Source organism: Cannabis sativa, chromosome 4 (genome assembly GCF_029168945.1).
Source record: "Cannabis sativa cultivar Pink pepper isolate KNU-18-1 chromosome 4, ASM2916894v1, whole genome shotgun sequence".
Lineage (NCBI taxonomy): Eukaryota > Viridiplantae > Streptophyta > Magnoliopsida > Rosales > Cannabaceae > Cannabis > Cannabis sativa.
In genome coordinates, this window is record NC_083604.1 from 15,831,465 (window position 1) to 15,895,777 (window position 64,313).

Here is a 64,313-nt window from a genome sequence, read left to right on the forward strand (position 1 = left end):
AATGGTTGCTCTCTAGGCTCTATTTATAGACCATAGAAACCAAAGAGGCAACCACAAGTTCGAATTAGCAGCTGTACAAAAACTTTCCAAAAGAAACACGATCTGCTACATCAGATTCGGATGCTGACGCAGCAGATCTGACCAAAAACGGGAAACTTACTAAAATCGGGTCCGATCTTCTATCAATGCTTGATTCCTGCCAAAAACAGATTAGATTAATCAGAGTTTTGTTTGAGTAAATATACTATTACTTACTTTTGGAACTTTCATGTACACGGCTACAAATTGAGCTTCTTTTAAGTGGAAATTTTCTTCACCATCTCTCTCTTTCTTCTTTTGTAGTCTCTCTCAATCATTCTATCTCAGAGACCGCAATAGAACGTGTGTCTAATTTCTATGGTTCCGTCTCAATCCTTCCTTCAAGTGGGAACACTAGAGGTATGAAAAGTGATCAATTTCCTATCCTCATTTACTAACTTAGTCCATGTGTTCTGGCTGTGTTCAATTCCAAATTCTGGTTCATTAATGGTTTCCATAGCAGCATCTTTGGTACTAGTTATCATAGGATTTTGAATAATAATTCTCAATGGCTGAAAAAGAAGTCGCATCCCCTCATGAAACAAGAGCTTGTTTTCTGCCTTTACTTTATTGATTCTTTCTCATTCATGGTTATCTGTTATTCTGATACAAATATTTTCTTACAGTTTTTAGACTGCAATTTTATTAAGACTTAACAGGTATACATTATTAAAGAATATTTTTTTTTCTCAAGATTTTGCTGATATATTTTACAAGCATTTTAATGGAAGACAATTTTCATCTCTAGAGGTATGTATGATTCACTTCAGTTAACCCCACACACATCCACTTGATATGTTTGCGTAAGCGCCCTCATCAGGAAGCTACTATATATATATATATTATGCTAATTAAGTATATAATTAGAACAAATTAAAATTATATTTTATTTATAACTCTGTAGTAGCAGGTGTCTGATTGATTCACAAAGATATCTTTAATATGTTTGTGAAGACGTACTCTGGCGCAGCTTTCTTTAATATGTTTGCTCATACACAACTCACCATGGCATGGCACCTAAAATGAGAAAACAGCTGAATTGATAACTTGAATTACCAAAGCTCCCAAGAGAAACAGACACTGACACACACAGCTGGTGGTGGTGGACAATTCCTCCTCTCTCTACTATACATCTTACCTTAATATATAAAATGTCTATCTAACCTATTTTGTTGTGTACTTAACAGACTATTATATATTTAACAGAATATTCCAAAAAAAATGTTAAACTTTAACAGACACCTATTCTATTTATAAAGATTATTCACAACCAAGACAACCATTCACAAACACCCATTCACATCCTATTCTTTCGCACAAGTATCAGGATCACTTTTTGTATATACATATAAAGGTGTCAAAAAACTAATAATAATAAAAAAAAAATAATTCCACAACTAGGAGAAGAAAGTAGAAAGCAAAGAAGAATGAAGAAAAATGGTGGAAATAAAACTTGCAGCCATGAAAATAGAAAGGAATTTTAACTGCTACAGAGCTTTTCTGATTTTTTTTGAAGTATAATTTATATGTCTCTGTATAATGTATCTCTCTTCTCTGTTTTGTTCTTCTTACAGAGTAAATACCAAAGATTTTGAATTACCAAAAACATTTATTTTCACTAATATACAATAGCGTTATATAAAAAAAATCATGTTGCCGGCGCTGGAGACTAAAACAAGGCCCCTCTCTCTTCGCTGAATCGAATGCCCGATCCCTCTCCCTTTGTGATTGATCTCTCTTCGCCTCGTATGTGTGTCGCTCAGACTCAAAGGTAGTGTAGTGGTTTCTTGTACCACTGGGAGAGAGGAAAGATATTGGGATATTATATATAAAAGTCAAAAATCAAAATGAAAAAGAAAATGATAAAATATTGGTTATTGGTTGTTGGTCTCTTGAGATTTGTTAGGTGGTATTGTTTGATATTGAAAAGTATAAACTAATCTAGAATATATGTTATTGTAATTATTATTGGTGATGGAATGTGAACATGGTTCAAGATACACTTAGTCATCGATATACTTGATTAATATTATTTTTGACTCTGTATCGTCAAAATGTTAGTCTATGAAAGTGTAGTGTTTGTAAAACATGTCGTTTGAAGGATTTGATGATATAGGAGTTTACATGCGTTTCACCCCGACTATGATTGAGGGTGGTAAATTGGTGGCGTTGCATTAGATAGGGGGCATGCTCGGGTGCAGCATAATTGTCACCCCGCAGATCCCGCCTTCGACGGGGACTAGGATGCCCTTAACCTCAACATTCTTGGCCCATCCTTGGCCGAGCCGTCTGCACACGTTCATAGTCGAAACAGACCTCGAGATTTGTGGTCTTCGACTCGCTGTACGGTCCGGTTGGACGGGGACGGGGGCGGGGTGGGCTGCTCGGAGAAGGAGGCGGTGCGGGGTCGGTTGTCGGTTGGCGGCTTGCGACGCATCCAGTAAAAATTAGAGCCAGTTATATACTTTTTAAACTATTATTTCATTTTATTTTTATTTGTTGAATAAGTAATTATTGACATGACATCGTTCTTAATTTTTATTATTATAATTACTTTTAATTAAATTGCAATTGCTTTTTTGAGTAATTATTTTATTTTATTATATTTTTAAGTATTTAACTTTCAATATTATTGTTTTGAAACTATTATTATAGGTAGATTTTATTAGTGCCATTAGTTATTAGAGAATTTTAAATTCTTAGTTATTAATAGAATTATAAGGTTATTGAATTGTTTGAAGTAGTTGGTGTTCAGGATATAATGCCAAGATAAATTAACAAATATTGATAATAATTTCAAATATAATTATTAATTTGTAATGAAAATATAATGTAAAATTGTCAATAATATTTAATTATTTATTATGATTATTATTTTATTTTATTTTCCCTTACTAATGTATATTTTGTTTATTTGTCGTTAATTTTTTTTCTCTCTTCGAGGGAGTCAATTCTCATGAGCAAAAACTCCGTACATTTATGTTGCTTAGCTGATCCCTTCTCGCCTAGAGTTGTTCGTTGCTGGGTTATTGTTTCTTTTAAAGAGTGATTATGAAGGTGTTGAGATTCTTTCTACTCTTTTTCTGAGGATATCTCTAAGTGGGACTGTTGTTTTGTTATCTGTATTTCCGAGTGTATGTCTTCAACATATTATATGAAATGGTAATATATTCTCACCAATAAAATTGGTTATTATATTAAAAAAAAACTAATAATGATTTACATACATAAATATTTATGTATATATTAAAATAATCATTATCAAGATAATTTATGTATATAAATATAAAAGCATCAAAAGTATCATATAATAGATAGTGGGAGATCGAAAGGAAGTTTTATATATAATATAAATGGGATGCGGGTTCAATGGACAAAAATTAAAAACTTGGTCAACTATATCTATTTCCTGGTCTCATCAGAATTTTCTGATAGAAGGATAAATTTATTTTAAGATTACATAATTATTTTCTTAAATCAAATGTACAAATAAATTTCACAACAGAACAAAATATTTAGGTTGAATGATGGTATTACATTGTTTCGACTCCCAAGCAATTCTTGTGTGAAATAATTCTAATACGTACATTTACATATTTACTGAAAATGAGTGGATTACTAAGTCTATTTCATCACTAATTATTTTTTTTTTATCTTATTGTAGGTATAAAAAAAATAAAAACGTTAGGAGGCAGGCGATGTGATTGCAGGAAAATGAATGTTCGTCATCTGTATAGGCGAAAAAATTATCTACCTTCGGGATATTTTTTTGTTTTGAAATATTTTTTTTAATTTATTTATATATTATTATTATTATATTTAGGGAAATATATGCAAAATATTATTCTTATTCAAAATAGAAATTAAAGATAATAATTTTAGTTTTTAAAAATAATAATATCAGCACCATGTGGAAATATATACAAAAAAAAAACCGTATTGTTAAATTTATGTATAAAAAATAATTAATACATTAAAAATTTTTAAAAGTTCAAAAAAAAAAAATCAACATTGAACACCCAAATATATAAATAAAACAAAACTTTTACATATTCAAAAAGAAACACTTTTTTTTTAAAAAAATTTATAATTATATGCCTTATAATTTTATTTTACTATTTACTTGCAATATTACTATTTCTTAAAGTTTAATTTTTTAATTATGTCATAATATTGCATTTAATATTTTTAACTTATACTATTATCAAATATTTATATTTGTAACAATATACCTTTAATTTTATTAATCTTACAATATTATAGAATTAAACAGTATAAATACCACAATTAACAATATCAATCCAACAACATATATGACAGGAAAGCAAAAGTGATAGCTAATTATAAGTCATTGATTGATACATACAAGTCCATCCAAGCATAAAAATAATTATATTTTTTAGTGTAAGATTATATGCTCAAATAAATGACAACACTAAAAGCGTATAATTTAATATAATATACTTATTTCAGCATATAATCTTATAATTTATTTATTTGTAAAAACTATGTGTAATATAAAGTATAATAACTTTTAAGATCTAATGTAATATAAATAATAGATTATTCTAAAGAGGTAACATTTCAAACTATATACTTATTTATTTATATAGTAATATCATCATTAATTGAAGACTAAAACTAACTTTTATAATTTATTTCTCTGAAAAAGATTAAATATATTGAAAGTATTTCTAATAAATTGTCAACTAAATGTTGGATACTACAAATTTATGTTGATCAAAAGAAGATAAAAACTCAAAGATATATAAGAATTTTAATATATATTCTATTGAAGAAATAAAACAAGAAGAAATTGCTAAATTTTTATCTTAAATTATACATTGCATATAAGTAATAATTTAAAAATTATAATAAAAAACTTATCCTGTGTAATATTTTTTAAATGGGTAAACATCTTATTTTACAAAATATTTAATAAAATTTATAAATAATATTCTATTATTAAATTAAATATTTTACAAAAAAAAATCCAAAAAAAAAATATCAAAAACAAAATAACACGTGCCTCGCACGTAGTTGCCGCCTAGTTAGACATTAATACCCTAAATTTCTCTTATAAAAATGATCAGAATGTATATACAAAACAAAATATATTATAAATTTCTGTTATAATAATGATGACAATGTACATACAAAATAAATATATTATAAATTACCTTTATAATAATGATTACAATGTACATACAAAACAAATATATTACAGATAATAAAAAATTGTGGAATTGATGTTCGAAGTTGAAAAAATGAATTAATATAGAAGTATAGAAATGGAATGTCAGGGACTACTGCTAAACCAAGAATCATAAAAGGGAGGTTGTTCATCATCATCGTCGTCCTCGTATTCTTCTTCATCATCATCACCATCATCATTATCACCATCGTCGACGTGTTCAGAGTCTTCACCATCACCATCACCATCACTATCACCATCACCATCATTAGCATGATCTTCATCAGCGTCAATATCATTGTGATTTATTTGTTGATCACTTTCTTGGTGATCTTCTGAGAGAAGAAAGGGATGGTTTAGTAACATGTGAGCAGAAGGTCTATTATTAGGGTTCCTAGTAAAGCACTTGAACAAGAAATCCCAAGCATTCTTGGAAAGCCAATCCGAAGGTAAACCACTACACGGAGTGTCTATACTAATTATACCGGAAAGCCGATTTTACGTGGGGTTATCATACCACGGCAGCACTAGTCCAGTCAACATTTGCAAAACCACACACCCAACTGCCCAAATATCACTCGCCTCTTCTTGAGTATTTTCTAATAAAGCTTCGGGAGAAAGATAATACAGAGTTCCTCCAACCTTTGACCTCCTCATGCACTCATCATCACCATTATTACTCCCAACACTACTAGTCTTAGCCAGACCAAAATCAGCAATCTTCGCCACAAAACCATCGACGCTATAAGGACTATTATCATCATCATCAGCCACCAGTAGAATGTTTGCGGGTTTCAAATCACAATGCACCAAACCCTTTCCATGAATAAACTCAAGCCCTTTAAGAATGGAGCAAGTGTGTGCCTTCACTTCCCACTCACTCAATCCATCTCCATTATTCTTACTCTCGATCGCACTAGCCAAGGACCCACCTGATGCATACTCCATCGCCATATTTACCTCCCATTTATTATAATTATCTAATTGACCGTAGCACTTAACAATAAAAGGACTGGAACCAAGAGACTCATACACTTTCATCTCCCTAACTAGATCCTTTGAACAAGTATTATTTAGTGCAGATTTTACTGCCAAAAGCTCAGGCAAATCTTTATAGTGCGGTGGTCGAGGTTCTTTAAACTTAACCAAGTTAACACATCCAAAACCTCCCCTTCCGAGTAACTTTTCCTTCACCCATCCACCATACTTGCTACGTTTATTATTTCTAGAATCTTCATCTTCTCTTTGTCTCTTATTATATTTGATTACAAAAGTACCCTTCTCTTGACGATATTCGATCACCATTCTCATCATCTTCATATTTTATTAATTTGTTTCTTAGAAGAAACAATAATTTATTAAGAAAAACTAATGAATGCGTACAACTAAAACTAAGGTTGATATAGCCCCACTAAACTAAAGTCTAATTACTAATTATTTGTTTAAAAATATTCTCTCTCGTGACTAGTGACTAGTAGCTATATATAGATGTATATGTAACCTATTACTATTAGGATTAGGATTATAGTTATGTAATTTTGATTTTAAAAATGATTATGTTTTATTTTTTAATTAAATGATAGATACTTTTATTGGGATAATTTAATTATTTGTAGTTTTCGTGTTTTATGTATAAGATTTTTGTTTTTGAAATGATCATATTAGTATTAGGATTATAATAATTAATTCTGTAATTTTGATTTAAAAAATAATTAATATCTATCTTTTTGGACTAGACTACGACTGACCTGTGTTTTGACTTGGGCTTCATCTTCGACTTTCTTCCGATCATAAGCTTCGTCTTTCTTCTTCCGATCATAATCTTCATTTTCATTGAAAAGTATAACAACCATTTTATTTACTTGAAAGAAAGAGGAATTGTAAAGAGATTTTTTCTATTATAAACTTAAAATGTAATAAATTTACATTTATGACCCTAAAAAAGGAAATAAACAAAAATAGAAACTATAAAGTTGTTAATTACAAAAATGCCGGCCAAGCAAAACGGAACACCATCTTCTTCGTGACCCAGCCGCACCCTTCTTCGTGACCCAGCGATCCAACCCCAACAACCCAATCTCAACCATCTTTCTTCCAAAACCAGCAAAATCAAAATCTAAAAAAATGTAGAACTCCTAGGAAACAAGCTGAATCCCGAAAATCCAAAATCAAAAACGAAAAGGAAAAAAAAAAACCAGGAAACCTCCATTGATGTACAAAAAAACTCAAAAACAACAATCATTGAACAAAGAAATCGCGATCAGAGGAGAAGAACCGAGTAGAAGGAGAGCTGGAAATCAAAGAAACTCACCCATGATTGAATCAGAAGGAGAATTGAAGGTAAACAAATTTTTTCAGGAACGTGAAAACATCTTTTAGTGTAGATGAATAGTAATTTGATATTAATTGATGAAAACCGGATTAAATTGAAATAATAATGAAATATTGATGAAGCTGAGAAAAAAACAACAAAGGTTTGCATGAAAATAAACATTAACGCATATAAATAATTGCTACAGTGTTTTATTCTGAAAACTGTTGTTTACAAGTTGTTTTACAGTGGAATAATAGTTGTTTGTGATCTACAAACTAGAAAATATGAATCTATTGTTATTAATTACTGATTGCTTTTAAAATAGTTGTTTGATAGTTGATTTAAGCTATATAAATAGTCGGCCAGCTGAAAGTGTTAGATGCATAAGTTATTGCTGGAAAGAGTTGTTTATTGGTTGTTTTGACAGATTAAAATAGTTGTTTGCAACTACAAAAACTGAACCAAGTAAATAATTTACATTATTTCAGGAAACAGAACCATTACAAATATTGGTGCAGAGCAATGGGCATTGGGATGACAACAAAAACTATGTTGATTATGAATCAAGTGGAGAATTAATTTCGACCAAGTGCACTTTTGAGGAACTAATGAGAGTAATGATGGAAGAACTCCAATGCAACCATGAATCAACACAACTACAACTGAAATATCAACTGAAGGAAGGAGGCCAACCACTACAAATCAAGGATGACAAAAGTCTGTTGTTCTACATAAAGCTATTAACGAAGGAGGTTGATTTCACAAGGTACCCATTGTGTGTGAACAAAACCAGTAACACGACACCACCTAACCAAACTATGGTGTGGAACAATATGATCATGGAATCGTATGAGAACAACGCAGCACAGGAAGACTTGCAGCAACCTGGAAACAACACGGCAACAACTTCCAAGCAACAACTATACGCAGACGATGGGATCTCGGTGAAGTTGATACATTTTTCCTAGAAACAGTAACAGTGTCATCAGAATGAACCATACAACAACCAGAAAACAATAGAGAAAAAACTACAGCAGTAGATGAAGATTTCGACTTCACCGACTATGCAAAGCTTGTGGCTGCAGAAATGGTACAGCAACTAGAAAACAACCAGGAAGAAGAAGAGGAAGTGGGCAACACAGAAATGATGATCATCAATGACAAACGACATGAAACAATAGAGAAGGGGCAAATTTACAAGGACAAAGAAACATTGATAAGTACACTATGCTACTTTGCAATCAAGAAGACATTTCAATACAAAGTAGTGAAATCTTGCACAAAAGAATACAACATAGTGTGTTTGGACACAAACTGCAAATGGAGTTTAAAGGCTACAAAAAATGGAAACACAGAAACATTCATAATAAGGAGCTACGAAGAAGAACACACATGTGCAGTTACAATAAGATTTGGAGATCAACGACAAGCTACATCAAAGTTGATAGCAGATTTTGTAAAACCAAAATTCTTGAACACGAAAACAAAGTGCGGCCTATGAGACATAAAGACAGATATGAAAGACAAATACGGAATAAAGATGAATTACATGAAAGCATGGCGTAGTAAAGAGCGAGCACAAACCCAGCTACATGGAAATGCTAAAGAGTCGTACAATCTCTTGCCAAGATACCTGTACATGCTACAGAAAACAAATCCAGGTAAAAAAAATTTAAAAATTTTACTTTGAAAATGTTTGTGAAAAAACAGTTGTTTTTGCGTTGTTATTTCGTTGAGTACATGTTGTTTGACAAAATCCTGTTTGATTAAAATTCAGGAACATTAATAGACATAGAGAAAGATGATGATGACAGTTTCAAATATGCATTTGTTGCATTGAATGCTGCTATAAAAGGTTGGCCAAACCGCAAACCAATCATCGTGGTAGACGGTACATTCCTAACGGCCGCGTATGGAGGCACGTTGCTCAACGCCAACACACAAGATGCGAGAATCGAAAATTTTTCCACTAGCATACCGCATAGTTGATTCCGAGAACGATAAATCGTGGGAGTGGTTCTTAAAAAAATAAAAGAAGCATTCGGGGTTTGAGAATGTCAATGCCTAATATCGGACGGACATGAAAGCATCATCAAAGCAACTAGGAAAGTGTTCCACCGAAATAACACATGGCTCCGCATCTTCCACCTCTTGTCGAACCTCAAAACAAAATTCAAGAAAAATGCAAAGCATTTCGAGTGCCATTCTTTGCGAGTACAAAAGCTTACACGAAATGGAGTTTGAATTCCATATGAGGGAGCTAGACAACTTGGATAAGCGCATAAGACCGTACACGGAGAAAATTGGCCATGAAAAATGGTCAAGGTATCATTCGAGAAAACAACGGTGAAAACTAATAAGAAGGATAAAATTAATGATATGTTCACCTATTTAGAGCGTTGTATTTGCGTTGTTTTTGCGTTGCGTTTGAGTTTTTTTTCAAAAGTAGAACTATGACAGAAACTGTCCAAATTATAGGTACTCTACCATGACATCAAACATAGCCGAGGCACCGAACTCGGCAAATTTAGCGACAAGGGAAACACCGGTGACAACATTAATGGAGTGCTTGAGGGCACAAATGCAAGAGTGGACATACAATAATAGAAATGAGGCACAAAAATGCACAACAAGGCTGACACCATCATCTGAGAAAAAACTCATAGGGAACTATGTACAGTCATTGCGACTAACAGTAAGTTCAGATTATCGTTCGCATAAAGTAAAATAAAAACAGTTGTTTTTGCATAGTTTTTTGGTTGTTTTAAAGTTGGTTTAAAACATGCAGGTGAAACCAGCAAACCAGAACCTGCTTGAGGTGATAGATGAAGACAGAACAAGAATAGTAAACTTGAAGGAGAAGACGTGCACATGCAATAGATTTCAAAAAGATGAAATGCCATGTAACCATGCAGTCGCCGTCATGAAGGACTTGAACATAAACACATACAACTATTGTGCACAATACTACACATCAAAAGCATGGCTGCAAACATATGAAGAAACAGTATACCCAGTTGGAAACGTAAGAGAATGGGAACTTCCAGAATTTTTTGAAGAAATCATAGTGTTGCCTCCAAAGGAGAGAATCAAGTCTGGAAGGTCGAGGAAAAGAAGAATGGCAGCAGCTTGGGAAACAAAGAAACAAAACAAGTGTGGCAAGTGTGGACAAAAGGGACATAACAAAAAGACCTGCAGAAGAATTACAGCATAGAAGTGGAAACAACTACACATTAACCAAAAAACAACTATATTAAAACATTTAGAAAACACATACTGCATATTACGATTAGTTGTTACATACATTTTTTTATTGTGATTTTTTATGTGGAGAGATATTGATAATAGGGAATTGGTATTATTATCATTAATATACAAAAGAACATCAAATATTATAGTTAAATAATTAAATGAGTGGAAGAAGGTTGAAATTAATAAGAAGGAAAAAAAAACTACATAAAGTGATTACAAATGCAATTTAGTTGTTTGTCAGATGGTTGTAATAAGGTTGTTAATAGTATGCTGTCATGACTAAGAGTAAATATAAAGATTAAAAATCCAAAAATATGAACAAATTAAAAACCAATTCCAATTAAGAAAAAAACATGATAGAAACAACAACTTGTCTATGATTATGAACATAATCTGGTAATAGAAAAAACAAAAGCTACATAAAAAAAAGTAGTATTTCCAACAACAACCAATAGATAACTAAGACAAATTCTTCTTTGGACCATTTGGAGGAGCCTCATCTTCACTATCAATAAATTCCACTTCTTTCATGCGAGCATACTTATAGAACAACACAGCAAGCCTATCACGATGTTTCTCAACATCAAATATGGGAGGAATCGGTTTCATATCAATAAAGTATTCGGCGAACGATGCAACGAAACAACCACGATACCGCAAAACAACCAAAAAACAACGACGAGAAAAACTTAAAAAAGGAAAATAACATTACAAATTTTAAAAACATTTGAAAATAAAAAATAAAAACAACTTACTTCGAGGTTTGTTGAGGCAAACCATCAACCTTAACAACTTCGAAAGGGTCTAAACAAACCGGTTTGTTTTCCTTTTTGAACTCATCAAACAAAGCAAAAAAGTGGGGCAACAACACCGCAAATGGCTGACAAGCTTTGATAGCAGCACTATCTTTCATAGCAGTCGACAAGGAGTTGTACATGTACATACGCCTTTCCTCAATATTCAATCGACCAAGAATCCAATGTGATTCAGTCTCCATATGGATGATAAAGAAAACATGATCGCACAAATGGCAAGGGGAACCACATAACATTTTTCTACCTCTTATATAATCAGCAATGGCATGCTGGGCAGTTATCAAAGAAAGATTTTTTTTCTGTGCAATAAATTTTTCATACAAAGCATGAATGGTTTTGAAGAATAAGCAATCGGTGGTTGTAAACTTAACCTTTGGCTCCTTTGCATACTTTCCTTTTTTACGTAGATAGTAAAAAATGATGTCCAGATGCTAAACAATAAAAAATGAGAAATGTTCGAAAATCAGAAAATGAATTATATTTCAACAACTAAAAAACAACCAACAAACAACCTGAATAAAACTATAGACTGAAATTTTTGAAAAAAATCAAAAGAAAAAATAATTTAACTTACAGAATTAGTCAAACATTGGCCAGGATATGCAAGCTTGTGGAACCACATCTTGGTTGCAACATCTTCCACGCCAAAACGAAAAGGGGGAACAATCTTATCCTTACCCTTCAAGTAAACCTTCTCCTTGTCATGCCTAACATTTAAAAAAAATATGAAACATAAATAGTAAAGTAAAAAACAAAAAATACAAAAACACAACAAAAATGCTGAAAATAAACACTTACGGATCTTTCTTCGATCGACGTCCTTCACCAAGCCACAAGTCAAAATCAATCTCGTCTTTATGTTCTACATCTTCACCAATCTTATCATCGAGAGGACACAACCCAGCCACATACTTAACAACTCCATAACCAGAACCATCTTTAGAACTAGAAATGGAAGAGTCATACTCCATAAACGGAGACGTCAGCGCTATGGGTTTCTTAGATTTCCTCTTGTCAACAAGAGGAGTTTCTTCAACGGGAATTGGGTCATCTTCAAGTTCAATGTTAGAATCAACATTGAGACCTGTTGCACCCATCTAATATATTTTTTCCACAAAAATGAAAGAAAATAGACAGTGTTAAACACAAAAAGTATGAAGAAACTAAAAAACAACCAAAAAAAAAAATATACCTCAAAACAAACAAGACGACGATCCGTAACCTCAACATTTTCGAAGCGAAATCGTTTACAAGGATCACCACCAATTCCATACGAAGACATACCGTTTATATATGGTATTAAAAAGGAATTAGAGCATGGTTAAAAAATAACACCCTTTACACAACCAAAAAACAACACAAAAGCAAAATTACCATAATCTCAACTTGCTTTTACACGGATGAACAGTAGCCTCAACATCTATTTGAGTAGGGCCGTCATTGAAATCAACGAAATTCTTGATACAAAAAATAAAGGAAAAAGAAAATGGAAAAAAAGTGAAGTTTTTTGTGAAAGACTTCATCAACTAAAAAAAAACTACATAACAACTTAAAAACAAAATAAAAACAACAAGTAAAATAAGAAGACCAACAATAAATTGCGAACAACATAATCTACAAACACAGCCATATAAATAACATAATAAATACAAATAAATAGTCTGAAAAATAGTTGCAAATTTACGAAAAATAAAACATAACAAGAGACATAACAATAACATAGAATTACAAGAGCACTACCTAAAACGGACTTACAACAAAATAAACCACACAAAGTAACTAAAACCTAGTTACATTGTCTACTTATCTACCTTCTCCTCACTATCAGTGGATTCATCATCACTGCCATTATCATTTTTTTCTTTTGAGTCAGAATCTTCATCGGCTTGACCATCCTTCTCTTCACCTTCACTACCCTCCCCTTCTTCATCACCCATAACATTCTCTTCTTCATTTTCATCAGTTTCTTCAGATTCATTTAAATCAAAATCTGCTTCATCACCACCTCCATCATCATCATTGGAAGAGTCACTGACTTTTTCCTATATTGAAATTACAAATTAAATTAGTATAAAACAACTTAAAAAAAACCGAAAAACAACTATTGAAAAACTAAAATACCTTGGCATATGAATCGGCAAAAACAGTAGAAAGCGTATGCATTGAAGCCATACGAGCACCAAAAGAAACAAAGCGTGCGGACACAAACTCTTTCAACTCAACCAAATCGAGATGAAATCTTCTGTTGGGAAGTATGCAACGAATCGATCTTGACCTCCAACCCATGAAATTTCTCAGAAAAGGCATCAAGCTTGACAGAAATGTCACTCTGAGCAACAGTTGGCTCTTCGGGAAGAGGAAGACTCTTGTAAGAGTTGTAGTCGGCGTCGAACTTGAAACTGCTCAGTTTCAAAGCTTTGAACTCACCAGCCGTGGGCCTCATATTTGAAAGTTGCAGCTGATCAAAAAACACCAAAATTAAAATTTCAATTATGAAGATTATTAATAATGAAAAACAACACAAAAACAACTACTGAAAAACCAAATTACAACAAACAGATATACCTTATCTTTGGAAACATCAAAGATAGTAGTCTTCAAAACTTTGAAAGTAGGTTGACTATTGCATGTCCACTGAGTGATCCTTGGAATACGAGAGCTTTCCTTTTGGCAGTACTTACCTTTCATGTACTTACAACACTCGTAGAACCAAACTTGAAGAACATGAGGACAACCAATCAAAGTGTAAAAAACACTCGGCCTCTTTCCCGAACTCCTTGCCTTCCTAACACCCTCAACCCAACTATCAAGCTTACCCTTCAATGAGGAAATAGTCAATTCAAAAGAACTCCGGCCCCAAGCAAATTCATTGTACCTCCCACTATCTACAACATCTAAAATAGACTTGGGTACATTTTTATGCTTAGTGCCACTAAGCAAGAACCACTCCACGAAATACAAAACTGCCAACTTCAGAGCATCCTCATCAGAATCACCCCACCTCTTGGTGGTAAAACATTCCCTAACAGATTCCTTAGTGATAGAGGACGAAGTTGGCCAATATCTTTCACAAAGACTATTAACCTCTTGCTTAAAATCTAAGACACTACAGTCACCTTCACAGTCTAACCCAGTAATCAATGCAAATTCCTCAATGCTAAACCTAAGCCTAACACCGTGTATCATTACCCACAACTCAGCATCATTAGGTTGCTGAACCTCCCGGAGCAACAACCCATGAAACACTTGGGGTTGAACTTTAAAACCGGGAAGGTTAAGGAAATGACCAAAACAGGTTTTTGAAAACATTTCAAGCTGTACATCTGAAAGACAAGACTTAATGTTCTCTATCACCTGGAAAGTAGCAGTGGAAAAGGCTTTCGCAATGAATAGATTCTTCTGGTCATAAATATAATCCCATTCCTGTATCAATATAAACAAAATAAATCAGGACAAAAACAAAAAAAACTAAAAAAAAAACAGAAAACAAATAATAAAAATATTTTTTTTTTTTAAAAAAGGACACCTTAGGGGGATTTTTCTTTGGTAGGTCAAATCCTTCAACCTTCACTGAGGTCCTAGCATGGACCTGCAAAAAAAAAAGAAATACAAAAGCAACAAATCTTAGATACAATAACAATGAATATATAAAAATGTAGTAACCAAATTACAGCCAATAAAAAACCTAAAAACAACGTTTATGAAACCCTTACAGTATGATAAATGTAAGAGATAAACAACTTTAAAAAAAATACAGTAACAACACTGTCACAACTTAAAAAAAAAACAACTAAAATATTAACAACACTGTACAAGCTCGTTGTTATGAAATTTCAAAAATGGTAGTCGATAATAGTAGTGTGACAAACAACCGAGAAAAAACTGACAATAAACATATACAAAACTACAGAATAAACAACCTTTGAAAGATCTTGTTGCAATTGAAATTAGTACAATGCTTCTCAATACCAATAGTGTGTAAAACAACCGAAAACAAATTCACAATAAACATATAACCAACCAATGGGGAAAAGCAATTCAAAATCGTAACAAAATACGAATTGAACTGGGCAATTTTTCAACAACCAAACAACAACTGAATAAAAACAACAAAACAACATCAACCACAATACATGACAGAAATACATAAAGAACACCAAAAAAACATAAAAACATCCTAATAAACACCTAAACCAGTGACCTAAAAAGCTCATGTAAAAATTAACACAATAAAATGAAACCAAGCAAATTTAAATTACCTTTGATTCAACTTTGGGCTTTTGGTCCTCACCATGCACTTCATCCTCAAAATCAGAATCTGAGGAAACCTAGAACAAAAAATGGGGAAAACTTTAAATCATCAAATGTAACACCACAAATAAAACAACCAGAAAAAAACTAAAGAAAAATTTAAAAACAACAAAGAGAAACTTACATCGCGTGCAGACTTGGAAATTTTTGCTCTCTTAGTCTTAGGAGCATCGGCTTTAACAGGAGGGGCTCTTTTCTTAGTGCCCGATGTCTCTGGAACATCAGCCACTAAATTTTTAGCCATTTTTTTTAACCCCATCTTAGGTTCGACTTTGGAAGTAACAGTTGGAGCCTTCTTCGATTTTTTAGAAACTTTCTTCGCCGGAGATGGTGATTTCGAACCACTTCTAGTGGTTGCCATTTATATAGAGAAAATATAGTGGAGGATGACAATGTAGGTTGAGGAAAACGTGGGTGAGGGCTTGGAGAAGGTGATCGTGGGAAGAAGAAATTGGTTAGGGCTTGATAATGGTGATCGTGGGAAGCTCGGTTTGAAGAGTGGAAGAATCAGATAAATGAAAAATTCAAAAAAAAAAATAATAAGAAAGGAGTTATGAGGTGGCGTGCGTGTACGTGTGTAAGGAAGAAGGGAAAAGGTAAAATTGTAATTATTAAACTTTTTGAAAAGTAAAATTGAAAAATGTAAAAGTTAAAAAAATTTAAAAAACCGTGTATGGATAAAAATGTAAAAAAGGTGTCAATTTTGACATGAGGTGTAAAAATCTCAATTGTAAATACTCAATAATGTTTTTCTTTGAAAATTTGTGTTGAATTTGGAAGTACTGTAGACTTACTTGCACGCAAATGGTTTGGAGTTTATAAAAAATTAAGCTTTATGGCAGAACGTACACCAAATTTATTTTGTTTCTGATAATTACATATCTTTATGTTATTTCAGTAAAAGTTTAATTATTAGAAACTCCATCCTTATTAACTAAGTCACTATATTTTTAGTTTTTTTCAAAATGTTTTAGATTCATTGTTTCTTAATATATGGTTCACTCATAGTCTAATCTTACTATGGAGTATATATGGATTACCATCTGATTATATCTAAAATAAATGTACTCTTAAGTCTTAGCCCAAAATAATATAAATGTAAATTAAAAAAAAAAAAAAAAGCAAAAAGAAAACAAAAAGAAGACAACATCAGCTTGTATTAAAATCAAAAAGATGCTTGAATTGGATCTAAACTCGACAGAAGGGGTACCTGTCCAAATGCCTAAATTTACATTGTTTTCAATTGTTATTTATTAACATATGCCAGTTTTTAGTGTTTGATAACAAGGCTGTGTGTTTCAAAAAAAAAAAAGATAACAAGGCTGTGTGAATAATTGATTTATTTTTTAAAGTGTACAACTTTCTTTGTTTTATAGTTAAAGATTTTGATAAGTTTGTTTGAAGTATGAGTGGTCTTGTCTTGTTTTGTGTTCTTTTCCAAATTCTAAACATTAAATTTGAGTTACTTATACTTATATGTTTGTTTTGTGTGTGTTTAGATTATTATGAATTTGTATGTAAATGAAAAACATGTAAAGCAAGCATGAAAGGTGCAAAGAAGAATTTGAAGAGGAATATAATGCAAGTATTGTCCCTCGGACTCCGATCCAATCCAACAATTTCCCGATATTTCCAATGATCAACCATGTTGTCCCGCTACTAATAAAATTCTAAACCATATAAAAACGTGACTCTCTAATGGCCCAACGTCGCGTTCCACTGCCACTAGGCACAAAATACGGTAAACAAGAAATACACATATATCATAAATAGCATAATCTGAATTCATATAAATCTCCACAAATGCGTAAAGTATGATTTATAACTCAATCTCATAATTAAACTCTAATTATTTCATGATCTACTATATTAAAGTTAGGCAGTCTTTACATTGTTAGCGTTGTTAGCTCTAGCTCAATATATATAAAGCTTGTAATCTTTCATTCAAATAGATAAGAAAGAATTCTTTCGATTCTCTCTCATTCAAAACGAGGTGATACTTTGGGGAGTTTCAAATGAAGCCCTCCCTACAAGGAGTAGGTTGCATTTTTCTATCCATTGGAGGTAGTTAGGCAAAAAGTTCAAAGTCTTTCATGGATTTTGTTAAGTCTGAAGAATATTCTAGGTGAAATATTGAGCCCATGAGACATAAGGAATGGATGGTTGGTGAACTCTAGCCATCGTTGATGGTGCTTTTTACATATGCTACATGGAAGAATGGAGAAAGCAGGTTCAGCCATGGAAGCTGAATTAAGAGCAATTTTCCTTACAGTCCAATGGGTATAGCAGAAGTACAACTAGTTTGACAATTATTTTTTTTATGCTCAAGTGGTGGACTGGTGGAAGCTCTTTCCAAAAACATTTGGCAGCTTGTTTAAAATCTTTTTTTTTTTTTTTTCAATTCTAAACTTTATAAGATCTTTTGATTGCTTTATATTTATAGTGCTAAAGGATTCTAGTCAAAATGTATTGCCAAATGTGAATAAAATAATATTTATGTTTCTTTCTATATTAATTAGAAATGGAATGTTTTTATTTCAAAATATAAATTTGTGTTATTTAGTTGCACATTGGTTAGAAATAGAAATTTTCTAGTAGAAAACTATATAAATATAGTTCATAGTAGGATTAGGAAAGCATACTAATACACAACACATATACAGATTCTCAACTCTCTTTAAGTCGAGTGTCTCTAATCTTGAGTTTGTCTCTAGAATCTTCATCTTCTCTTTGTCTCTTATTATATTTGATTACAAAACTAACCTTCTCTTGACGATATTTATTACAATTCTCATCATCTTTATATTTTATTAATTTGTTTATGAGAAAAAATAATTTATTAACAAAAACTAATCTAGAAACAAGAAACTTCTCACTAAAACTAAAACTAAAGTGATCACCAATACCATATAGCAGTACGGTATATATATATATATATGTATATATATATAAAAGAAGAGTTCTCTGCTCACTAAACTAAAGACTATCAGTACGGTTTCATAAAAAAAAAAAAAAAAAATTATCAGTACGGTATATATATGGGCTTCGTCTTCGACTTTCTTCCGATCATAAGCTTCGTCTTTCTTCTTCCGATCATAATCTTCATTTTCATTGAAAAGTATAACAACCATTTTATTTACTTGAAAGAAAGAGGAATTGTAAATACTCAATAATGTTTTTCTTTGAAAATTTGTGTTGAATTTGGAAGTACTGTAGACTTACTTGCACGCAAATGGTTTGGAGTTTATAAAAAATTAAGCTTTATGGCAGAACGTACACCAAATTTATTTTGTTTATGATAATTACATATCTTTATGTTATTTCAGTACAAGTTTAATTATTAGAAACTCCATCCTTATTAACTAAGTCACTATATTTTTAGTTTTTTTCAAAATGTTTTAGATTCATTGTTTCTTAATATATGGTTCACTCATAGTCTAATCTTACTATGGAGTATATATGGACTACCATCTGATTATATCTAAAATAAATGTACTCTTAAGTCTTAGCCCAAAATTATATAAATGTAAATTAAAAAAAAAAAAAAAAAAAAAAAGCAAAAAGAAAACAAAAAGAAGACAACATCAGCTTGTATTAAAATCAAAAAGATGCTTGAATTGGATCTAAACTCGACAGAAGGGGTACCTGTCCAAATGCCTAAATTTACATTGTTTTCAATTGTTATTTATTAACATATGCCAGTTTTTAGTGTTTGATAACAAGGCTGTGTGTTTCAAAAACAAAAAGATAACAAGGCTGTGTGAATAATTGATTTATTTTTTAAAGTGTACAACTTTCTTTGTTTTATAGTTAAAGATTTTGATAAGTTTGTTTGAAGTATGAGTGGTCTTGTCTTGTTTTGTGTTCTTTTCCAAATTCTAAACATTAAATTTGAGTTACTTATACTTATATGTTTGTTTTGTGTGTGTTTAGATTATTATGAATTTGTATGTAAATGAAAAAGAAATTTTTTCTATTATAAACTAAAAATGTAATAAATTTACATTTATGACCCTAAAAAAGGAAATAAACAAAAATAGAAACTATAAAGTTGTTAATTACAAAAATGTCGGCCAAGCAAAACGGAAACACCATCTTCTTCGTGACCCAGCCGCAAGCTTCTTCGTGACCCAGCGATCCAACCCCAACAACCCAATCTCAACCATCTTTCTTCCAAAACCAGCAAAATCAAAATCTAAAAAAATGTAGAACTCCTAGGAAACAAGCTGAATCCCGAAAATCCAAAATCAAAAACGAAAAGGAAAAAAAAAAAAAAACCAGGAAACCTCCATTGATGTACAAAAAAAACTCAAAAACAACAATCATTGAACAAAGAAATCGCGATCAGAGGAGAAGAACCGAGTAGAAGGAGAGCTGGAAATCAAAGAAACTCACCCATGATTGAATCAGAAGGAGAATTGAAGGTAAACAAATTTTTTCATGAACGTGAAAACATCTTTTAGTGTAGATGAATAGAAATTTGATATTAATTGATGAAAACCGGATTAAATTGAAATAATAATGAAATATTGATGAAGCTGAGAAAAAAACAACAACGGTTTGCATGAAAATAAACATTAACGCATATAAATAGTTGCTACAGTGTTTTATTCTGAAAACTGTTGTTTACAAGTTGTTTTACAGTGGAATAATAGTTGTTTGGGATCTACAAACTACAAAATATGAATCTATTGTTATTAATTACTGATTGCTTTTAAAATAGTTGTTTGATAGTTGATTTAACCTATATAAATAGTCGCCCAGATGAAAGTGTTAGATGCATAAGTTATTGCTGGAAAGAGTTGTTTATTGGTTGTTTTGACAGATTAAAATAGTTGTTTGCAACTACAAAAACTGAACCAAGTAAATAATTTACATTATTTCAGGAAACGGAACCATTACAAATATTGGTGCAGAGCAATGGGCATTGGGATGACCACAAAAACTATGTTGATTATGAATCAAGTGGAGAATTAATTTCGACCAAGTGCACTTTTGAGGAACTAATGAGAATAATGATGGAAGAACTCCAATGCAACCATGAATCAACACAACTACAACTGAAATATCAGGCCGAAGGAAGGAGGCCAACCACTACAAATCAAGGATGACAAAAGTCTGTTGTTCTACATAAAGCTATTAACGAAGGAGGTTGATTTCACAAGGTACCCATTGTGTGTGAACAAAACCAGTAACACGGCACCACCTAACCAAACAATGGTGTGGAACAATATGATCATGGAATCGTATGAGAACAACGCAGCACAGGAAGACTTGCAGCAACCTGGAAACAACACGGCAACAACTTCCAAGCAACAACTATCTGCGCAGACGATGGGATCTGGTGAAGTTGATACATTTTTCCTAGAAACAGTAACAGTGTCATCAGAATGAACCATACAACAACCAGAAAACAACAGAGAAAAAACTACAGCAGTAGATGAAGATTTCGACTTCACCGACTATGCAAAGCTTGTGGCAGCAGAAATGGTACAAAGAACTAGAAAACAACCGGGAAGAAGAAGAGGAAGTGGACAACAGAAATGATGATCATCAATGACAAACGACATGAAACAATAGAGAAGGGGCAAATTTACAAGGACAAAGAAACATTGATAAGTACACTATGCTACTTTGCAATCAAGAAGACATTTCAATACAAAGTAGTGAAATCTTGCACAAAAGAATACAACATAGTGTGTTTGGACACAAACTGCAAATGGAGTTTAAAGGCTACAAAAAATGGAAACACAGAAACATTCATAATAAGGAGCTACGAAGAAGAACACACATGTGCAGTTACAATAAGATTTGGAGATCAACGACAAGCTACATCAAAGTTGATAGCAGATTTTGTAAAACCAAAATTCTTGAACCTGAAAACAAAGTGCAGCCCTGCAGACATAAAGACAGAAATGAAAGACAAATACGGAATAAAGATGAATTACATGAAAGCATGGCGTAGTAAAGAGCGAGCACAAACCCAGCTACATGGAAATGCTAAAGAGTCGTACAATCTCTTGCCAAGATACCTGTACATGCTACAGAAAACAAATCCAGGTAAAAAAAATTTAAAAATTTTACTTTGAAAATATTTGTGAAAAAACAGTTGTTTTTGCGTTGTTATTTAGTTGCGTACATGTTGTTTGACAAAATCCTGTTTGATTAAAATTCAGGAACATTAATAGACATAGAGAAAGATGATGATGACAGTTTCAAATATACATTTGTTGCATTGAATGCTGCTATAAAAGGTTGGCCAAACTGCAAACCAATCATCGTGGTAGACGGTACATTCCTAAAGGCCGCGTATGGAGGCACGTTGCTCACTGCCAACACACAAGATGCAGAATCGAAAATTTTTCCACTAGCATACTGCATAGTTGATTCTGAGAACGATAAATCGTGGGAGTGGTTCTTAAAAAAAATAAAAGAAGCATTCGGGGTTCGAGAATGTCAATGCCTAATATCAGACAGACATGAAAGCATCATCAAAGCAACTAGGAAAGTGTTCCCTGAAATAACACATGGCTACTGCATCTTCCACCTCTTGTCGAACCTCAAAACAAAATTCAAAAAAAATGCAAAGCATTTCAGAGTGCCATTCTTTGCAGCTGCAAAAGCTTACACAGAAATGGAGTTTGAATTCCATATGAGGGAGCTAGACAACTTGGATAAGCGCATAAGACCGTACCTGGAAAAAATTGGCCATGAAAAATGGTCAAGGTATCATTCAGAAAACAACAGGTGAAAACTAATAAGAAGGATAAAATTAATGATATATTCAGATATTTAAAGCGTTGTATTTGCGTTGTTTTTGCGTTGCGTTTAAGTTTTTTTTTCAAAAGTAGAACTATGATAGAAACTGTCCAAATTACAGGTACTCTACCATGACATCAAACATAGCTGAGGCACTGAACTCAGCAAATTTAGCAGCAAGGGAAACACCAGTGACAACATTAATGGAGTGCTTGAGGGCACAAATGCAAGAGTGGACATACAATAATAGAAAGGAGGCACAAAAATGCACAACAAGGCTGACACCATCATCTGAGAAAAAACTCATAGGGAACTATGTACAGTCATTGCGACTAACAGTAAGTTGAGATTATCGTTCGCATAAAGTAAAATGAAAACAGTTGTTTTTGCATAGTTTTTTGGTTGTTTTAAAGTTGGTTTAAAACATGCAGGTGAAACCAGCAAACCAAAACCTGTTTGAGGTGATAGATGAAGACAGAACAAGAATAGTAAACTTGAAGGAGAAGACGTGCACATGCAATAGATTTCAAAAAGATGAAATGCCATGTAACCATGCAGTCGCCGTCATGAAGGACTTGAACATAAACACATACAACTACTGTGCACAATACTACACATCAAAAGCATGGCTGCAAACATATGAAGAAACAGTATACCCAGTTGGAAACGTAAGAGAATGGGAACTTCCAGAATTTTTTGAAGACATCATAGTGTTGCCTCCAAAGGAGAGAATCAAGTCTGGAAGGCCGAGGAAAAGAAGAATGGCAGCAGCTTGGGAAACAAAGAAACAAAACAAGTGTGGCAAGTGTGGACAAAAGGGACATAACATAAAGACCTGCAGAAGAATTACAGCATAGAAGTGGAAACAACTACACATCAACCAAAAAACAACTATATTAAAACATTTAGAAAACACATACTGCATATTACGATTGGTTGTTACATATATTTTTTTATTGTGATTTTTTATGTGGAGAGATATTGATAATAGGGAATTGGTATTATTATCATTAATATACAAAAGAACATCAAATATTATAGTTAAATAATTAAATGAGTGGAAGAAGGTTGAAATTAATAAGAAGGAAAAAAAACTACATAAAGTGATTAAAATGCAATTTAGTTGTTTGTGAGATGGTTGTAATAAGGTTGTTAATAGTATGCTGTCATGAGTTAAAGTAAATATAAAAATTAAAAATCCAAAAATATGAACAAATAAAAAACCAATTCCAATAAAGAAAAAAACATTATAGAAACAACAACTTGTCTATGATTATGAACATAATCTGGTAATAGAAAAAACAAAAGCTAAATAAAAAAAGTAGTATTTCCAACAACAACCAATAGATAACTAAGACAAATTCTTCTTTGGACCCTTTGGAGGAGCCTCATCTTCACTATCAATAAAATCCAATTCTTTCATGCGAGCATACTTATAGAACAACACAGCAAGCCTATCACGGTGTTTCTCAACATCAAATATGGGAGGAATCGGTTTCATATCAATGAAGTATTCGGCAAACGATGCAACGAAACAACCACAGTCACTGCAAAACAACCAAAAAACAACAGCAGAAAAACTTAAAAAAGGAAAATAACATACAAAATTTTAAAAACATTTGAAAATAAAAAATAAAAACAACTTACTTCGAGGTTTGTTGAGGCAAACCATCAACCTTAACAACTTCGAAAGGGTCTAAACAAACCGGTTTGTTTTCCTTTTTGAACTCATCAAACAAAGCAAAAAAGTGGGGCAACAACACCGCAAATGGCTGACAAGCTTTGATAGCAGCACTATCTTTCATAGCAGTCGACAAGGAGTTGTACATGTACATACGCCTTTCCTCAATATTCAATCGACCAAGAATCCAATGTGATTCAGTCTCCATATGGATGATAAACAAAACATGATCGCACAAATGCCAAGGGGAACCACATAACATTTTTCTACCTCTGATATAATCAGCAATGGCATGCTGGGCAGTTATCAAAGAAAGATTTTTTTTTCTGTGCAATAAATTGTTCATACAAAGCATGAATGGTTTTAAAGAATAAGGAATCGGTGGTTGTGAACTTAACCTTTGGCTCCTTTGCATACTTTCCTTTTTTACGTAGATAGTAAAAAATGATGTCCAGATGCTAAACAATAAAAAATGAGAAATGTTCGAAAATCAGAAAATGAATTATATTTCAACAACTAAAAAACAACCAACAAACAACATGAAGAAAACTATAGACTGAAATTTTTGAAAAAAATCAAAAGAAAAAATAAATTAACTTACAGAATTAGTTAAACATTGGCCAGGATATGGAAGCTTGTGGAACCACATCTTGGTTGCAACATCTTCCACGTCAAAACGAAAAGGGGGAACAATCTTATCCTTACCCTTCAAGTAAACCTTGTCCTTGTCATGCCTAACATTAAAAAAAAAAAATTGAAACATAAATAGTAAAGTAAAAAACAAAAAATACAAAAACACAACAAAAATGCTGAAAATAAACACTTACGGATCTTTCTTCGATCGGCGTCCTTCACCAAGCCACAAGTCAAAATCATTCTCGTCTTTATGTTCTACATCTTCACCAATCTTATCATCGAGAGGACACAACCCAGCCACATACTTAACAACTCCATAACCAGAACCATCTTTAGAACTAGAAATGGAAGAGTCATACTCCATAAACGGAGACGTCAGCGCTATGGGTTTCTTAGATTTCCTCTTGTCAACAAGAGGAGTTTCTTCAACGGGAATTGGGTCATCTTCAAGTTCAATGTTAGAATCAACATTGAGACCTGTTGCACCCATCTAATATATTTTTTCCACAAAAATGAAAGAAAAAAGACAGTGTTAAACACAAAAAGTATGAAGAAACTAAAAAACAACCAAAAAAAAATATACCTCAAAACAAACAAGACGACGATCCGTAACCTCAACATTTTCAGAAACTGAAATCTGTTTACAAGAATCACCACCAATTCCATCTGAAGACATCTGTTTATATATGGTATTAAAAAGTAATTAGAGCATGGTTAAAAAATAACAACCTTTACACAACCAAAAAACAACACAAAAGCAACATTACCATAATCTCAACTGCTTTTACACCGGACTGAACAGTAGCCTCAACATCTATTTGAGTAGGCCCGTCATTGAAATCAACGAAATTCTTGATACAGAAAATAAAGGAAAAAGAAAATGGAAAAAAAAAGTGAAGTTATTTTTTGTGAAAGACTTCAACAACAAAAAAAAAAACTACATAACAACTTAAAAACAAAATAAAAACAACAAGTAAAATAAGAAGACCAACAATAAATTGCGAACAACATAATCTATAAACACAACCATATAAATAACATAATAAATACAAATAAATAGTCTGAAAAATAGTTGTAAATTTTTTTTTTTTAAAAAAAAATAAAACATAACAAGAGACATAACAAGAACATAGAATTACAAGACCACTACCTAAAACGGACTTACAACAAAATAAACCACACAAAGTAACTAAAACCTAGTTACATTGTCTACTTATCTACCTTCTCCTCACTATCAGTGGATTCATCATCACTGCCCTTATCATTTTTTTCTTTTGAGTCAGAATCTTCATCAGCTTGACCATCCTTCTCTTCACCTTCACTACCCTCACCTTCTTCATCACCCATAACATTCTCTTCTTCATTGTCATCAGTTTCTTCAGATTCATTTAAATCAAAATCTGCTTCATCACCACTTCCATCATCATCATTGGAAGAGTCACTGCCTTTGTCCTATATTGAAATTACAAATTAAATTAGTATAAAACAACTTAAAAAAAACCGAAAAACAACTATTGAAAAACTAAAATACCTTGGCATAGGAATCGGCAAAAACAGTAGAAAACTGTGTCTGCATTGAAGCCATCTGAGCACCAAAAGAAACAAACTGTGCAGACACAAACTCTTTCAACTCAACCAAATCTGATGAAATCTTCTGTTGGGAAGTATGCAACAAATCGATCTTGACCTCCAACCCATCAAATTTCTCAGAAAAAGCATCAAGCTTGACAGAAATGTCACTCTGAGCAACAGTTGGCTCTTCGGGAACAGGAAGACTCTTGTAAGAGTTGTAGTCAGTGTCAAACTTGAAACTGCTCAGTTTCAAAGCTTTGAACTCACCAGCCGTGGGCCTCATATTTGAAAGTTGCAGCTGATCAAAAAACAACAAAATGAAAATTTCAATTATGAAGATTATTAATAATGAAAAACAACATAAAAACAACTACTGAAAAACCAAATTACAACAAACAGATATACCTTATCTTTAGAAACATCAAAAATAGTAGTCTTCAAAACTTTGAAAGTAGGCTGACTATTGCATGTCCACTGAGTGATCCTTGGAATACGAGAGTTTTCCTTTTGGCAGTACTTACCTTTCATGTACTTACAACACTCGTAGAACCAAATTTGAAGAACATGAGGACAACCAATCAAAGTGTAAAAAACACTCGGCCTCTTTCCCGAACTCCTTGCCTTCCTAACACCCTCAACCCAACTATCAAGCTTACCCTTCAATGAGGAAATATTCAATTCAAAAGAACTCCGGCCCCAAGCAAATTCATTGTACCTCCCACTATCTACAACATCTAAAATAGACTTAGGTACATTTTTATGCTTAGTGCCACTAAGCAAGAACCACTCCACAAAATACAAAACTGCCAACTTCACAGCATCCTCATCAGAATCACCCCACCTCTTGGTGGTAAAACATTCCCTAACAGATTCCTTAGTGATAGAGGACGAAGTTGGCCAATATTTTTCACAAAGACTATTAACGTCTTGCTTAAAATCTAAAACACTACAGTCACATTCACAGTCTAACCCAGTAATCAAAGCAAACTCCTCAATGCTAAACCTAAGCCTAACACCGCGTATCATTACCCACAACTCAGCATCATTAGGTTGCTGAACCTCCCGGAGCAACAACCCATGAAACACTTGGGGTTGAACTTTAAAATCAGGAAGGTTAAGGAAATGTCCAAAACAGGTTTTGGAAAACATTTCAAGCTGTACATCTGAAAGACAAGACTTAATGTTCTCTATCACCTGGAAAGTAGCAGTCGAAAAGGCTTTCGCAATGAAGAGATTCTTCTGGTCATAAATATAATCCCATTCCTGTATCAATTGAAACAAAATAAATCAGGACAAAAACAAAAAAAACTAAAACAAAAACAGAAAACAAATAATAAAAATAATTTTTTTTTAAAAAAAGGACACCTTAGGGGGATTTTTCTTTGGTAAGTCAAATCCTTCAACCTTCTCTGAGGTCCTAGCATGGACCTGCAAAAAAAAAAGAAATACAAAGTAAAACATAAGCAACAAATCTTAGATACAATAACAATGAAGATATAAAAATGTAGTAACCAAAATACAACCAATAAAAAACCTAAAAACAACGTTTATGAAACCCTTACAGTATGATAAATGTAAGAGATAAACAACTTTCAAAAAAATACAGTAACAACACTGTCACAACTTATAAAAAAAATAACTAAAATATTAACAACACTGTACAAGCTCGTTGTTATGAAATTTCAAAAATGGTAGTCGATAATAGTAGTGTGACAAACAACCGAGAAAAAACTCACAATAAACATATACAAAACTAAAGAATAAACAACACTGAAAGATCTTGTTGCAATTGAAATTAGTAAAATGCTTCTCAATACTAATAGTGTGTAAAACAACCGAAAACAAATTCACAATAAACATATAAACAACCAATGGGGAAAAGCAATTCAAAACTGTAACAAAATACGAATTGAACTGGGCAATTTTTCAACAACCAAACAACAACTGAATAAAAACAACAAAACAACATCAACCACAATACATGACAGAAATACATAAAGAACAACAAAAAAACATAAAAACATCCTAATAAACACCTAAATCAGTGACCTAAAAAGCTCATGTAAAAATTAACACAATAAAATGAAACCAAGCAATTTTAAATTACCTTCGATTTAACTTTAGGCTTTTGGTCCTCAGCATGCACTTCATCCTCAAAATCAGAATCTGAGGAAACCTAGAACAAAAAATGGGGAAAACTTTAAATCATCAAATGTAACACCACAAATAAAACAACCAGAAAAAAACTAAAGAAAAATTTAAAAACAACAAAGAGAAACTTACATCGCGTGCAGACTTGGAAATTTTTGCTCTCTTAGGCTTATGAGCATCGGCCTTAACTGGAAGGGCTCTTTTCTTAGTGCCCGATGTCTCTGGAACATCACCCACTAAATTTTTAGCAATTTTTTTTAACCCCATCTTAGCTTCGACTTTGGAAGTAACAGTTGGAGGCTTCTTCGATTTTTTAGAAAGTTTCTTCGCCGGAGATGGTGATTTCGAACCACTTCTAGTGGATGCCATTTATATAGAAAAAATATAGTGGAGGATGACAATGTAGGTTGAGGAAAACGTGGGTGAGGGCTTGGAGAAGGTGATCGTGGGAAGAAGAAATGGGTTAGGGCTTGATAATGGTGATCGTGGGAAGCTCGATTTGAAGAGTGGAAGAATCAGATAAATGAAAAATTCAAAAAAAAAAAAAATAAGAAAGGAGTTATGAGGTGGCGTGCGTGTACGTGTGTAAGGAAGAAGGGAAAAGGTAAAATTGTAATTATGAAACTTTTTGAAAAGTAAAATTGAAAAATGTAAAAGTTAAAAAAGTTTAAAAAACCGTGTATTGATAAAAATGTAAAAAAAGATGTCAATTTTGACATGAGGTGTAAAAATCTCAATGAAAAACATGTAAAGCAAGCATGAAAGGTGCAAAGAAGAATTTGAAGAGGAATATAATGCAAGTATTGTCCCTCGGACTCCGATCCAATCCAACAATTTCCCGATATTTCCAATGATCAACCATGTTGTCCCGCTACTAATAAAATTCTAAACCATATAAAAACGTGACTCTCTAATGGCCCAACGTCGCGTTCCACTGCCACTAGGCACAAAATACGATAAACAAGAAATACACATATATCATAAATAGCATAATCTGAATTCATATAAATCTCCACAAATGCGTAAATCATGATTTATAACTCAATCTCATAATTAAACTCTAATTATTTCATGATCTACTATATTAAAGTTAGGCGGTCTTTACATTGTTAGTGTTGTTAGCTCTAGCTCAATATATATAAAGCTTGTAATCTTTCATTCAAATAGATAAGAAAGAATTCTTTCGATTCTCTCTCATTCAAAACGAGGTGATACTTTGGGGAGTTTCAAATGAAGCCCTCCCTACAAGGAGTAGGTTGCATTTTTCTATCCATTGGAGGTAGTTAGGCAAAAAGTTCAAAGTCTTTCATGGATTTTGTTAAGTCTGAAGAATATTCTAGGTGAAATATTGAGCCCAGGAGACATAAGGAATGGATGGTTGGTGAACTCTAGCCATCGTTGATGGTGCTTTTTACAGATGCTACATGGAAGAATGGAGAAAGCAGGTTCAGCCATGGAAGCTGAATTAAGAGCAATTTTCCTTACAGTCCAATGGGTATAGCAGAAGTACAACTAGTTTGACAATTATTTTTTTTATGCTCAAGTGGTGGACTGGTGGAAGCTCTTTCCAAAAACATTTGGCAGCTTGTTTAAAATCTTTTTTTTTTTTTTTCAATTCTAAACTTTATAAGATCTTTTGATTGCTTTATATTTATAGTGCTAAAGGATTCTAGTCAAAATGTATTGCCAAATGTGAATAAAATAATATTTATGTTTCTTTCTATATTAATTAGAAATGGAATGTTTTTATTTCAAAATATAAATTTGTGTTATTTAGTTGCACATTGGTTAGAAATAGAAATTTTCTAGTAGAAAACTATATAAATATAGTTCATAGTAGGATTAGGAAAGCATACTAATACACAACACATATACAGATTCTCAACTCTCTTTAAGTCGAGTGTCTCTAATCTTGAGTTTGTCTCTAGAATCTTCATCTTCTCTTTGTCTCATATTATATTTGATTACAAAACTAACCTTCTCTTGACGATATTTATTACAATTCTCATCATCTTTATATTTTATTAATTTGTTTATGAGAAAAAACAATTTATTAACAAAAACTAATCTGGAAACAAGAAACTTCTCACTAAAACTAAAACTAAAGTGATCACCAATACCATATAGCAGTACGGTATATATATATATGTATATATATATATATATATATATAAAAGAAGAGTTCTCTGCTCACTAAACTAAAGACTATCAGTACGGTTTCATAAAAAAAAAAAAAAACTATCAGTACGGTATATATATATTGGCTAGGATTTTTTTTGAAATCATATTACTATTAGGATTATAATCATTTATATACAGAGAAGGGTATAATTGATTTTGCAGCCGAGAAGTTGCTTCGAACCAATCCAGTGGAAGACACAGAAGGGTTCTTCATTGCTCTGTTTGTTTGTGAGGAAGGGAGAGAAGCCCCAAACAAAAGATGAGAAGTAGTTTTCATATAGAATTTGTGTAGTTTTGATATCTGTTTTAGTTTGTAGCTAAGGTATATGTTGTTTTGTCTCAGAAATTGGCTCTTGGTGTCCAAGAGGGAAAGCTAATGTGTTCAATTACAATGGTATTCATTTTCCTTCTTTAATTTTGATTTGTGTATACAGAATGTCTAAGTAAAATTTTATTTATATAAAACAATATTGGATCTTTAGTTATGATTCTAAGCCCTAGAAATTGGAAGGGGTAAGTAATATTGGTACTTTTGTTTTCAAGTAATAATATTTTCATGTTTTGTTTCTTGGAGAACTTTACCACCAGATGCTTTTTAGAGCTTTAGCTCATCACTTCAAATATTGGATGTTAGTGCCTTTTTGCTTAAGGTAACTATAACTTCATTATTTTCATTTGAAAAACCGTGTTTTTGCAAATGTCAGTTGTATATAAGAAAATATAAAAACTGTAATCGTTTGCGGCGACGAAAGTAAGTACTCTACACAAAGAAAATTGGGTAATGTACGTACTATAAAATATTTACAGAAAAATAAATAACTTGACACAAGAGATTTATACGTGGTATCAGTGTTCTCCCGAACACTCCTAGTCCACGGGGCCACGCCCAGAGAATGAAATCAATTAATAAAGTATCAAAATTACAAAGACAATTGACTTAAACAAGTTTAGACTCCCTCTAAAGTATTGCCGCAATCCTTTGTAATCCACTTTATGAATCTGACTTCTTGAAACACCTTTAAGCCCGAACTCCCTTCGTCTTTGAAGTGTGAGTGCTTACTTCCTCCCGAAGTAAGGCTTCAACAAATCTTCTCCCGAAGACCAAGTGCTTACTTCCTCCCGAAGTAAGGCTTCAACAAGTCTTCTCCCGAAGACCAAGTGCTTACTTCCTCCCGAAGTAAGGCTTTATCAAGTCTTCTCCCGAAGACCAATCTCTTGTTCAGTCAAGTAGTTCTTCACAACCTCTAGGATAGAGTAAGAACAGAAATAGAACAACTAGAACCTAGATGAACAACTAGACTCTCACAAAACAAAGAAAGACTCTCTTCTCTCAAAAGATAAATGTAGAAAATGAATAATGGAAGAGGTAATTCGAATGGTTGCTCTCTAGGCTCTATTTATAGACCATAGAAACCAAAGAGGCAACCACAAGTTCGAATTAGCAGCTGTACAAAAACTTTCCAAAAGAAACACGATCTGCTACATCAGATTCGGATGCTGACGCAGCAGATCTGACCAAAAACGGGAAACTTACTAAAATCGGGTCCGATCTTCTATCAATGCTTGATTCCTGCCAAAAACAGATTAGATTAATCAGAGTTTTGTTTGAGTAAATATACTATTACTTACTTTTGGAACTTTCATGTACACGGCTACAAATTGAGCTTCTTTTAAGTGGAAATTTTCTTCACCATCTCTCTCTTTCTTCTTTTGTAGTCTCTCTCAATCATTCTATCTCAGAGACCGCAATAGAACGTGTGTCTAATTTCTATGGTTCCGTCTCAATCCTTCCTTCAAGTGGGAACACTAGAGGTATGAAAAGTGATCAATTTCCTATCCTCATTTACTAACTTAGTCCATGTGTTCTGGCTGTGTTCAATTCCAAATTCTGGTTCATTAATGGTTTCCATAGCAGCATCTTTGGTACTAGTTATCATAGGATTTTGAATAATAATTCTCAATGGCTGAAAAAGAAGTCGCATCCCCTCATGAAACAAGAGCTTGTTTTCTGCCTTTACTTTATTGATTCTTTCTCATTCATGGTTATCTGTTATTCTGATACAAATATTTTCTTACAGTTTTTAGACTGCAATTTTATTAAGACTTAACAGGTATACATTATTAAAGAATATTTTTTTTTCTCAAGATTTTGCTGATATATTTTACAAGCATTTTAATGGAAGACAATTTTCATCTCTAGAGGTATGTATGATTCACTTCAGTTAACCCCACACACATCCACTTGATATGTTTGCGTAAGCGCCCTCATCAGGAAGCTACTATATATATATATATTATGCTAATTAAGTATATAATTAGAACAAATTAAAATTATATTTTATTTATAACTCTGTAGTAGCAGGTGTCTGATTGATTCACAAAGATATCTTTAATATGTTTGTGAAGACGTACTCTGGCGCAGCTTTCTTTAATATGTTTGCTCATACACAACTCACCATGGCATGGCACCTAAAATGAGAAAACAGCTGAATTGATAACTTGAATTACCAAAGCTCCCAAGAGAAACAGACACTGACACACACAGCTGGTGGTGGTGGACAATTCCTCCTCTCTCTACTATACATCTTACCTTAATATATAAAATGTCTATCTAACCTATTTTGTTGTGTACTTAACAGACTATTATATATTTAACAGAATATTCCAAAAAAAATGTTAAACTTTAACAGACACCTATTCTATTTATAAAGATTATTCACAACCAAGACAACCATTCACAAACACCCATTCACATCCTATTCTTTCGCACAAGTATCAGGATCACTTTTTGTATATACATATAAAGGTGTCAAAAAACTAATAATAATAAAAAAAAAATAATTCCACAACTAGGAGAAGAAAGTAGAAAGCAAAGAAGAATGAAGAAAAATGGTGGAAATAAAACTTGCAGCCATGAAAATAGAAAGGAATTTTAACTGCTACAAGTAGCTTTTCGATTTTTTGAAGTATAATTTATATGTCTCTGTATAATGTATCTCTCTTCTACTCGTTTTGTTCTTCTTACAGAGTAAATACCAAAGATTTTGAATTACCAAAAACATTTATTTTCACTAATATACAATAGCGTTATATAAAAAAAATCATGTTGCCGGCGCTGGAGACTAAAACAAGGCCCCTCTCTCTTCGCTGAATCGAATGCCCGATCCCTCTCCCTTTGTGATTGATCTCTCTTCGCCTCGTATGTGTGTCGCTCAGACTCAAAGGTAGTGTAGTGGTTTCTTGTACCACTGGGAGAGAGGAAAGATATTGGGATATTATATATAAAAGTCAAAAATCAAAATGAAAAAGAAAATGATAAAATATTGGTTATTGGTTGTTGGTCTCTTGAGATTTGTTAGGTGGTATTGTTTGATATTGAAAAGTATAAACTAATCTAGAATATATGTTATTGTAATTATTATTGGTGATGGAATGTGAACATGGTTCAAGATACACTTAGTCATCGATATACTTGATTAATATTATTTTTGACTCTGTATCGTCAAAATGTTAGTCTATGAAAGTGTAGTGTTTGTAAAACATGTCGTTTGAAGGATTTGATGATATAGGAGTTTACATGCGTTTCACCCCGACTATGATTGAGGGTGGTAAATTGGTGGCGTTGCATTAGATAGGGGGCATGCTCGGGTGCAGCATAATTGTCACCCCGCAGATCCCGCCTTCGACGGGGACTAGGATGCCCTTAACCTCAACATTCTTGGCCCATCCTTGGCCGAGCCGTCTGCACACGTTCATAGTCGAAACAGACCTCAGATTTGTGGTCTTCGACTCGCCTGTACGGTCCAGTTGGACAGGGACAGGGCGGGGTGGACTGCTCGGAGAAGGAGGCAGTGCGGGGTCGGTTGTCGGTTGGCAGCTTACTGACGCATCCAGTAAAAATTAGAGCCAGTTATATACTTTTTAAACTATTATTTCATTTTATTTTTATTTGTTGAATAAGTAATTATTGACATGACATCGTTCTTAATTTTTATTATTATAATTACTTTTAATTAAATTGCAATTGCTTTTTTGAGTAATTATTTTATTTTATTATATTTTTAAGTATTTAACTTTCAATATTATTGTTTTGAAACTATTATTATAGGTAGATTTTATTAGTGCCATTAGTTATTAGAGAATTTTAAATTCTTAGTTATTAATAGAATTATAAGGTTATTGAATTGTTTGAAGTAGTTGGTGTTCAGGATATAATGCCAAGAGAAATTAACAAATATTGATAATAATTTCAAATATAATTATTAATTTGTAATGAAAATATAATGTAAAATTGTCAATAATATTTAATTATTTATTATGATTATTATTTTATTTTATTTTCCCTTACTAATGTATATTTTGTTTATTTGTCGTTAATTTTTTTTCTCTCTTCGAGGGAGTCAATTCTCATGAGCAAAAACTCCGTACATTTATGTTGCTTAGCTGATCCCTTCTCGCCTAGAGTTGTTCGTTGCTGGGTTATTGTTTCTTTTAAAGAGTGATTATGAAGGTGTTGAGATTCTTTCTACTCTTTTTCTGAGGATATCTCTAAGTGGGACTGTTGTTTTGTTATCTGTATTTCCGAGTGTATGTCTTCAATATATTATATGAAATGGTAATATATTCTCACCAATAAAATTGGTTATTATATTAAAAAAAAAACTAATAATGATTTACATACATAAATATTTATGTATATATTAAAATAATCATTATCAAGATAATTTATGTATATAAATATAAAAGCATCAAAAGTATCATATAATAGATAGTGGGAGATCGAAAGGAAGTTTTATATATAATATAAATGGGATGCGGGTTCAATGGACAAAAATTAAAAACTTGGTCAACTATATCTATTTCCTGGTCTCATCAGAATTTTCTGATAGAAGGATAAATTTATTTTAAGATTACATAATTATTTTCTTAAATCAAATGTACAAATAAATTTCACAACAGAACAAAATATTTAGGTTGAATGATGGTATTACATTGTTTCGACTCCCAAGCAATTCTTGTGTGAAATAATTCTAATACGTACATTTACATATTTACTGAAAATGAGTGGATTACTAAGTCTATTTCATCACTAATTATTTTTTTTATCTTATTGTAGGTATAAAAAAAATAAAAACGACAGGAGGCAGGCGATGTGATTGCAGGAAAATGAATGTTCGTCATCGGTATAGGCGAAAAAATTATCTACCTTCGGGATATTTTTTTGTTTTGAAATATTTTTTTTTAATTTATTTATATATTATTATTATTATTATTATTATTTTTAGGGAAATATATGCAAAATATTATTCTTATTCAAAATAGAAATTAAAGATAATAATTTTAGTTTTTAAAAATAATAATATCAGCACCATGTGGAAATATATACAAAAAAAAAAACCGTATTGTTAAATTTATGTATAAAAAATAATTAATACATTAAAAATTTTTAAAAGTTCAAAAAAAAAAAAATCAACATTGAACACCCAAATATATAAATAAAACAAAACTTTTACTTATTCAAAAAAAACACTTTTTTTTTTTTAAATTTTATAATTATATGCCTTATAATTTTATTTTACTATTTACTTGCAATATTACTATTTCTTAAAGTTTAATTTTTTAATTATGTCATAATATTGCATTTAATATTTTTAACTTATACTATTATCAAATATTTATATTTGTAACAATATACCTTTAATTTTATTAATCTTACAATATTATAGAATTAAACAGTATAAATACCACAATTAACAATATCAATCCAACAACATATATGACAGGAAAGCAAAAGTGATAGCTAATTATAAGTCATTGATACATACAAGTCCATCCAAGCGTAAAAATAATTATGTTTTTTAGTGTAAGATTATATGCTCAAATAAATGACAACACTAAAAGCGTATAATTTAATATAATATACTTATTTCAGCATATAATCTTATAATTTATTTATTTGTAAAAACTATGTGTAATATAAAGTAAAATAACTTTTAAGATCTAATGTAATATAAATAATAGATTATTCTAAAGAGATAACATTTCAAACTATATACTTATTTATTTATATAGTAATATCATCATTAATTGAAGACTAAAACTAACTTTTATAATTTATTTCTCTGAAAAAGATTAAATATATTGAAAGTATTTCTAATAAATTGTCAACTAAGTGTTGGATACTACAAATTTATGTTGATCAAAAGAAGATAAAAACTCAAAGATATATAAGAATTTTAATATATATTCTATTGAAGAAATAAAACAAGAAGAAATTGCTAAATTTTTATCTTAAATTATACATTGCATATAAGTAATAATTTAAAAATTATAATAAAAAACTTATCCTGTGTAATATTTTTTAAATGGGTAAACATCTTATCTTACAAAATATTTAATAAAATTTATAAATAATATTCTATTATTAAATTAAATATTTTACAAAAAAAAATCAAAAAAAAAAATATCAAAAACAAAATAACACGTGCCTCGCACGTAGTTGCCGCCTAGTTAGACATTAATACCCTAAATTTCTCTTATAAAAATGATCAGAATGTATATACAAAACAAAATATATTATAAATTTCTGTTATAATAATGATGACAATGTACATACAAAATAAATATATTATAAATTACCTTTATAATAATGATTACAATGTACATACAAAACAAATATATTACAGATAATAAAAAATTGTGGAATTGATGTTCGAAGTTGAAAAAATGAATTAATATAGAAGTATAGAAATGGAATGTCAGGGACTACTGCTAAACCAAGAATCATAAAAGGGAGGCTGTTCATCATCATCGTCGTCCTCGTATTCTTCTTCATCATCATCACCATCATCATTATCACCATCGTCGACGTGTTCAGAGTCTTCACCATCACCATCACCATCACTATCACCATCACCATCATTAGCATGATCTTCATCAGCGTCAATATCATTGTGATTTATTTGTTGATCACTTTCTTGGTGATCTTCTGAGAGAAGAAAGGGATGGTTTAGTAACATGTGAGCAGAAGGTCTATTATTAGGGTTCCTAGTAAAGCACTTGAACAAGAAATCCCAAGCATTCTTGGAAAGCCAATCCGAAGGTAAACCACTACATGGAGTGTCTATACTAATTATACTGGAAAGCTGATTTTCGGTGGGGTTATCATACCACGGCAGCACTAGTCCAGTCAACATTTGCAAAACCACACACCCAACTGCCCAAATATCACTCGCCTCTTCTTGAGTATTTTCTAATAAAGCTTCGGGAGAAAGATAATACAGAGTTCCTCCAACCTTTGACCTCCTCATGCACTCATCATCACCATTATTACTACCAACACTACTAGTCTTAGCCAGACCAAAATCAGCAATCTTCGCCACAAAACCATCGACGCTATAAGGACTATTATCATCATCATCAGCCACCAGTAGAATGTTTGCGGGTTTCAAATCACAATGCACCAAACCCTTTCCATGAATAAACTCAAGCCCTTTAAGAATGGAGCAAGTGTGTGCCTTCACTTCCCACTCACTCAATCCATCTCCATTATTCTTACTCTCGATCGCACTAGCCAAGGACCCACCTGATGCATACTCCATCGCCATATTTACCTCCCATTTATTATAATTATCTAATTGACCGTAGCACTTAACAATAAAAGGACTGGAACCAAGAGACTCATACACTTTCATCTCCCTAACTAGATCCTTTGAACAAGTATTATTTAGTGCAGATTTTACTGCCAAAAGCTCAGGCAAATCTTTATAGTGCGGTGGTCGAGGTTCTTTAAACTTAACCAAGTTAACACATCCAAAACCTCCCCTTCCGAGTAACTTTTCCTTCACCCATCCACCATACTTGCTACGTTTATTATTTCTAGAATCTTCATCTTCTCTTTGTCTCTTATTATATTTGATTACAAAAGTACCCTTCTCTTGACGATATTCGATCACCATTCTCATCATCTTCATATTTTATTAATTTGTTTCTTAGAAGAAACAATAATTTATTAAGAAAAACTAATGAATGCGTACAACTAAAACTAAGGTTGATATAGCCCCACTAAACTAAAGTCTAATTACTAATTATTTGTTTAAAAATATTCTCTCTCGTCACTAGTGACTAGTAGCTATATATAGATGTATATGTAACCTATTACTATTAGGATTAGGATTATAGTTATGTAATTTTGATTTTAAAAATGATTATGTTTTATTTTTTAATTAAATGATAGATACTTTTATTGGGATAATTTAATTATTTGTAGTTTTCGTGTTTTATGTATAAGATTTTTGTTTTTGAAATGATCATATTAGTATTAGGATTATAATAATTAATTCTGTAATTTTGATTTAAAAAATAATTAATATCTATCTTTTTGGACTAGACTACGACTGACCTGTGTTTTGACTTGGGCTTCGTCTTCGACTTTCTTCCGATCATAAGCTTCGTCTTTCTTCTTCCGATCATAATCTTCATTTTCATTGAAAAGTATAACAACCATTTTATTTACTTGAAAGAAAGAGGAATTGTAAAGAGATTTTTTCTATTATAAACTTAAAATGTAATAAATTTACATTTATGACCCTAAAAAAGGAAATAAACAAAAATAGAATCTATAAAGTTGTTAATTACAAAAATGCCGGCCAAGCAAAACGGAACACCATCTTCTTCGTGACCCAGCCGCACCCTTCTTCGTGACCCAGCGATCCAACCCCAACAACCCAATCTCAACCATCTTTCTTCCAAAACCAGCAAAATCAAAATCTAAAAAAATGTAGAACTCCTAGGAAACAAGCTGAATCCCGAAAATCCAAAATCAAAAACGAAAAGGAAAAAAAAAACCAGCAAATCCAAAATCCAAAATCAACCAAAATCAGCAATCTTCGCCACAAAACCATCGACGCTATAAGGACTATTATCATCATCATCAGCCACCAGTAGAATGTTTGCGGGTTTCAAATCACAATGCACCAAACCCTTTCCATGAATAAACTCAAGCCCTTTAAGAATGGAGCAAGTGTGTGCCTTCACTTCCCACTCACTCAATCCATCTCCATTATTCTTACTCTCGATCGCACTAGCCAAGGACCCACCTGATGCATACTCCATCGCCATATTTACCTCCCATTTATTATAATTATCTAATTGACCGTAGCACTTAACAATAAAAGGACTGGAACCAAGAGACTCATACACTTTCATCTCCCTAACTAGATCCTTTGAACAAGTATTATTTAGTGCAGATTTTACTGCCAAAAGCTCACGCAAATCTTTATAGTGCGGTGGTCGAGAAAAAACTACAGCAGTAGATGAAGATTTCGACTTCACCGACTATGCAAAGCTTGTGGCTGCAGAAATGGTACAACAACTAGAAAACAACCAGGAAGAAGAAGAGGAAGTGGACAACACAGAAATGATGATCATCAATGACAAACGACATGAAACAATAGAGAAGGGGAAAATTTACAAGGACAAAGAAACATTGATAAGTACACTATGCTACTTTGCAATCAAGAAGACATTTCAATACAAAGTAGTGAAATCTTGCACAAAAGAATACAGCATAGTGTGTTTGGACACAAACTGCAAATGGAGTTTAAAGGCTACAAAAAATGGAAACACAGAAACATTCATAATAAGGAGCTACGAAGAAGAACACACATGTGCAGTTACAATAAGATTTGGAGATCAACGACAAGCTACATCAAAGTTGATAGCAGATTTTGTAAAACCAAAATTCTTGAACCTGAAAACAAAGTGCAGCCCTGCAGACATAAAGACAGAAATGAAAGACAAATACGGAATAAAGATGAATTACATGAAAGCATGGCGTAGTAAAGAGCGAGCACAAACCCAGCTACATGGAAATGCTAAAGAGTCGTACAATCTCTTGCCAAGATACCTGTACATGCTACAGAAAACAAATCCAGGTAAAAAAAATTTAAAAATTTTACTTTGAAAATGTTTGTGAAAAAACAGTTGTTTTTGCGTTGTTTCCACTTCTATGCTGTAATTCTTCTGCAGGTCTTTTTGTTATGTCCCTTTTGTCCACACTTGCCACACTTGTTTTGTTTCTTTGTTTCCCAAGCTGCTGCCATTCTTCTTTTCCTCGGCCTTCCAGACTTGATTCTCTCCTTTGGAGGCAACACTATGATGTCTTCAAAAAATTCTGGAAGTTCCCATTCTCTTACGTTTCCAACTGGGTATACTGTTTCTTCATATGTTTGCAGCCATGCTTTTGATGTGTAGTATTGTGCACAGTAGTTGTATGTGTTTATGTTCAAGTCCTTCATGACGGCGACTGCATGGTTACATGGCATTTCATCTTTTTGAAATCTATTGCATGTGCACGTCTTCTCCTTCAAGTTTACTATTCTTGTTCTGTCTTCATCTATCACCTCAAACAGGTTTTGGTTTGCTGGTTTCACCTGCATGTTTTAAACCAACTTTAAAACAACCAATAAACTATGCAAAAATAACTGTTTTCATTTTACTTTATGCGAACGATAATCTCAACTTACTGTTAGTCGCAATGACTGTACATAGTTCCCTATGAGTTTTTTCTCAGATGATGGTGTCAGCCTTGTTGTGCATTTTTGTGCCTCCTTTCTATTATTGTATGTCCACTCTTGCATTTGTGCCCTCAAGCACTCCATTAATGTTGTCACTGGTGTTTCCCTTGCTGCTAAATTTGCTGAGTTCAGTGCCTCAGCTATGTTTGATGTCATGGTAGAGTACCTGTAATTTGGACAGTTTCTATCATAGTTCTACTTTTGAAAAAAAAACTTAAACGCAACGCAAAAACAACGCAAATACAACGCTTTAAATATCTGAATATATCATTAATTTTATCCTTCTTATTAGTTTTCACCTGTTGTTTTCTGAATGATACCTTGACCATTTTTCATGGCCAATTTTTTCCAGGTACGGTCTTATGCGCTTATCCAAGTTGTCTAGCTCCCTCATATGGAATTCAAACTCTATTTCTGTGTAAGCTTTTGCAGCTGCAAAGAATGGCACTCTGAAATGATTTGCATTTTTTTTTAATTTTGTTTTGAGGTTCGACAAGAGGTGGAAGATGCAGTAGCCATGTGTTATTTCAGGGAACACTTTCCTAGTTGCTTTGATGATGCTTTCATGTCTGTCTGATATTAGGCATTGACATTCTCGAACCCCGAATGCTTCTTTTATTTTTTTTAAGAACCACTCCCACGATTTATCGTTCTCAGAATCAACTATGCAGTATGCTAGTGGAAAAATTTTCGATTCTGCATCTTGTGTGTTGGCAGTGAGCAACGTGCCTCCATACGCGGCCTTTAGGAATGTACCGTCTACCACGATGATTGGTTTGCAGTTTGGCCAACCTTTTATAGCAGCATTCAATGCAACAAATGCATATTTGAAACTGTCATCATCATCTTTCTCTATGTCTATTAATGTTCCTGAATTTTAATCAAACAGGATTTTTTTTACCTGGATTTGTTTTCTGTAGCATGTACAGGTATCTTGGCAAGAGATTGTACGACTCTTTAGCATTTCCATGTAGCTGGGTTTGTGCTCGCTCTTTACTACGCCATGCTTTCATGTAATTCATCTTTATTCCGTATTTGTCTTTCATTTCTGTCTTTATGTCTGCAGGGCTGCACTTTGTTTTCAGGTTCAAGAATTTTGGTTTTACAAAATCTGCTATCAACTTTGATGTAGCTTGTCGTTGATCTCCAAATCTTATTGTAACTGCACATGTGTGTTCTTCTTCGTAGCTCCTTATTATGAATGTTTCTGTGTTTCCATTTTTTGTAGCCTTTAAACTCCATTTGCAGTTTGTGTCCAAACACACTATGTTGTATTCTTTTGTGCAAGATTTCACTACTTTGTATTGAAATGTCTTCTTGATTGCAAAGTAGCATAGTGTACTTATCAATGTTTCTTTGTCCTTGTAAATTTGCCCCTTCTCTATTGTTTCATGTCGTTTGTCATTGATGATCATCATTTCTGTGTTGTCCACTTCCTCTTCTTCTTCCTGGTTGTTTTCTAGTTGCTGTACCATTTCTGCAGCCACAAGCTTTGCATAGTCGGTGAAGTCGAAATCTTCATCTACTGCTGTAGTTTTTTCTCTGTTGTTTTCTGGTTGTTGTATGGTTCATTCTGATGACACTGTTACTGTTTCTAGGAAAAATGTATCAACTTCACCAGATCCCATCGTACGCGCGAGATAGTTGTTGCTTGGAAGTTGTTGCCGTGTTGTTTCCGTGTTGCCGCAAGTCTTCCCGTGCCTTTGCGTTGTTCTCATACGATTCCATGATCATATTGTTCCACACCATTGTTTGGTTAGGTGGTGCCGTGTTACTGGTTTTGTTCACACACAATGGGTACCTTGTGAAATCAACCTCCTTCGTTAATAGCTTTATGTAGAACAACAGACTTTTGTCATCCTTGATTTGTAGTGGTTGGCCTCCTTCCTTCAGTTGATATTTCAGTTGTAGTTGTGTTGATTCATGGTTGCATTGGAGTTCTTCCATCATTATTCTCATTAGTTCCTCAAAAGTGCACTTGGTCGAAATTAATTCTCCACTTGATTCATAATCAACATAGTTTTTGTGGTCATCCCAATGCCCATTGCTCTGCACCAATATTTGTAATGGTTCCGTTTCCTGAAATAATGTAAATTATTTACTTGGTTCAGTTTTTGTAGTTGCAAACAACTATTTTAATCTGTCAAAACAACCAATAAACAACTCTTTCCAGCAATAACTTATGCATCTAACACTTTCATCTGGCCGACTATTTATATAGGTTAAATCAACTATCAAACAACTATTTTAAAAGCAATCAGTAATTAATAACAATAGATTCATATTTTGTAGTTTGTAGATCCCAAACAACTATTATTCCACTGTAAAACAACTTGTAAACAACAGTTTTCAGAATAAAACACTGTAGCAACTATTTATATGCGTTAATGTTTATTTTCATGCAAACCGTTGTTGTTTTTTTCTCAGCTTCATCAATATTTCATTATTATTTCAATTTAATCCGGTTTTCATCAATTAATATCAAATTTCTATTCATCTACACTAAAAGATGTTTTCACGTTCATGAAAAAATTTGTTTACCTTCAATTCTCCTTCTGATTCAATCATGGGTGAGTTTCTTTGATTTCCAGCTCTCCTTCTACTCGGTTCTTCTCCTCTGATCGCGATTTCTTTGTTCAATGATTGTTGTTTTTGAGTTTTTTTTGTACATCAATGGAGGTTTCCTGGTTTTTTTTTTCCTTTTCGTTTTTGATTTTGGATTTTCGGGATTCAGCTTGTTTCCTAGGAGTTCTACATTTTTTTAGATTTTGATTTTGCTGGTTTTGGAAGAAAGATGGTTGAGATTGGGTTGTTGGGGTTGGATCGCTGGGTCACGAAGAAGCTTGCGGCTGGGTCACGAAGAAGATGGTGTTTCCGTTTTGCTTGGCCGACATTTTTGTAATTAACAACTTTATAGTTTCTATTTTTGTTTATTTCCTTTTTTAGGGTCATAAATGTAAATTTATTACATTTTTAGTTTATAATAGAAAAAATCTCTTTTTCATTTACATACAAATTCATAATAATCTAAACACACACAAAACAAACATATAAGTATAAGTAACTCAAATTTAGGTGGCGTTTGGTAACACTTTTTTAATCAGTTTTCTGTTTTTAAAAGTGGAAAAGTGAAAAAAAAATTCAAAAACATGTTCTATATAACTGTTTTTACTTTTCAATTTTTATAATTAGAAATCAAAATTTTAAAAATAAAAAAAATTACTTTCAATATTTTTTTAAACAGTTTTTTTTTCTTAATTAATCTTTTGGATTACGACCAGACCCGGACCCAAATCCCCTCCCCACAGCCCGACTTTTAACTTGAACCCGAATCCGACCCCGGACCTAGACCCGACTTAAATAAAATCAAAAAATAAAAATAAAAATGAATTTTACAGAACACACTTTTGTTTTCTGTTTTTAAAATTGAAAAACAAAAGTGGTTACAGAACGTATTTTTGTTTTTAAAAAATAAATTTTTTAAAAATAAAAATTTTACTTTCATTTTGTGATTAAAAAATTAAAAAACAAAAGTGTTACCAAACGACACCTTAATGTTTAGAATTTGGAAAAGAACACAAAACAAGACAAGACCACTCATACTTCAAACAAACTTATCAAAATCTTTAACTATAAAACAAAGAAAGTTGTACACTTTAAAAAATAAATCAATTATTCACACAGCCTTGTTATCTTTTTTTTTTTTGAAACACACAGCCTTGTTATCAAACACTAAAAACTGGCATATGTTAATAAATAACAATTGAAAACAATGTAAATTTAGGCATTTGGACAGGTACCCCTTCTGTCGAGTTTAGATCCAATTCAAGCATCTTTTTGATTTTAATACAAGCTGATGTTGTCTTCTTTTTGTTTTCTTTTTGCTATTTTTTTTTTTTATATTTTTTTAATTTACATTTATATTATTTTGGGCTAAGACTTAAGAGTACATTTATTTTAGATATAATCAGATGGTAATCCATATATACTCCATAGTAAGATTAGACTATGAGTGAACCATATATTAAGAAACAATGAATCTAAAACATTTTGAAAAAAACTAAAAATATAGTGACTTAGTTAATAAGGATGGAGTTTCTAATAATTAAACTTGTACTGAAATAACATAAAGATATGTAATTATCAGAAACAAAATAAATTTGGTGTACGTTCTGCCATAAAGCTTAATTTTTTATAAACTCCAAACCATTTGCGTGCAAGTAAGTCTACAGTACTTCCAAATTCAACACAAATTTTCAAAGAAAAACATTATTGAGTATTTACAATTCCTCTTTCTTTCAAGTAAATAAAATGGTTGTTATACTTTTCAATGAAAATGAAGATTATGATCGGAAGAAGAAAGACGAAGCTTATGATCGGAAGAAAGTCGAAGACGAAGCCCATATATATATACCGTACTGATAGTTTTTTTTTTTTTTTTATGAAACCGTACTGATAGTCTTTAGTTTAGTGAGCAGAGAACTCTTCTTTTATATATATATATATACAAATATATATATATACCGTACTGCTATATGGTATTGGTGATCACTTTAGTTTTAGTTTTAGTGAAAAGTTTCTTGTTTCCAGATTAGTTTTTGTTAATAAATTGTTTTTTCTCATAAACAAATTAATAAAATATAAAGATGATGAGAATTGTAATAAATATCGTCAAGAGAAGGTTAGTTTTGTAATCAAATATAATAAGAGACAAAGAGAAGATGAAGATTTTAGAGACAAACTCAAGATTAGAGACACACGACTTAAAGAGAGTTGAGAATCTGTATATGTGTTGTGTATTAGTATGCTTTCCTAATCCTACTATGAACTATATTTATATAGTTTTCTACTAGAAAATTTCTATTTCTAACCAATGTGCAACTAAATAACACAAATTTATATTTTGAAATAAAAACATTCCATTTCTAATTAATATAGAAAGAAACATAAATATTATTTTATTCACATTTGGCAATACATTTTGACTAGAATCCTTTAGCACTATAAATATAAAGCAATCAAAAGATCTTATAAAGTTTAGAATTGAAAAAAAAAAAAAAAGATTTTAAACAAGCTGCCAAATGTTTTTGGAAAGAGCTTCCACCAGTCCACCACTTGAGCATAAAAAAAATAATTGTCAAACTAGTTGTACTTCTGCTATACCCATTGGACTGTAAGGAAAATTGCTCTTAATTCAGCTTCCATGACTGAACCTGCTTTCTCCATTCTTCCATGTAGCATATGTAAAAAGCACCATCAACGATGGCTAGAGTTCACCAACCATCCATTCCTTATGTCTCCTGGGCTCAATATTTCACCTAGAATATTCTTCAGACTTAACAAAATCCATGAAAGACTTTGAACTTTTTGCCTAACTACCTCCAATGGATAGAAAAATGCAACCTACTCCTTGTAGGGAGGGTTTCATTTGAAACTCCCCAAAGTATCACCTCGTTTTGAATGAGAGAGAATCGAAAGAATTCTTTCTTATCTATTTGAATGAAAGATTACAAGCTTTATATATATTGAGCTAGAGCTAACAACACTAACAATGTAAAGACCGCCTAACTTTAATATAGTAGATCATGAAATAATTAGAGTTTAATTATGAGATTGAGTTATAAATCATGATTTACGCATTTGTGGAGATTTATATGAATTCAGATTATGCTATTTATGATATATGTGTATTTCTTGTTTACCGTATTTTGTGCCTAGTGGCAGTGGAACGCGACGTTGGGCCATTAGAGAGTCACGTTTTTATATGGTTTAGAATTTTATTAGTAGCGGGACAACATGGTTGATCATTGGAAATATCGGGAAATTGTTGGATTGGATCGGAGTCCGAGGGACAATACTTGCATTATATTCCTCTTCAAATTCTTCTTTGCACCTTTCATGCTTGCTTTACATGTTTTTCATTTACATACAAATTCATAATAATCTAAACACACACAAAACAAACATATAAGTATAAGTAACTCAAATTTAATGTTTAGAATTTGGAAAAGAACACAAAACAAGACAAGACCACTCATACTTCAAACAAACTTATCAAAATCTTTAACTATAAAACAAAGAAAGTTGTACACTTTAAAAAATAAATCAATTATTCACACAGCCTTGTTATCTTTTTTTTTTTTTGAAACACACAGCCTTGTTATCAAACACTAAAAACTGGCATATGTTAATAAATAACAATTGAAAACAATGTAAATTTAGGCATTTGGACAGGTACCCCTTCTGTCGAGTTTAGATCCAATTCAAGCATCTTTTTGATTTTAATACAAGCTGATGTTGTCTTCTTTTTGTTTTCTTTTTGCTTTTTTTTTTTTTTTTTTTTAATTTACATTTATATTATTTTGGGCTAAGACTTAAGAGTACATTTATTTTAGATATAATCAGATGGTAATCCATATATACTCCATAGTAAGATTAGACTATGAGTGAACCATATATTAAGAAACAATGAATCTAAAACATTTTGAAAAAAACTAAAAATATAGTGACTTAGTTAATAAGGATGGAGTTTCTAATAATTAAACTTGTACTGAAATAACATAAAGATATGTAATTATCAGAAACAAAATAAATTTGGTGTACGTTCTGCCATAAAGCTTAATTTTTTATAAACTCCAAACCATTTGCGTGCAAGTAAGTCTACAGTACTTCCAAATTCAACACAAATTTTCAAAGAAAAACATTATTGAGTATTTACAATTGAGATTTTTACACCTCATGTCAAAATTGACACCTTTTTTACATTTTTATCCATACACGGTTTTTTAAACTTTTTTAACTTTTACATTTTTCAATTTTACTTTTCAAAAAGTTTAATAATTACAATTTTACCTTTTCCCTTCTTCCTTACACACGTACACGCACGCCACCTCATAACTCCTTTCTTATTATTTTTTTTTTTTTGAATTTTTCATTTATCTGATTCTTCCACTCTTCAAACCGAGCTTCCCACGATCACCATTATCAAGCCCTAACCAATTTCTTCTTCCCACGATCACCTTCTCCAAGCCCTCACCCACGTTTTCCTCAACCTACATTGTCATGCTCCACTATATTTTTTCTATATAAATGGCATCCACTAGAAGTGGTTCGAAATCACCATCTCCGGCGAAGAAACTTTCTAAAAAATCGAAGAAGCCTCCAACTGTTACTTCCAAAGTCGAAGCTAAGATGGGGTTAAAAAAAATTGCTAAAAATTTAGTGGCTGATGTTCCAGAGACATCGGGCACTAAGAAAAGAGCCCCTCCTGTTAAAGCCGATGCTCCTAAGACTAAAAGAGCAAAAATTTCCAAGTCTGCACGCGATGTAAGTTTCTCTTTGTTGTTTTTAAATTTTTCTTTAGTTTTTTTCTGGTTGTTTTATTTGTGGTGTTACATTTGATGATTTAAAGTTTTTCACATTTTTTGTTCTAGGTTTCCTCAGATTCTGATTTTGAGGATGAAGTGCATGGTGAGGACCAAAAGCCCAAAGTTGAATCAAAGGTAATTTAAATTTGCTTGATTTCATTTTATTGTGTTAATTTTTACATGAGCTTTTTAGGTCACTGGTTTAGGTGTTTATTAGGATGTTTTTATGTTTTTTTGGTGTTCTTTATGTATTTCTGTCATGTATTGTGGTTGATGTTGTTTTGTTGTTTTTATTCAGTTGTTGTTTGGTTGTTGAAAAATTGCCCAGTTCAATTCGTATTTTGTTACAGTTTTGAATTGCTTTTCCCCATTGGTTGGTTATATGTTTATTGTGAATTTGTTTTCGGTTGTTTTACACACTATTGGTATTGAGAAGCATTTTACTAATTTCAATTGCAACAAGATCTTTCAGTGTTGTTTATTCTTTAGTTTTGTATATGTTTATTGTCAGTTTTTTCTCGGTTGTTTGTCACACTACTATTATCGACTACCATTTTCGAAATTTCATAACAACGAGCTTGTACAGTGTTGTTAATATTTTAGTTGTTTTTTTTTAAGTTGTGACAGTGTTGTTACTGTATTTTTTTGAAAGTTGTTTATCTCTTACATTTATCATACTGTAAGGGTTTCATAAACGTTGTTTTTAGGTTTTTTATTGGCTGTAATTTGGTTACTACATTTTTATATATTCATTGTTATTGTATCTAAGATTTGTTGCTTTTGTATTTCTTTTTTTTTGCAGGTCCATGCTAGGACCTCAGTGAAGGTTGAAGGATTTGACCTACCAAAGAAAAATCCCCCTAAGGTGTCCTTTTTTTTAAAAAAAAAAAATTATTTTTATTATTTGTTTTCTGTTTTTTTTTTTAGTTTTTTTTGTTTTTGTCCTGATTTATTTTGTTTATATTGATACAGGAATGGGATTATATTTATGACCAGAAGAATCTATTCATTGCGAAAGCCTTTTCCACTGCTACTTTCCAGGTGATAGAGAACATTAAGTCTTGTCTTTCAGATGTACAGCTTGAAATGTTTTCAAAAACCTGTTTTGGTCATTTCCTTAACCTTCCCGATTTTAAAGTTCAACCCCAAGTGTTTCATGGGTTGTTGCTCCGGGAGGTTCAGCAACCTAATGATGCTGAGTTGTGGGTAATGATACGCGGTGTTAGGCTTAGGTTTAGCATTGAGGAATTTGCATTGATTACTGGGTTAGACTGTGAAGGTGACTGTAGTGTCTTAGATTTTAAGCAAGAGGTTAATAGTCTTTGTGAAAGATATTGGCCAACTTCGTCCTCTATCACTAAGGAATCTGTTAGGGAATGTTTTACCACCAAGAGGTGGGGTGATTCTGATGAGGATGCTGTGAAGTTGGCAGTTTTGTATTACGTGGAGTGGTTCTTGCATAGTGGCACTAAGCATAAAAATGTACCCAAGTCTATTTTAGATGTTGTAGATAGTGGGAGGTACAATGAATTTGCTTGGGGCCGGAGTTCTTTTGAATTGACTATTTCCTCATTGAAGGGTAAGCTTGATAGTTGGGTTGAGGGTGTTAGGAAGGCAAGGAGTTCGGGAAAGAGGCCGAGTGTTTTTTACACTTTGATTGGTTGTCCTCATGTTCTTCAAGTTTGGTTCTACGAGTGTTGTAAGTACATGAAAGGTAAGTACTGCCAAAAGGAAAGCTCTCGTATTCCAAGGATCACTCAGTGGACATGCAATAGTCAACCTACTTTCAAAGTTTTGAAGACTACTATCTTTGATGTTTCCAAAGATAAGGTATATCTGTTTGTTGTAATTTGGTTTTTCAGTAGTTGTTTTTGTGTTGTTTTTCATTATTAATAATCTTCATAATTGAAATTTTAATTTTGGTGTTTTTTGATCAGCTGCAACTTTCAAATATGAGGCCCACGGCTGGTGAGTTCAAAGCTTTGAAACTGAGCAGTTTCAAGTTCGACACCGACTACAACTCTTACAAGAGTCTTCCTCTTCGTGAAGAGCCAACTGTTGCTCAGAGTGACATTTCTGTCAAGCTTGATGCCTTTTCTGAGAAATTTCATGGGTTGGAGGTCAAGATCGATTCGTTGCATACTTCCCAACAGAAGATTTCATCTGATTTGGTTGAGTTGAAAGAGTTTGTGTCTGCACAGTTTGTTTCTTTTGGTGCTCAGATGGCTTCAATGCAGACACAGTTTTCTACTGTTTTTGCCGATTCCTATGCCAAGGTATTTTAGTTTTTCAATAGTTGTTTTTCGGTTTTTTTTAAGTTGTTTTATACTAATTTAATTTGTAATTTCAATATAGGAAAAAGGCAGTGACTCTTCCAATGATGATGATGGAGGTGGTGATGAAGCAGATTTTGATTTAAATGAATCTGAAGAAACTGATGAAAATGAAGAAGAGAATGTTATGGGTGATGAAGAAGGGGAGGGTAGTGAAGGTGAAGAGAAGGATGGTCAAGCCGATGAAGATTCTGACTCAAAAGAAAAAAATGATAATGGCAGTGATGATGAATCCACTGATAGTGAGGAGAAGGTAGATAAGTAGACAATGTAACTAGGTTTTAGTTACTTTGTGTGGTTTATTTTGTTGTAAGTCCGTTTTAGGTAGTGCTCTTGTAATTCTATGTTATTGTTATGTCTCTTGTTATGTTTTATTTTTCAGAAATTTGCAACTATTTTTCAGACTATTTATTTGTATTTATTATGTTATTTATATGGCTGTGTTTGTAGATTATGTTGTTCGCAATTTATTGTTGGTCTTCTTATTTTACTTGTTGTTTTTATTTTGTTTTTAAGTTGTTATGTAGTTTTTTTTTAGTTGATGAAGTCTTTCACAAAAAACTTCACTTTTTTTCCATTTTCTTTTTCCTTTATTTTTTGTATCAAGAATTTCGTTGATTTCAATGACGGCCCTACTCAAATAGATGTTGAGGCTACTGTTCAGTCCGGTGTAAAAGCAGTTGAGATTATGGTAATTTTGCTTTTGTGTTGTTTTTTGGTTGTGTAAAGGTTGTTATTTTTTAACCATGCTCTAATTCCTTTTTAATACCATATATAAACAGATGTCTTCAGATGGAATTGGTGGTGATCCTTGTAAACAGATTTCAGTTTCTGAAAATGTTGAGGTTACGGATCGTCGTCTTGTTTGTTTTGAGGTAAATTTTTTTTTTTTGTTGTTTTTTAGTTTCTTCATACTTTTTGTGTTAACACTGTCTATTTTCTTTCATTTTTGTGGAAAAAATATATTAGATGGGTGCAACAGGTCTCAATGTTGATTCTAACATTGAACTTGAAGATGACCCAATTCCCGTTGAAGAAACTCCTCTTGTTGTCAAGAGGAAATCTAAGAAACCCATAGCGCTGACGTCTCCGTTTATGGAGTATGACTCTTCCATTTCTAGTTCTAAAGATGGTTCTGGTTATGGAGTTGTTAAGTATGTGGCTGGGTTGTGTCCTCTCGATGATAAGATTGGTGAAGATGTAGAACATAAAGACGAGATTGATTTTGACTTGTGGCTTGGTGAAGGACGTCGATCGAAGAAAGATCCGTAAGTGTTTATTTTCAGCATTTTTGTTGTGTTTTTGTATTTTTTGTTTTTTACTTTACTATTTATGTTTCATTTTTTTTTTTAAATGTTAGGCATGACAAGGATAAGGTTTACTTGAAGGGTAAGGATAAGATTGTTCCCCCTTTTCGTTTTGGCGTGGAAGATGTTGCAACCAAGATGTGGTTCCACAAGCTTGCATATCCTGGCCAATGTTTGACTAATTCTGTAAGTTAAATTATTTTTTCTTTTGATTTTTTTCAAAAATTTCAGTCTATAGTTTTATTCAGGTTGTTTGTTGGTTGTTTTTTAGTTGTTGAAATATAATTCATTTTCTGATTTTCGAACATTTCTCATTTTTTATTGTTTAGCATCTGGACATCATTTTTTACTATCTACGTAAAAAAGGAAAGTATGCAAAGGAGCCAAAGGTTAAGTTCACAACCACCGATTGCTTATTCTTCAAAACCATTCATGCTTTGTATGAAAAATTTATTGCACAGAAAAAAAATCTTTCTTTGATAACTGCCCAGCATGCCATTGCTGATTATATAAGAGGTAGAAAAATGTTATGTGGTTCCCCTTGGCATTTGTGCGATCATGTTTTGTTTATCATCCATATGGAGACTGAATCACATTGGATTCTTGGTCGATTGAATATTGAGGAAAGGCGTATGTACATGTACAACTCCTTGTCGACTGCTATGAAAGATAGTGCTGCTATCAAAGCTTGTCAGCCATTTGCGGTGTTGTTGCCCCACTTTTTTGCTTTGTTTGATGAGTTCAAAAAGGAAAACAAACCGGTTTGTTTAGACCCTTTCGAAGTTGTTAAGGTTGATGGTTTGCCTCAACAAACCTCGAAGTAAGTTGTTTTTATTTTTTATTTTCAAATGTTTTTAAAATTTGTAATGTTATTTTCCTTTTTTAAGTTTTTCTGCTGTTGTTTTTTGGTTGTTTTGCAGTGACTGTGGTTGTTTCGTTGCATCGTTCGCCGAATACTTTATTGATATGAAACTGATTCCTCCCATATTTGATGTTGAGAAACACCGTGATAGGCTTGCTGTGTTGTTCTATAAGTATGCTCGCATGAAAGAAGTGGAATTTATTGATAGTGAAGATGAGGCTCCTCCAAAGGGTCCAAAGAAGAATTTGTCTTAGTTATCTATTGGTTGTTGTTGGAAATACTACTTTTTTTTATGTAGCTTTTGTTTTTTCTATTACCAGATTATGTTCATAATCATAGACAAGTTGTTGTTTCTATCATGTTTTTTTCTTTATTGGAATTGGTTTTTTATTTGTTCATATTTTTGGATTTTTAATCTTTATATTTACTCTTAGTCATGACAGCATACTATTAACAACCTTATTACAACCATCTGACAAACAACTAAATTGCATTTGTAATCACTTTATGTAGTTTATTTTTCCTTCTTATTAATTTCAACCTTCTTCCACTCATTTAATTATTTAACTATAATATTTGATGTTCTTTTGTATATTAATGATAATAATACCAATTCCCTATTATCAATATCTCTCCACATAAAAAATCACAATAAAAAAATATATGTAACAACCAATCGTAATATGCAGTATGTGTTTTCTAAATGTTTTAATATAGTTGTTTTTTGGTTGATGTGTAGTTGTTTCCACTTCTATGCTGTAATTCTTCTGCAGGTCTTTTTGTTATGTCCCTTTTGTCCACACTTGCCACACTTGTTTTGTTTCTTTGTTTCCCAAGCTGCTGCCGTTCTTCTTTTCCTCGGCCTTCCAGACTTGATTCTCTCCTTTGGAGGCAACACTATGATTTCTTCAAAAAATTCTGGAAGTTCCCATTCTCTTACGTTTCCAACTGGGTATACTGTTTCTTCATATGTTTGCAGCCATGCTTTTGATGTGTAGTATTGTGCACAGTAGTTGTATGTGTTTATGTTCAAGTCCTTCATGACGGCGACTGCATGGTTACATGGCATTTCATCTTTTTGAAATCTATTGCATGTGCACGTCTTCTCCTTCAAGTTTACTATTCTTGTTCTGTCTTCATCTATCACCTCAAGCAGGTTCTGGTTTGCTGGTTTCACCTGCATGTTTTAAACCAACTTTAAAACAACCAATAAACTATGCAAAAACAACTGTTTTTATTTTACTTTATGCGAACGATAATCTCAACTTACTGTTAGTCGCAATGACTGTACATAGTTCCCTATGAGTTTTTTCTCAGATGATGGTGTCAGCCTTGTTGTGCATTTTTGTGCCTCATTTCTATTATTGTATGTCCACTCTTGCATTTGTGCCCTCAAGCACTCCATTAATGTTGTCACTGGTGTTTCCCTTGCTGCTAAATTTGCTGAGTTCAGTGCCTCAGCTATGTTTGATGTCATGGTAGAGTACCTGTAATTTGGACAGTTTCTATCATAGTTCTACTTTTGAAAAAAAAACTTAAACGCAACGCAAAAACAACGCAAATACAACGCTTTAAATATCTGAACATATCATTAATTTTATCCTTCTTATTAGTTTTCACCTGTTGTTTTCTGAATGATACCTTGACCATTTTTCATGGCCAATTTTCTCCAGGTACGGTCTTATGCGCTTATCCAAGTTGTCTAGCTCCCTCATATGGAATTCAAACTCCATTTCTGTGTAAGCTTTTGCAGCTGCAAAGAATGGCACTCTGAAATGATTTGCATTTTTTTTTAATTTTGTTTTGAGGTTCGACAAGAGGTGGAAGATGCAGTAGCCATGTGTTATTTCAGGGAACACTTTCCTAGTTGCTTTGATGATGCTTTCATGTCTGTCTGATATTAGGCATTGACATTCTCGAACCCCGAATGCTTCTTTTATTTTTTTTAAGAACCACTCCCACGATTTATCGTTCTCAGAATCAACTATGCAGTATGCTAGTGGAAAAATTTTCGATTCTGCATCTTGTGTGTTGGCAGTGAGCAACGTGCCTCCATACGCGGCCTTTAGGAATGTACCGTCTACCACGATGATTGGTTTGCAGTTTGGCCAACCTTTTATAGCAGCATTCAATGCAACAAATGCATATTTGAAACTGTCATCATCATCTTTCTCTATGTCTATTAATGTTCCTGAATTTTAATCAAACAGGATTTTGTCAAACAACATGTACTCAACGAAATAACAACGCAAAATACAAAACACAAAATACATTTTTATGCTTAGTGCCACTAAGCAAGAACCACTCCACAAAATACAAAACTGCCAACTTCACAGCATCCTCATCAGAATCACCCCACCTCTTGGTGGTAAAACATTCCCTAACAGATTCCTTAGTGATAGAGGACGAAGTTGGCCAATATTTTTCACAAAGACTATTAACGTCTTGCTTAAAATCTAAAACACTACAGTCACATTCACAGTCTAACCCAGTAATCAAAGCAAACTCCTCAATGCTAAACCTAAGCCTAACACCGCGTATCATTACCCACAACTCAGCATCATTAGGTTGCTGAACCTCTCGGAGCAACAACCCATGAAACACTTGGGGTTGAACTTTAAAATCAGGAAGGTTAAGGAAATGTCCAAAACAGGTTTTGGAAAACATTTCAAGCTGTACATCTGAAAGACAAGACTTAATGTTCTCTATCACCTGGAAAGTAGCAGTCGAAAAGGCTTTCGCAATGAAGAGATTCTTCTGGTCATAAATATAATCCCATTCCTGTATCAATTGAAACAAAATAAATCAGGACAAAAACAAAAAAAACTAAAACAAAAACAGAAAACAAATAATAAAAATAATTTTTTTTAAAAAAAAAGGACACCTTAGGGGGATTTTTCTTTGGTAAGTCAAATCCTTCAACCTTCTCTGAGGTCCTAGCATGGACCTGCAAAAAAAAAAAGAAATACAAAGTAAAACATAAGCAACAAATCTTGGATACAATAACAATGAAGATATAAAAATGTAGTAACCAAAATACAACCAATAAAAAACCTAAAAACAACGTTTATGAAACCCTTACAGTATGATAAATGTAAGAGATAAACAACTTTCAAAAAAATACAGTAACAACACTGTCACAACTTATAAAAAAACAACTAAAATATTAACAAAACTGTACAAGCTCGTTGTTATGAAATTTCAAAAATGGTAGTCGATAATAGTAGTGTGACAAACAACCGAGAAAAAACTCACAATAAACATATACAAAACTAAAGAATAAACAACACTGAAAGATCTTGTTGCAATTGAAATTAGTAAAATGCTTCTCAATACTAATAGTGTGTAAAACAACCGAAAACAAATTCACAATAAACATATAAACAACCAATGGGGAAAAGCAATTCAAAACTGTAACAAAATACGAATTGAACTGGGCAATTTTTCAACAACCAAACAACAACTGAATAAAAACAACAAAACAACATCAACCACAATACATGACAGAAATACATAAAGAACAACAAAAAAACATAAAAACATCCTAATAAACACCTAAATCAGTGACCTAAAAAGCTCATGTAAAAATTAACACAATAAAATGAAACCAAGCAATTTTAAATTACCTTCGATTTAACTTTAGGCTTTTGGTCCTCAGCATGCACTTCATCCTCAAAATCAGAATCTGAGGAAACCTAGAACAAAAAATGGGGAAAACTTTAAATCATCAAATGTAACACCACAAATAAAACAACCAGAAAAAAACTAAAGAAAAATTTAAAAACAACAAAGAGAAACTTACATCGCGTGCAGACTTGGAAATTTTTGCTCTCTTAGGCTTATGAGCATCGGCCTTAACTGGAAGGGCTCTTTTCTTAGTGCCCGATGTCTCTGGAACATCACCCACTAAATTTTTAGCAATTTTTTTTAACCCCATCTTAGCTTCGACTTTGGAAGTAACAGTTGGAGGCTTCTTCGATTTTTTAGAAAGTTTCTTCGCCGGAGATGGTGATTTCGAACCACTTCTAGTGGATGCCATTTATATAGAAAAAATATAGTGGAGGATGACAATGTAGGTTGAGGAAAACGTGGGTGAGGGCTTGGAGAAGGTGATCGTGGGAAGAAGAAATGGGTTAGGGCTTGATAATGGTGATCGTGGGAAGCTCGGTTTGAAGAGTGGAAGAATCAGATAAATGAAAAATTCAAAAAAAAAATAAGAAAGGAGTTATGAGGTGGCGTGCGTGTACGTGTGTAAGGAAGAAGGGAAAAGGTAAAATTGTAATTATGAAACTTTTTGAAAAGTAAAATTGAAAAATGTAAAAGTTAAAAAAGTTTAAAAAACCGTGTATTGATAAAAATGTAAAAAAGATGTCAATTTTGACATGAGGTGTAAAAATCTCAATGAAAAACATGTAAAGCAAGCATGAAAGGTGCAAAGAAGAATTTGAAGAGGAATATAATGCAAGTATTGTCCCTCGGACTCCGATCCAATCCAACAATTTCCCGATATTTCCAATGATCAACCATGTTGTCCCGCTACTAATAAAATTCTAAACCATATAAAAACGTGACTCTCTAATGGCCCAACGTCGCGTTCCACTGCCACTAGGCACAAAATACGATAAACAAGAAATACACATATATCATAAATAGCATAATCTGAATTCATATAAATCTCCACAAATGCGTAAATCATGATTTATAACTCAATCTCATAATTAAACTCTAATTATTTCATGATCTACTATATTAAAGTTAGGCGGTCTTTACATTGTTAGTGTTGTTAGCTCTAGCTCAATATATATAAAGCTTGTAATCTTTCATTCAAATAGATAAGAAAGAATTCTTTCGATTCTCTCTCATTCAAAACGAGGTGATACTTTGGGGAGTTTCAAATGAAGCCCTCCCTACAAGGAGTAGGTTGCATTTTTCTATCCATTGGAGGTAGTTAGGCAAAAAGTTCAAAGTCTTTCATGGATTTTGTTAAGTCTGAAGAATATTCTAGGTGAAATATTGAGCCCAGGAGACATAAGGAATGGATGGTTGGTGAACTCTAGCCATCGTTGATGGTGCTTTTTACATATGCTACATGGAAGAATGGAGAAAGCAGGTTCAGCCATGGAAGCTGAATTAAGAGCAATTTTCCTTACAGTCCAATGGGTATAGCAGAAGTACAACTAGTTTGACAATTATTTTTTTTATGCTCAAGTGGTGGACTGGTGGAAGCTCTTTCCAAAAACATTTGGCAGCTTGTTTAAAATCTTTTTTTTTTTTCAATTCTAAACTTTATAAGATCTTTTGATTGCTTTATATTTATAGTGCTAAAGGATTCTAGTCAAAATGTATTGCCAAATGTGAATAAAATAATATTTATGTTTCTTTCTATATTAATTAGAAATGGAATGTTTTTATTTCAAAATATAAATTTGTGTTATTTAGTTGCACATTGGTTAGAAATAGAAATTTTCTAGTAGAAAACTATATAAATATAGTTCATAGTAGGATTAGGAAAGCATACTAATACACAACACATATACAGATTCTCAACTCTCTTTAAGTCGAGTGTCTCTAATCTTGAGTTTGTCTCTAGAATCTTCATCTTCTCTTTGTCTCTTATTATATTTGATTACAAAACTAACCTTCTCTTGACGATATTTATTACAATTCTCATCATCTTTATATTTTATTAATTTGTTTATGAGAAAAAACAATTTATTAACAAAAACTAATCTGGAAACAAGAAACTTCTCACTAAAACTAAAACTAAAGTGATCACCAATACCATATAGCAGTACGGTATATATATGTGTATATATATATATATATAAAAGAAGAGTTCTCTGCTCACTAAACTAAAGACTATCAGTACGGTTTCATAAAAAAAAAAAAAACTATCAGTACGGTATATATATATTGGCTAGGATTTTTTTTTGAAATCATATTACTATTAGGATTATAATCATTTATACACAGAGAAGGGTATAATTGATTTTGCAGCCGAGAAGTTGCTTCGAACCAATCCAGTGGAAGACAGAGAAGGGTTCTTCATTGCTCTGTTTGTTTGTGAGGAAGGGAGAGAAGCCCCAAACAAAAGATGAGAAGTAGTTTTCATATAGAATTTGTGTAGTTTTGATATCTGTTTTAGTTTGTAGCTAAGGTATATGTTGTTTTGTCTCAGAAATTGGCTCTTGGTGTCCAAGAGGGAAAGCTAATGTGTTCAATTACAATGGTATTCATTTTCCTTCTTTAATTTTGATTTGTGTATACAGAATGTCTAAGTAAAATTTTATTTATATAAAACAATATTGGATCTTTAGTTATGATTCTAAGCCCTAGAAATTGGAAGGGGTAAGTAATATTGGTACTTTTGTTTTCAAGTAATAATATTTTCATGTTTTGTTTCTTGGAGAACTTTACCACCAGATGCTTTTTAGAGCTTTAGCTCATCACTTCAAATATTGGATGTTAGTGCCTTTTTGCTTAAGGTAACTATAACTTCATTATTTTCATTTGAAAAACCGTGTTTTTGCAAATGTCAGTTGTATATAAGAAAATATAAAAACTGTAATCGTTTGCGGCAGCAGAAAGTAATTCTGCTACAGCAAAACAGAACAGACAGACTATAAAATATTTACAGAAAAATAAATAACTTGACACAAGAGATTTATACGTGGTATCAGTGTTCTCCCGAACACTCCTAGTCCACGGGGCCACGCCCAGAGAATGAAATCAATTAATAAAGTATCAAAATTACAAAGACAATTGACTTAAACAAGTTTAGACTCCCTCTAAAGTATTGCCGCAATCCTTTGTAATCCACTTTATGAATCTGACTTCTTGAAACACCTTTAAGCCCGAACTCCCTTCGTCTTTGAAGTGTGAGTGCTTACTTCCTCCCGAAGTAAGGCTTCAACAAATCTTCTCCCGAAGACCAAGTGCTTACTTCCTCCCGAAGTAAGGCTTCAACAAGTCTTCTCCCGAAGACCAAGTGCTTACTTCCTCCCGAAGTAAGGCTTTATCAAGTCTTCTCCCGAAGACCAATCTCTTGTTCAGTCAAGTAGTTCTTCACAACCTCTAGGATAGAGTAAGAACAGAAATAGAACAACTAGAACCTAGATGAACAACTAGGCTCTCACAAAACAAAGAAAGACTCTCTTCTCTCAAAAGGTAAATGTAGAAAATGAATAATGGAAGAGGTAATTCGAATGGTTGCTCTCTAGGCTCTATTTATAGACCATAGAAACCAAAGAGGCAACCACAAGTTCGAATTAGCAGCTGTACAAAAACTTTCCAAAAGAAACACGATCTGCTACATCAGATTCGGATGCTGACGCAAAGCAGACCGACCAAAACGGAAACTTACTAAAATCGGGTCCGATCTTCTATCAATGCTTGATTCCTGCCAAAAACAGATTAGATTAATCAGAGTTTTGTTTGAGTAAATATACTATTACTTACTTTTGGAACTTTCATGTACACGGCTACAAATTGAGCTTCTTTTAAGTGGAAATTTTCTTCACCATCTCTCTCTTTCTTCTTTTGTAGTCTCTCTCAATCATTCTATCTCAGAGACCGCAATAGAACGTGTGTCTAATTTCTATGGTTCCGTCTCAATCCTTCCTTCAAGTGGGAACACTAGAGGTATGAAAAGTGATCAATTTCCTATCCTCATTTACTAACTTAGTCCATGTGTTCTGGCTGTGTTCAATTCCAAATTCTGGTTCATTAATGGTTTCCATAGCAGCATCTTTGGTACTAGTTATCATAGGATTTTGAATAATAATTCTCAATGGCTGAAAAAGAAGTCGCATCCCCTCATGAAACAAGAGCTTGTTTTCTGCCTTTACTTTATTGATTCTTTCTCATTCATGGTTATCTGTTATTCTGATAGAAATATTTTCTTACAGTTTTTAGACTGCAATTTTATTAAGACTTAACAGGTATACATTATTAAAGAATATTTTTTTTTTCTCAAGATTTTGCTGATATATTTTACAAGCATTTTAATGGAAGACAATTTTCATCTCTAGAGGTATGTATGATTCACTTCAGTTAACCCCACACACATCCACTTGATATGTTTGCGTAAGCGCCCTCATCAGGAAGCTACTATATATATATATATTATGCTAATTAAGTATATAATTAGAACAAATTAAAATTATATTTTATTTATAACTCTGTAGTAGCAGGTGTCTGATTGATTCACAAAGATATCTACTATACATCTTACCTATTCTATTTATAAAGATTATTCACAACCAAGACAACCATTCACAAACACCCATTCACATCCTATTCTTTCGCACAAGTATCAGGATCACTTTTTGTATATACATATAAAGGTGTCAAAAAACTAATAATAATAAAAAAAAAATAATTCCACAACTAGGAGAAGAAAGTAGAAAGCAAAGAAGAATGAAGAAAAATGGTGGAAATAAAACTTGCAGCCATGAAAATAGAAAGGAATTTTAACTACTACAGAGCTTTTCTGATTTTTTTGAAGTATAATTTATATGTCTCTGTATAATGTATCTCTCTTCTCTGTTTTGTTCTTTTTACAGAGTAAATACCAAAGATTTTGAATTACCAAAAACATTTATTTTCACTAATATACAATAGCGTTATATAAAAAAAATCATGTTGCCGGCGCTGGAGACTAAAACAAGGCCCCTCTCTCTCTCCGCTGAATCGAATGCCCGATCCCTCTCCCTTTGTGATTGATCTCTCTTCGCCTCGTATGTGTGTCGCTCAGACTCAAAGGTAGTGTAGTGGTTTCTTGTACCACTGGGAGAGAGGAAAGATATTGGGATATTATATATAAAAGTCAAAAATCAAAATGAAAAAGAAAATGATAAAATATTGGTTATTGGTTGTTGGTCTCTTGAGATTTGTTAGGTGGTATTGTTTGATATTGAAAAGTATAAACTAATCTAGAATATATGTTATTGTAATTATTATTGGTGATGGAATGTGAACATGGTTCAAGATACACTTAGTCATCGATATACTTGATTAATATTATTTTTGACTCTGTATCGTCAAAATGTTAGTCTATGAAAGTGTAGTGTTTGTAAAACATGTCGTTTGAAGGATTTGATGATATAGGAGTTTACATGCGTTTCACCCCGACTATGATTGAGGGTGGTAAATTGGTGGCGTTGCATTAGATAGGGGGCATGCTCGGGTGCAGCATAATTGTCACCCCGCAGATCCCGCCTTCGACGGGGACTAGGATGCCCTTAACCTCAACATTCTTGGCCCATCCTTGGCCGAGTCGTCTGCACACGTTCATAGTCGAAACAGACCTCAGATTTGTGGTCTTCGACTCGCCTGTACGGTCCAGTTGGACAGGGACAGCGCGGGGTGGACTGCTCGGAGAAGGAGGCAGTGCGGGGTCGGTTGTCGGTTGGCAGCTTACTGACGCATCCAGTAAAAATTAGAGCCAGTTATATACTTTTTAAACTATTATTTCATTTTATTTTTATTTGTTGAATAAGTAATTATTGACATGACATCGTTCTTCATTTTTATTATTATAATTACTTTTAATTAAATTGCAATTGCTTTTTTGAGTAATTATTTTATTTTATTATATTTTTAAGTATTTAACTTTCAATATTATTGTTTTGAAACTATTATTATAGGTAGATTTTATTAGTGCCATTAGTTATTAGAGAATTTTAAATTCTTAGTTATTAATAGAATTATAAGGTTATTGAATTGTTTGAAGTAGTTGGTGTTCAGGATATAATGCCAAGATAAATTAACAAATATTGATAATAATTTCAAATATAATTATTAATTTGTAATGAAAATATAATGTAAAATTGTCAATAATATTTAATTATTTATTATGATTATTATTTTATTTTATTTTCCCTTACTAATGTATATTTTGTTTATTTGTCGTTAATTTTTTTTCTCTCTTCGAGGGAGTCAATTCTCATGAGCAAAAACTCCGTACATTTATGTTGCTTAGCTGATCCCTTCTCGCCTAGAGTTGTTCGTTGCTGGGTTATTGTTTCTTTTAAAGAGTGATTATGAAGGTGTTGAGATTCTTTCAACTCTTTTTCTGAGGATATCTCTAAGTGGGACTGTTGTTTTGTTATCTGTATTTCCGAGTGTATGTCTTCAACATATTATATGAAATGGTAATATATTCTCACCAATAAAATTGGTTATTATATTAAAAAAAAACTAATAATGATTTACATACATAAATATTTATGTATATATTAAAATAATCATTATCAAGATAATTTATGTATATAAATATAAAAGCATCAAAAGTATCATATAATAGATAGTGGGAGATCGAAAGGAAGTTTTATATATAATATAAATGGGATGCGGGTTCAATGGACAAAAATTAAAAACTTGGTCAACTATATCTATTTCCTGGTCTCATCAGAATTTTCTGATAGAAGGATAAATTTATTTTAAGATTACATAATTATTTTCTTAAATCAAATGTACAAATAAATTTCACAACAGAACAAAATATTTAGGTTGAATGATGGTATTACATTGTTTCGACTCCCAAGCAATTCTTGTGTGAAATAATTCTAATACGTACATTTACATATTTACTGAAAATGAGTGGATTACTAAGTCTATTTCATCACTAATTATTTTTTTTATCTTATTGTAGGTATAAAAAAAAATAAAAACGACAGGAGGCAGGCGATGTGATTGCAGGAAAATGAATGTTCGTCATCGGTATAGGTGTTGGGTTTTATGCCCTAAATAAAACTCATTTCAATATAATCAGATTTACTTATTAATATAGATCAGAAATAACATTTAATGTTGCATGGTTCACATGATTTATTTCATGATTATATGTACATAATGTATAAATTCATCTGAAACCCTTTTCACATACTTGATCCTGTTTATTGTGCCGTCAACACATTGGAA

At 32.4% G+C, this 64,313-nt stretch overlaps 13 protein-coding genes across 21 annotated transcripts; 3 read left to right on the plus strand and 10 right to left on the minus strand.

Moving 5' to 3' along the window:
* Nucleotides 1–5,377: 5,377 nt before the first annotated feature.
* LOC115713397 (mitogen-activated protein kinase kinase kinase 20-like) lies at nucleotides 5,378–7,125 on the minus strand. Its single transcript, XM_061113559.1, has 3 exons — nucleotides 7,021–7,125; nucleotides 5,790–6,586; nucleotides 5,378–5,666 (listed from the first exon to the last, which is right to left on the minus strand). The coding sequence occupies exons 1-3, from the start codon at nucleotides 7,123–7,125 to the stop codon at nucleotides 5,378–5,380; spliced, it is 1,191 nt and encodes a 396-aa protein (XP_060969542.1).
* Nucleotides 7,126–9,819: 2,694 nt separating this feature from the next.
* Nucleotides 9,820–10,800, plus strand: LOC133036809 (uncharacterized). Its single transcript, XM_061113560.1, has 3 exons — nucleotides 9,820–9,911; nucleotides 10,065–10,281; nucleotides 10,375–10,800. The coding sequence occupies exons 1-3, from the start codon at nucleotides 9,820–9,822 to the stop codon at nucleotides 10,798–10,800; spliced, it is 735 nt and encodes a 244-aa protein (XP_060969543.1).
* Nucleotides 10,801–11,589: 789 nt separating this feature from the next.
* LOC133036459 (uncharacterized) lies at nucleotides 11,590–12,321 on the minus strand. The gene is made up of 2 exons (XM_061113015.1): nucleotides 12,228–12,321; nucleotides 11,590–12,084 (listed from the first exon to the last, which is right to left on the minus strand). Exons 1-2 carry the CDS (start codon nucleotides 12,273–12,275, stop codon nucleotides 11,590–11,592), a joined length of 543 nt encoding a protein of 180 aa, XP_060968998.1. The 5' UTR covers nucleotides 12,276–12,321.
* A 1,550-nt stretch (nucleotides 12,322–13,871) lies between these two features.
* LOC115712064 (uncharacterized) lies at nucleotides 13,872–16,635 on the minus strand. Its single transcript, XM_030640282.2, has 4 exons — nucleotides 16,089–16,635; nucleotides 15,913–15,981; nucleotides 14,219–15,242; nucleotides 13,872–14,111 (listed from the first exon to the last, which is right to left on the minus strand). The coding sequence occupies exons 3-4, from the start codon at nucleotides 14,960–14,962 to the stop codon at nucleotides 13,872–13,874; spliced, it is 984 nt and encodes a 327-aa protein (XP_030496142.2). The 5' UTR covers nucleotides 14,963–15,242; nucleotides 15,913–15,981; nucleotides 16,089–16,635.
* Nucleotides 16,636–21,507: 4,872 nt separating this feature from the next.
* LOC115713398 (uncharacterized) lies at nucleotides 21,508–23,797 on the plus strand. The gene is made up of 4 exons (XM_061113331.1): nucleotides 21,508–22,024; nucleotides 22,141–22,711; nucleotides 22,845–23,061; nucleotides 23,155–23,797. Exons 1-4 carry the CDS (start codon nucleotides 21,508–21,510, stop codon nucleotides 23,578–23,580), a joined length of 1,731 nt encoding a protein of 576 aa, XP_060969314.1. The 3' UTR covers nucleotides 23,581–23,797.
* A 134-nt stretch (nucleotides 23,798–23,931) lies between these two features.
* Nucleotides 23,932–25,908, minus strand: LOC133036683 (uncharacterized). Of its 7 annotated transcripts, none has more exons than XM_061113338.1 (4): nucleotides 25,808–25,908; nucleotides 25,654–25,716; nucleotides 24,371–25,530; nucleotides 23,932–24,270 (listed from the first exon to the last, which is right to left on the minus strand). In XM_061113338.1, exons 3-4 carry the CDS (start codon nucleotides 24,817–24,819, stop codon nucleotides 24,075–24,077), a joined length of 645 nt encoding a protein of 214 aa, XP_060969321.1. In that variant the 5' UTR covers nucleotides 24,820–25,530; nucleotides 25,654–25,716; nucleotides 25,808–25,908; the 3' UTR covers nucleotides 23,932–24,074. The 7 variants fall into 7 exon arrangements, with proteins under 7 accessions (XP_060969321.1, XP_060969320.1, XP_060969319.1 ...); XM_061113337.1 differs by having other exon boundaries at nucleotides 25,624–25,716; XM_061113336.1 differs by having other exon boundaries at nucleotides 24,371–25,716.
* On the minus strand, nucleotides 23,932–30,390 carry LOC133036682 (uncharacterized). 2 transcript variants are annotated; one of them, XM_061113333.1, is made up of 3 exons: nucleotides 28,720–30,389; nucleotides 26,572–28,040; nucleotides 23,932–26,492 (listed from the first exon to the last, which is right to left on the minus strand). In XM_061113333.1, exons 2-3 carry the CDS (start codon nucleotides 26,893–26,895, stop codon nucleotides 26,250–26,252), a joined length of 567 nt encoding a protein of 188 aa, XP_060969316.1. In that variant the 5' UTR covers nucleotides 26,896–28,040; nucleotides 28,720–30,389; the 3' UTR covers nucleotides 23,932–26,249. The 2 variants fall into 2 exon arrangements, with proteins under 2 accessions (XP_060969316.1, XP_060969315.1); XM_061113332.1 differs by lacking the exon at nucleotides 23,932–26,492 and having other exon boundaries at nucleotides 26,901–28,040; nucleotides 28,720–28,788; nucleotides 28,896–30,390.
* A 5,288-nt stretch (nucleotides 30,391–35,678) lies between these two features.
* Nucleotides 35,679–41,928, minus strand: LOC115713400 (mitogen-activated protein kinase kinase kinase 20-like). 2 transcript variants are annotated; one of them, XM_061113342.1, is made up of 3 exons: nucleotides 41,821–41,928; nucleotides 41,471–41,687; nucleotides 35,679–41,377 (listed from the first exon to the last, which is right to left on the minus strand). In XM_061113342.1, exon 3 carries the CDS (start codon nucleotides 38,915–38,917, stop codon nucleotides 37,703–37,705), a length of 1,215 nt encoding a protein of 404 aa, XP_060969325.1. In that variant the 5' UTR covers nucleotides 38,918–41,377; nucleotides 41,471–41,687; nucleotides 41,821–41,928; the 3' UTR covers nucleotides 35,679–37,702. The 2 variants fall into 2 exon arrangements, with proteins under 2 accessions (XP_060969325.1, XP_060969324.1); XM_061113341.1 differs by having other exon boundaries at nucleotides 41,471–41,921.
* Nucleotides 40,952–43,128, minus strand: LOC133036810 (uncharacterized). The gene is made up of 4 exons (XM_061113561.1): nucleotides 42,423–43,128; nucleotides 41,842–42,391; nucleotides 41,471–41,687; nucleotides 40,952–41,377 (listed from the first exon to the last, which is right to left on the minus strand). Exons 1-4 carry the CDS (start codon nucleotides 42,994–42,996, stop codon nucleotides 40,952–40,954), a joined length of 1,767 nt encoding a protein of 588 aa, XP_060969544.1. The 5' UTR covers nucleotides 42,997–43,128.
* A 7-nt stretch (nucleotides 43,129–43,135) lies between these two features.
* On the minus strand, nucleotides 43,136–44,517 carry LOC133036811 (uncharacterized). Its single transcript, XM_061113562.1, has 2 exons — nucleotides 44,063–44,517; nucleotides 43,136–43,600 (listed from the first exon to the last, which is right to left on the minus strand). The coding sequence occupies exons 1-2, from the start codon at nucleotides 44,087–44,089 to the stop codon at nucleotides 43,136–43,138; spliced, it is 492 nt and encodes a 163-aa protein (XP_060969545.1). The 5' UTR covers nucleotides 44,090–44,517.
* Nucleotides 44,518–48,442: 3,925 nt separating this feature from the next.
* On the plus strand, nucleotides 48,443–51,616 carry LOC133036684 (uncharacterized). Its single transcript, XM_061113343.1, has 4 exons — nucleotides 48,443–49,023; nucleotides 49,691–50,718; nucleotides 50,826–51,164; nucleotides 51,244–51,616. The coding sequence occupies exons 2-4, from the start codon at nucleotides 49,975–49,977 to the stop codon at nucleotides 51,484–51,486; spliced, it is 1,326 nt and encodes a 441-aa protein (XP_060969326.1). The 5' UTR covers nucleotides 48,443–49,023; nucleotides 49,691–49,974; the 3' UTR covers nucleotides 51,487–51,616.
* A 2,525-nt stretch (nucleotides 51,617–54,141) lies between these two features.
* On the minus strand, nucleotides 54,142–56,057 carry LOC133036812 (uncharacterized). Its single transcript, XM_061113563.1, has 4 exons — nucleotides 55,679–56,057; nucleotides 55,011–55,581; nucleotides 54,661–54,877; nucleotides 54,142–54,567 (listed from the first exon to the last, which is right to left on the minus strand). The coding sequence occupies exons 1-4, from the start codon at nucleotides 56,055–56,057 to the stop codon at nucleotides 54,142–54,144; spliced, it is 1,593 nt and encodes a 530-aa protein (XP_060969546.1).
* On the minus strand, nucleotides 55,665–58,777 carry LOC133036685 (uncharacterized). Its single transcript, XM_061113344.1, has 3 exons — nucleotides 57,193–58,777; nucleotides 57,017–57,085; nucleotides 55,665–56,337 (listed from the first exon to the last, which is right to left on the minus strand). The coding sequence occupies exons 1-3, from the start codon at nucleotides 57,427–57,429 to the stop codon at nucleotides 56,152–56,154; spliced, it is 492 nt and encodes a 163-aa protein (XP_060969327.1). The 5' UTR covers nucleotides 57,430–58,777; the 3' UTR covers nucleotides 55,665–56,151.
* Between the last annotated feature and the right edge of the window lie 5,536 nt (nucleotides 58,778–64,313).

Bases quoted from the DNA above. Each gene is read 5' to 3' on its own strand.
- LOC115713397 (XM_061113559.1), bottom strand. From the start codon at position 7,125: ATGGTTGTTATACTTTTCAATGAAAATGAAGATTATGATCGGAAGAAG. The intron at 6,587-7,020 runs GTCAGTCGTAGT...TAAAATATGAAG, and splicing joins AAGCCCAAGTCAAAACACAG to ATGATGAGAATGGTGATCGA. The intron at 5,667-5,789 runs GTATGATAACCC...GTGCTTTACTAG, and splicing joins ACTGGACTAGTGCTGCCGTG to GAACCCTAATAATAGACCTT.
- LOC133036684 (XM_061113343.1), top strand. From the start codon at position 49,975: ATGTTTTCAAAAACCTGTTTTGGTCATTTCCTTAACCTTCCCGATTTT. The intron at 50,719-50,825 runs GTATATCTGTTT...TTTTTTGATCAG, and splicing joins TTGATGTTTCCAAAGATAAG to CTGCAACTTTCAAATATGAG. The intron at 51,165-51,243 runs GTATTTTAGTTT...ATTTCAATATAG, and splicing joins TTGCCGATTCCTATGCCAAG to GAAAAAGGCAGTGACTCTTC.
- LOC133036812 (XM_061113563.1), bottom strand. From the start codon at position 56,057: ATGTTTTCCAAAACCTGTTTTGGACATTTCCTTAACCTTCCTGATTTT. The intron at 55,582-55,678 runs GCACTAAGCATA...ATTAAAATTCAG, and splicing joins GGAGTGGTTCTTGCTTAGTG to GAACATTAATAGACATAGAG. The intron at 54,878-55,010 runs GTGAAAACTAAT...TCCAAATTACAG, and splicing joins TATCATTCAGAAAACAACAG to GTACTCTACCATGACATCAA.
- LOC133036459 (XM_061113015.1), bottom strand. From the start codon at position 12,275: ATGTGGTTCCACAAGCTTGCATATCCTGGCCAATGTTTGACTAATTCT. The intron at 12,085-12,227 runs GTAAGTTAAATT...TTTATTGTTTAG, and splicing joins GCCAATGTTTGACTAATTCT to CATCTGGACATCATTTTTTA.
- LOC133036685 (XM_061113344.1), bottom strand. From the start codon at position 57,429: ATGGCATCCACTAGAAGTGGTTCGAAATCACCATCTCCGGCGAAGAAA. The intron at 57,086-57,192 runs GTAAGTTTCTCT...TTTTTGTTCTAG, and splicing joins TTTCCAAGTCTGCACGCGAT to GTTTCCTCAGATTCTGATTT. The intron at 56,338-57,016 runs GTAATTTAAAAT...TTTTTTTTGCAG, and splicing joins AGCCTAAAGTTAAATCGAAG to GTCCATGCTAGGACCTCAGA.
- LOC115713398 (XM_061113331.1), top strand. From the start codon at position 21,508: ATGATGATCATCAATGACAAACGACATGAAACAATAGAGAAGGGGCAA. The intron at 22,025-22,140 runs GTAAAAAAAATT...ATTAAAATTCAG, and splicing joins GCTACAGAAAACAAATCCAG to GAACATTAATAGACATAGAG. The intron at 23,062-23,154 runs GTAAGTTGAGAT...TAAAACATGCAG, and splicing joins TACAGTCATTGCGACTAACA to GTGAAACCAGCAAACCAAAA.
- LOC133036683 (XM_061113338.1), bottom strand. From the start codon at position 24,819: ATGCAAAGGAGCCAAAGGTTAAGTTCACAACCACCGATTCCTTATTCT. The intron at 24,271-24,370 runs GTAAGTTGTTTT...GTTGTTTTGCAG, and splicing joins TTGCCTCAACAAACCTCGAA to TGACTGTGGTTGTTTCGTTG.
- LOC133036682 (XM_061113332.1), bottom strand. From the start codon at position 27,761: ATGTTTTCCAAAACCTGTTTTGGACATTTCCTTAACCTTCCTGATTTT.
- LOC115712064 (XM_030640282.2), bottom strand. From the start codon at position 14,962: ATGTTTTCAAAAACCTGTTTTGGTCATTTCCTTAACCTTCCCGGTTTT. The intron at 14,112-14,218 runs GTATATCTGTTT...TTTTTTGATCAG, and splicing joins TTGATGTTTCCAAAGATAAG to CTGCAACTTTCAAATATGAG.
- LOC115713400 (XM_061113342.1), bottom strand. From the start codon at position 38,917: ATGAAGATGATGAGAATGGTGATCGAATATCGTCAAGAGAAGGGTACT.
- LOC133036811 (XM_061113562.1), bottom strand. From the start codon at position 44,089: ATGATTGAATCAGAAGGAGAATTGAAG. The intron at 43,601-44,062 runs GTAAACAAATTT...ACATTATTTCAG, and splicing joins AATCAGAAGGAGAATTGAAG to GAAACGGAACCATTACAAAT.
- LOC133036810 (XM_061113561.1), bottom strand. From the start codon at position 42,996: ATGGTACAGCAACTAGAAAACAACCAGGAAGAAGAAGAGGAAGTGGAC. The intron at 41,688-41,841 runs GTATCATTCAGA...TCCAAATTACAG, and splicing joins GGCCATGAAAAATGGTCAAG to GTACTCTACCATGACATCAA. The intron at 41,378-41,470 runs GTAAGTTGAGAT...TAAAACATGCAG, and splicing joins TACAGTCATTGCGACTAACA to GTGAAACCAGCAAACCAAAA.
- LOC133036809 (XM_061113560.1), top strand. From the start codon at position 9,820: ATGGAGTTTGAATTCCATATGAGGGAGCTAGACAACTTGGATAAGCGC. The intron at 9,912-10,064 runs GTATCATTCGAG...TCCAAATTATAG, and splicing joins GGCCATGAAAAATGGTCAAG to GTACTCTACCATGACATCAA. The intron at 10,282-10,374 runs GTAAGTTCAGAT...TAAAACATGCAG, and splicing joins TACAGTCATTGCGACTAACA to GTGAAACCAGCAAACCAGAA.